The 72,089-nt window shown below is 32.1% G+C and overlaps 5 protein-coding genes and 1 non-coding gene across 13 annotated transcripts in view; 2 read left to right on the top strand and 4 right to left on the bottom strand.

The window, feature by feature from the left end:
* Nucleotides 1-27, top strand: part of LOC107886626 (protein WVD2-like 7) — a 5,095-nt gene extending 5,068 nt beyond the window's left edge. For all 3 annotated transcript variants that reach the window (XM_016810646.2, XM_016810647.2, XM_016810648.2), the window contains one exon: nt 1-27. This exon is cut by the window's left edge and continues 507 nt beyond it. The gene's annotated coding sequence lies outside the window, so the exon portion shown is untranslated.
* A 1,971-nt stretch (nt 28-1,998) lies between these two features.
* Nucleotides 1,999-4,848, bottom strand: LOC107886623 (formin-like protein 4). Its single transcript, XM_016810645.2, has 2 exons — nt 3,578-4,848; nt 1,999-3,464 (listed from the first exon to the last, which is right to left on the bottom strand). The coding sequence occupies exons 1-2, from the start codon at nt 4,645-4,647 to the stop codon at nt 2,159-2,161; spliced, it is 2,376 nt and encodes a 791-aa protein (XP_016666134.2). The 5' UTR covers nt 4,648-4,848; the 3' UTR covers nt 1,999-2,158.
* Nucleotides 4,849-31,878: 27,030 nt separating this feature from the next.
* Nucleotides 31,879-32,074, bottom strand: LOC121225523 (U2 spliceosomal RNA). The gene has a single exon (XR_005923390.1). It is a non-coding gene; the product is annotated as a U2 spliceosomal RNA (small nuclear RNA).
* Nucleotides 32,075-32,994: 920 nt separating this feature from the next.
* LOC107886622 (zinc finger MYND domain-containing protein 15) lies at nt 32,995-37,074 on the top strand. Of its 5 annotated transcripts, none has more exons than XR_001680809.2 (12): nt 32,995-33,280; nt 33,394-33,507; nt 33,607-33,725; nt 33,968-34,017; nt 34,098-34,198; nt 34,653-34,737; nt 35,108-35,216; nt 35,618-35,786; nt 35,899-35,970; nt 36,149-36,262; nt 36,385-36,572; nt 36,845-37,074. XR_001680809.2 is itself a non-coding variant. In XM_016810644.2 (11 exons), the coding sequence occupies exons 1-11, from the start codon at nt 33,179-33,181 to the stop codon at nt 36,475-36,477; spliced, it is 1,128 nt and encodes a 375-aa protein (XP_016666133.1). In that variant the 5' UTR covers nt 32,995-33,178; the 3' UTR covers nt 36,478-37,074. The 5 variants fall into 5 exon arrangements, 2 of the variants coding, with proteins under 2 accessions (XP_016666133.1, XP_040955961.1); XR_001680808.2 differs by having other exon boundaries at nt 36,836-37,074; XR_001680807.2 differs by having other exon boundaries at nt 36,759-37,074.
* Nucleotides 37,075-39,939: 2,865 nt separating this feature from the next.
* Nucleotides 39,940-41,515, bottom strand: LOC107886621 (non-functional NADPH-dependent codeinone reductase 2). 2 transcript variants are annotated; one of them, XM_041100034.1, is made up of 4 exons: nt 40,995-41,515; nt 40,659-40,902; nt 40,409-40,588; nt 39,940-40,329 (listed from the first exon to the last, which is right to left on the bottom strand). In XM_041100034.1, exons 1-4 carry the CDS (start codon nt 41,318-41,320, stop codon nt 40,303-40,305), a joined length of 777 nt encoding a protein of 258 aa, XP_040955968.1. In that variant the 5' UTR covers nt 41,321-41,515; the 3' UTR covers nt 39,940-40,302. The 2 variants fall into 2 exon arrangements, with proteins under 2 accessions (XP_040955968.1, XP_016666132.2); XM_016810643.2 differs by having other exon boundaries at nt 39,940-40,325; nt 40,995-41,509.
* A 1,838-nt stretch (nt 41,516-43,353) lies between these two features.
* On the bottom strand, nt 43,354-44,969 carry LOC107886620 (non-functional NADPH-dependent codeinone reductase 2). Its single transcript, XM_016810642.2, has 4 exons — nt 44,465-44,969; nt 44,135-44,381; nt 43,853-44,032; nt 43,354-43,745 (listed from the first exon to the last, which is right to left on the bottom strand). Exons 1-4 carry the CDS (start codon nt 44,785-44,787, stop codon nt 43,521-43,523), a joined length of 975 nt encoding a protein of 324 aa, XP_016666131.1. The 5' UTR covers nt 44,788-44,969; the 3' UTR covers nt 43,354-43,520.
* Between the last annotated feature and the right edge of the window lie 27,120 nt (nt 44,970-72,089).

The raw sequence follows: 72,089 nt of genomic DNA, 5'->3' as shown, positions 1-72,089 counted from the left end.
TTTCAAGTTCCCAGCCTTTAAACTGTACTTCTCAGGGGTTGAGATCGATTTCTATGATTTTGTTTCACGAAAAGCTCCGCCAATAAAACTTACAGTCTTCTTTAACAGCTGAGATTAACTCGAGCTTGTTTCAGGTTCCAACTTCCATAAACGACCCAGGAACATGCAATCATCCGAAACAGCCAGTTGAACAATCTGAAGATGAATTCATGGATTCTTTTTTATGAGCAAGGTACATATAATTTGAAAGCCTTACTGAAATCAGATCCTGCTCGACTCCCGTAGAGAAGTACTGAAATCATGGTCATAGTATTAAAATATAGACCATGGCAGGAGAGACTGCCAGGTCAAACACAAAACCATATCATCAACTTGAGTTTTCAGGCATGACAGAAACGCTAATTTTGTTCAAGTGTTCATATTCTAAGGAGTTGACTTTCCTATAGTGTCTGTTATGGACAGTGGCAACTGCAGCATCTTAAGGGCAACGCAACACCGAGTCAATGGTGTACCATCACCAAATACCAGCCATTTTTGTTTCTTTGAGTATTCCCTGCCTACTTCTGACCGCCATCGTCTAGCTTTAGGCCGTTGGCAATCCAACGCCTGTCATTTTTAGATCAAAGTTAATGTTACCTTGTAGCTATCATGACAGTACCAAGGTTGTGACACACACAACCACCCTTCTTTCACGATGTGGAAAGAAGAAAGAAAGAACGAAAAAAAACGAGAACTCGCTATCTTTTGATAATTGATGGGAGATTTAGCATTTAGCAACCAATCCGGGAACTAATAAGTGACACAAATGGCAATGTATTCCTTTGATATTCTTCCACTGAAATATAGACATGAGATATAGAGATTGGTCATGATGAGATGATGTCATATAATATTTTTGACACGCACCAAACTCCCAAAGGAATGATGAAAATGAAATGATTAAGTGAAAAATTAAAGTGGTGGGTTGGCACCATCGCTGTCTATTTTCATTACCGAACATCAAAGTTTGGCACTTGGATCGATTAAATAATTCTTTAGAAATTGCATAGTAAGTCATTGTTAGTTCCAACTTCTCATTTTCTTGCCTAAATTTTTGTACTTTTCATTGGATTCATTTCGTTATTATAATTAGGTAGTTTGGTTTGGATTTAATAAATATGGCATATTGCTTGAAGCTTTGGGTTATGACGGTTAAGGTGTCCTGTTTGAGAAGACCGCAAGGGCAAGTTATAATATGTATGTATGTATGTATTTTAGGTAGGCATAATGACCTAGATTCGAAACTGGTGTTCAGCTTAATTGGTTCATGCAATCATTCTTAAGAGGTGATGTTCAACATGTTTAGAGGTTTGAATCCAATCATTTACAACTCTTTCCCCTATCCCAAGCTGGGGACTCCTTTGTACTAACAAAATAATAGCCTTCGTTCAGATTCCTGGTGCTTTCATTTAAGGAAGACACATTCTTCTTATTTGAGAATGACAACTTGTCATACAGGACAATAGCTACCCTTTCTAATTGCTTGTTCTTTTATGAGGGGGTAAAACTGCCCAAATTACAAGCAAAAGGTGTGATGGCTGTTATTGCGTGTCTACTTGCAAGACACAATGCGACAGAGTCTCAAACCTATACTTATAAGCGATGTGCAATGGAATACTCGGTCATTGTTATTAGTATTTTCATTTTCCATTAAAATCATCAACATATACCCATTCAAAAGATGATGTAACATTTTTTCTTTTCCTTTTTCTTGGTAGTCACGAAGAAGAAACTGTGAATGTTGGCACTAATTTTTTGTGAAACTTTGGTTAATGGTAGAATTTTCCTATCAAAATCAGTGTTCTGCTGCACTGAGTCTTAATGTGCATATATTAGATTTATCTATAATCCATTGCTTAAACCTATCATAAACCATTTCACTGACAGATTGCATAATCTAATATCACTTTCAGCAATGCATGATCTTTTCCAGTGCTCACTCAATGGAACAAGCTCGAATCAGAAAAATCGGAGTCCAATATTATTTACCACTTGATCAAAAGTTAGTACAAAACAAATGGAAGAATTCAAAAAAACAAATTTTCTATACTTGTTCCAAATCTACGTCTTTCGTATGATGTCTATGTACATTGCCTTTCTGATGAATATCTGTTCATGTTCATGAATCTGCGTCCGAGTTGACAGAATTGCTCCTGGACTTGTCTGCCATGAAATTTGCTGGCAAAACCGGGAACCTCATCTTGGTTCTTGATTCTTGTGAATTTGGTGATTGTGATCCATAATTTGCAGTTGATGACTTCCTCCTTTGTTGGTTCCTAGCTATTTCGACGCAGACTTGGTCGACCATGGCTAGGAAGTCCTTAACTATTACGAATACTTGGAAAGGATCCTTAGAAGCCCCTGCTTGATAATACTCTGTTGTTCTTTTTACAACATCCATCACTCTTTTTTGCTCTTCTCTTATAACCTTCAGTTCCTCTTCGGCATCATTGATAAACCCTTTCATTTCTTGCACGAATCCCCCTTTTCCATCAGCCATACAGTGCAATACAAGCTGCTTGATTTCTGCTACACGAGCAGCAAGAGCCGAGCAAGTGCCTGAAAATATTTTGAAATCTATGGCGGCTGCTTTCTTCACGTTGGTGAACTCAGCACTGAGGCCTCCTACCACTGGTAATCCCACCGTTACATATTCCTTCTCTCTATCCTCTTTTGATGTCGAATTGCCAGAGATGCTACTGCTGCTTCGGCTGCTGCTGCGGCTCAGGCTATGACTTCTGCTGATAAAGCATTTCTTTCCCTCAGACCGGACTACTTCTTCCACCACAAAGTGAAGTAGAGTAGTCTTTCCGTCGGTGCTTTTAACGTCTGAGAGCTTAAGCAGTGACGTAAGGTTAAAGGCTTGAGCATTGCCTCTGGCAGTTCCGGCATTCATGCGATTGCCGGCCTTCAGTATTGCTTCGAGGAGTTTCAAAAACAGTCGTTGAGAATGAAGCTCCTTGCACCCTAATTCTAGAGCTTGTAAAGACTCCTTCATGTGGAGAATTTCCAAGTCATAGTTTGATCTAAACTGCATGGCATTCAGGCGCGTGAAGGCTGAGGGAAGAGCTTTTAAAATGTGAAACAAAAAGGAATCAGCATCAGCAAGTCTTGTTGGATCACCATCAAAATCAAGGATTTGGGACTGTTCTTCTTCAGTGGGGGCAATTCTCATGAGCTTTTCAAGAGTATCTGCTTCAAGACCTTGGCCTTCATTGAGGGCATCAAGGAGTTCTCTACGAGAGAGAGCTAGAGATTTGAGCACAATTGCTATGTTCTGTGATTTTCGAGCGTCCAGAACCATGATTTGTGATGGTGAGCCATTGTTAACACTCTTTGTGTTCTTTGAGCTACTATCACCAGTAGGGGATTTCCTATTTGTTGCTACATATCCAAATAAAGCTTCCATAAGATCATCATCAAACCTGAAGAATCAATTGAAAAAAGAGAGACATAATCAGTATTTAAAAAAAAAAAAAAAACATTGCTTAACAAAGTTGGCTTAAGTGTTCGAGAAATAGTGAAACTGAAAACTTACTTAAAAGACCCGCCATTGATTTTGTCCCACACCATGGAATGATCAGCATTTTTCTTGTTCACCTTATCCCAGTGCAATGGCTTCAATTTCACCTGATTATTCTCACCATCTCCAGAAGACTCCCCTGGTTTACTCATACTGGACTTATCTCTGGCTGCTGGCGGAGGTTTCGAGGACGTAGTTGAACCACCCACTCTATTAGAAGGTGGCGGTGGTGGCGCTGGAGTTCTATTAGGTGGAGGCGGTGGAGGTGGAGGCTGTGGTGTCACTGGACTTTTATTGCTTTGAATCGGTAATGGAGGTGGTGGAGGCACAAATTTTGATTGAACCGGAGCTTCCCTTTTCTCGACAGCTTTTAACACAATCCCATGAGAAGGTGGAGGAGTTAAAGGACCCATATTTTCACTTGAATCATCATCATCAGGAGGTGGAACGTGGGATGTCGAAGATTTCCCACGAAGCAAAGGAATTTCATTGGCAGGCTCTACCTTCTTGCTTCGACTTCCTTTTCTAACCATTCCACCACCACCTTCTTCTTCATCCTTTGGAACATGCAGAACCTCTTGGCGGAACTCAATTTTGTTATCTCCGTTCTGAAGCTGTCTCCAATAAAGAACATCCAAACCGTTTTCATCTACAATTAAACCCTTTATGTTGCCATTAACTCTAGCGAACTCATCTGGTGGAACCCTCGGCTGACCTCCTTGGGAACTATCCCCAACTCTCTCGCTTTTGCGCTGAGCAAGAACATATCTTCTGATGCAAAAGAAGAATACTGCGGCAATAACAATAGTGCTTCCGGCTGTCGCAGCCACTGCCTTTGCAATAGTACTATTGTCGTCATCCCCTGAAGATGAAGATGATGATGGTGGTGGCAGTGGCGGTGGTGACTCTGGTGGTCTTAGTGGAGGTGGCGGTGAGATGGGTTGAGGGGTAGGCGGTGGAGTTTGAGTAGGGAAGAAAACTTCAATATTTTGAGGAGAAGATTGGGAAGAAGAGAAAGGTAAGACAGAGATGAAAAACACAAGCAACAGGTTGAGAGAAATCAATGTCTGAAACATGACAGCCATGAAAGAGTTGGGATAGTGGATGAGAAGAGAATAAATGTTTCGATGTGGTTAATTTGGAGAAATGAAATGAAATAATATTATTCCAATGGTTTTTCTTTAGTTTTTGCCTTGGTGGGGGGTGCTTTTTTTGGATTTGGTAAACTAGGCGTTGACACTTTCAAAAGAGTAGTTACTCGGTTTCCATTCGGTCCCTCACTGGCCGCCCACACTTATATATTTTTTTTTCAATTTCCCTTTTTTAATTACAAATTATTTGTTATTCAACTAATTCTAAATTTTACTCTTTTTTTCTCCGTAGTCACGTTTAAGTTGTATAGGATCTTTAAATAGAAAGAAATTATTATTTTTTATTCATAATACTCTAATCCAAATTTTATTAGAATAACATATTTGAAAGAAAAGTTACGGTAAACAATTAACTTTTTACTCTAATTTTTTTATTTTTCAAAACTAATTTTGGCCAAATGAAAGAATTAAATTTTTTTAATGGTTATATTTAAGTATTTAAAATATAATTGATATATTCTAATTAAATTTTATACATAATTAATATTAATTACTTAAAATATTTAAAATTTATATTTCATATATTAAAATATTAACAACAACTTGTAATAAATTATTTTTTATATTCATACTAAATATCATAATATTAATTAATTTGAATATTATTTAAATGCATATTGATTAATTTATAATACCATGTATAAAATGGACATTTTATTTTTTAGTAACACTTTTTAAATCTTAAACTAGACTTTTCAAAAACACTTTTCTACAACATTTTCAAAAGTTATGCTAAACTAGCCCTAATTCTGTTTTCAATTTTATAAAATTAGGCTTGGGTTTGGATTAAAAAAAAAGAAACTCAACATTTGTTTGTTATCATTCATATTAGTTTTACAATTTATGTTCAAAGTTTATGGTTATCTTTCTCAACAATGTTTTCTCCAAGATTCGAGCATATATTCTCTCATTAAATATACTCAAATTGGGTCAAAATGTTTTAAGAATTACTCATATTAGAATCAAACTTTTCAAAATGATCAAATAAATACTAAAACATTTTAAATTGATCAAATAAGGATGAAATCTTTACAAATATACTCAAATAGGGTTTTTCAAATGTTAAATATTAGATTTCAAACTATATTTTTTTTCTTTTCTTTTAAATACTATCCACAACATGTTGTGTTTTAAAAATGTCATCATTTGGATTAGAAAATAGAGTGACTATTTACCCTAATTTAAAATTTTAATTTTATATTAAAAAAAGTATAATTAATAAAAAAAAAGTGATTGTTTACCCTTTCAGAACAATTGAAAGAGTAAATAATAGAAAGTTGAAGGAGTAAAATATAGATGTGAAAATAAAAAAAGAAGAGAGTTAATTGTTGGCATTGATAGGAAAGTAAAACAAGTGAAGGAAGAGGATTCCAAGATTTAACAATCTGGTAATCATTGTAAAAAAGAGGATTATTAATATAGAAATAGGAAAGTCAAATTGCAGATTTATTTTATTGAATAGAAAATGATAATGGGGGAGTGGCTCACCGAATTATGTAAATCTCATTTGACTTCATCGTAGTGGTTGGCAGATTGCAGACGCGGTCTTTTTACTCACTCATTTCTCATTACCTACACATATTTCTCTTTTCCTTCTATTCTTTTGTATTTAAATTTGGTAATAGAATGGAATAATTTATTAATATTATATAATATAAATGCAAAATTTAATTGTATTGCATTGGGTAGGTTTGTGAGTGCTGATGGGACTATCCTGGGTTGAAGCCGCAAATGTCTGAAGAAGTCATCTCATCTCTTTTTTTTCTTTCTTCTTTTTATGCCAAAATTTGAATACTCAGATTGTGGATTCAATGTTGACTTGTCCTTAAACAAAAACTGAATTTTGTAAAAATGTACTTATAAATCGAGAAAAACCAGAAATGGTAGTTATTTTTCTCACACTGATTCATCCATCATGGTACTTCTAGTCCTGGAATGCTGGGTGGCTTTCTGCTGAATTGATGAATATATATAAAAGGAACCTCCTAATGACAAGTGGACACCATGCTCCTTTTCTTTTCATTTTAACTATATAGTTTAATTTCAATTTTAGCCTTCGATTTGAAATTTATCTTTATCTATAAATTATATATGTGTCCTGCTTTTTCTTCACTATATTATAATGGTTGAATTCCAATTATGATCCCTTTACTTTACTTAGTTTATATAATAATGGTCAAACTTCAGTTTAAACATGTTGCTTTCTCTCTCTTTTTACATTATATGATATGGTCCTATTTCAATTTTAATCCCTTTTACTTTTTTAAAATAAAAATTTATATAACAATGGTCAAACTTTAGTTTTAATCCCTATACTGCACTCAAGTTTGAGATTTTATCCTTATATTTAATTTTTGATATAATTTAGTGCTTTTCAATGATCATTTATATAATTTATCATAGGAAATATATACAGATAAATATATTTTTATTACTTTATTTTTAAATTATATTATGAAGTGATTCATCCCCATATTAATTGATATGTCATGTTTTAATTTTATCACATCATATTTTTAATCTCAAATAATCTCATAAATTAATATTTTAATTAAAATTGATGTAATATAACTGAAAATTTTAATTTAGTTAATTAATTATTTAAATCGCAATATAGTGGAATACACAATTGAAAGAGAAAAGTAAACAAACATTAAAATAAAATATTCTCAGTAATTACAATGTAAATATGAATTTGCATAGTTATTGAGCGAATTTTGTAAATATTAATGTATATGTTAATTTTGGAGAGAAATGTCAAGTACTATCTTCATGTAATATTATTGGCTTGCCACGCTGTTCTGCTATGTTCAATTGTAATATGTAGGCGACTTGCTTCACAAAGAGCTCAACAATTAATTAAGGCTGAAGTTAAGGCCTAACCTGGCTGGTTTTTAAAGTTATAGTATATTATTTTAGGTTTAAATATGCTAATTTTTCTGAAATTTAAAATTTATTCTCTATATTTTTTTATTTAAAAATTTTGATCCTTATGTCAGTTTTGTCATTAAAATGGTTGATTTGGCTATTAATTTGGTCCTTACTTTTTAAAAGTACAAAAATAATTATAAAAATTTAAAATATAAATATAGTTTTTTTGAAAATTTAAAAAATATTTAAAATTTTAAAAAATACTTTTAAATAATTTTAAAATATATGAAAAATATAAAATTTTCTAAAAATTCAAAAAATTTTGTTATTTACTTTGACCTATCCATACACAAGATTAAGTTGAGTCCAAAAAACTTTTTAAGTCTAGTCTATTTTTGGCTTGCTATGACGCACCTAAAAGACCCATTTCATTCTTCAAAATTTAATAAAATATTAAAAAATATTTTTTATTAATATTATATATATGTTATAATTAAATGCAATTTTAAAAACACTTTTATTTTTTTAAATTGAAAACAAGCTAGGCTCAAAATAGGTTAGGTTACTCCGACCAAGCTCATGACATAAAAAAATAATGTTCAAGCTCGAGTCAAGTTGCACTAGGCCTATAGGACCTATTGGGCTACCTGGTTCATGGATAGGTCTATTAATTTACTCCATGAATGGTAATAATATCTCTCCAAACTTTGTGCTATTTGTTCAGTCCATATTAAATCAAATTTGAACACTTATTTATTTGCAATTAAATTAATTATATGTCAAAAACATTTCAGTGCAAATTTAAATATAAAGCATGTAAAATATTAGTATAAAATAATTTCTAAATAATAATACAAACTACCAATCGATTAAGATTATATTTAATATATATTTGTTCAAAATACATTATATATATATATATATAATGACCCCATTTTGACAAAGTACAAAGTAAATTTAGTTGTCCCTCAAATAATAAAAAAAAACCAAGTAACTTTAGTCTTAAAATTTTCACAGTGTATTTTGATCAAAAACTTTTCGTGGTATATTTAAATTTAATTCAAATTGAGTTATAGTTTGTATCATTATTTAATTTAAATAATATATAAAATAATTAAAAAATAATTATTTATCTTATGGAGGAAATAATTTTTAAATAATTTAAATCGATTGAGAGTTTGTATCATTATTTAAAACTTATTTTATACTAATATTTTATATATTTTATAATTAAATTATTATAAATTTATTTTTAATATATAATTAATCTAATTTAACATGGACCAAACAAATAGTTCAACCTTTGAAGAGATCATATTACCATTTATGTAGTAAATTCATAGGCTGTCCATGGGTCGAGTAACTCGCTCGGCCCGATATAACTTGGGGTTGGGCTTGGACAATATCTTTTATGTCTTTAACTGGTTATGCTGACCTGAATTTAATTTAAATAATAAAAAATATTTTTAAAATTAAATTAAATTTAAAAATATTAATATAAAAAATATAATTTTATATTTTATTAATTTTGAACTACGAAAAAGGATTTTATTAATTTTGAACGAGAAAAATGGACATTTTGGGTGGGGCTGGACTTGAAAAAAAATTTAGACTCAAACTTGGCACGAACTATGGATGGTCTAAGTAGAACACTTTTTTAAATTTTTCATATATTTTTAAATTATTTAAATTTAAATTTATTTTTAATTTTAAAGAATTTTTAAATTTTTATATTTTTTAAATGTTTTTTTGAAAGTACAAAAAGAGTTACTTTACCTTTTCTTATAATAGCCAAATCAACTATCCTAATGCCAAAAAAGTATATGGACTAAATTTTAAATTTTGAAAGAGTGCAAAAACCTTTAACATATTTAAACCATCATTTTATTGATAAGCAATTTTACAATCCAAGCTTAAATTACAATAGAAAGAAAGAGATGTTGACAACAAGACTCGAACATTGAAGCTTAAGGTGCGAACACAAAAGTTTAACCACTTCCTTTTTTTTTGTTAGCTATTTTATATTATATATTATGTAATTTATATCATAGAAAAATTATTCTATAATAATCTATAGTATTATAATATACACATTAAAAATTATGGTAAATTATTTATATTTACCAACAAGTGTTGAGTGCAGTGTTAAGGTATATTGTACTTCCAAGGATAGGAAGAAAATTTACGTTTGAACCCTATAGAAAATTTTGTTGGGAGGAACAACCATGAACCCTGAAAGGATTAATATTTTTGAACTGTAAAACAGACATGAAGGATGGCGTTGGTCATATAAAAAAAATTATCTAGATTATTGTGTTTAAAATATGAATGGGTTTAAAATTTACAAATATGGATAGATTTGGACAAAATTTAAGACTCATATTCTGAGTTAAACCGGACTTGGACAAGTATAGATTATATCAGTACCATAGAATGACCCAACCTCGGTTATGAACAATTCTAATTGCATCTGGTCTAAATATTTATAATACTCCTAATATCTCGATTAAAATGTCACAATTGATATTTTTTAGTCAATTTTTTTTAAACTTTTCACCTCAATTAGTTAACTACACTTTAACAAAAATATTTTTCAAAAAATTATTTTTAAATAACTAGAAAGTTTTTATAATAAGTAAAAGTTAAAATGTATAATGCTTTTTATGTTTATTTTATTTAATAAAAGTACATTTTTATTTTTTAATACATAATTTCATTTTAATCTAAGTATTGTTTATTAAGGTTCCATTTAATTTATGAAAATATTTTTTATTTTCATTTAAAAAACAATTCTAATTTTATATTCTTTAAAAATTGAAAAATGTGTTTGATAAATAGAAATAACTTTTTTTTTCAATAATGAAAACATGAAAAATATGTTTGACATCTATTTTTATATAATAGAAACATGAGAAATAAAATAAAATAAATTTTCACATTCATATGAATTTGAATTAAGGTAACAAATTTGATATTTAAAAATTGTTAATTTTTTTTTTGTGTTTATATGAGTTTAAACTAAAGTTAACTTTTTTAAGTTTAAATCCCTTATTTTCAACCTTTCAATTTTTGCAAAACATTTTCAATGAAAACAACTTATATTTTGATGTTCATATGTTTTATTTTCATCTTTCAAAAATTATTTTTAAAATATTTTATTGAACATATTTTTTTCCAATGTTTTACATTTTCAAAAAGAAATATTAACAAAAATGACACATGTTTCTTGAAACCAAACGGAATTTAAGCTTCTATTATAGAATTATAAAAAGCAGAAGTAGGGACGAGATAAGCGACTTAAAACATATGTATACATTTATTATTCATAGGTATTATAATATCTATTGATCTATACTATTTAAGTTATTAATTAATTTGATACCAATGTTTATTTTGTGGTTGTTTCTTTGGCTAAAATAGTTGCTACAACTTTAGACACCATTTCATGGCCATACTTACCCTTTTGAAGAGTAGACAAATTTTGTATTTATTTTTGATGATATTGGATGAGTGAAGCCTAAAATATGAAGACCAATTGAGTTAAAATTAAAGGCTTAAAGATTAGTTTCTTGCGGGTCAAGTCAAATTACTTATGGAACAAGTAAAGTCATTTTCTATAGTTAAAGACTTTGTATTACACTGAGACTCTTGTAGAATTATCATCATATATTGATTTTTAGCTTTACTTTATAGAAAAGTGAACAAATTATAACTCTTATGTGTTAATGGAAATCGAGAGTAACTGTAACACCCTTCACCCGATCCAATTCACCACTTAATTATATTCTTGTTTTATTATAATCGAGGTAACTTAAACACAACATTATTATTCATACATAATTCACATTTTTTTACTCATAAACCTAAGTACATGCCAAACTAATGTCTAAAATATATATACCAAAAGGCTTGAACTTGAAGCTTAAGGAGTGATATGATTCAAACTGAAGTAGCAATCCTTGATTCTTTTCAAAACTTATCTATCACCTACGCATTTAAAAAAAACGTGTTAAGCTACGTGAATAGTTTAGTAAGTACTCAATTGAATCTAATCTTACCATTTTTATATATATACAATTTAAATATTTTTTAATAACATTTATTCACATAGTTTTTTTCACTAATATACTTAAAACTTTTTTTCCAAAATATTAAATCCTTTAAATTAAATATATAACTTATAGTCTTAACTCCAACATATTTTATCACTAATTAACTCTCACATTCACATATCAAAATCTTTCTCTCATTTCACAAACATAACGTAAACACTTAATCTACATATATCTTTTAACACTTAATTCACATCCACTTTTATCTTTATTTTCACATATTATTACACATACACATACACATGCACATTTAGTTTCACATATCACTTTTGTAGTCTTTAGTGAGTCTTAGAGGAGTTTCAATCAATTTGAACATATGGTATTTCGATATATTCCAAACCTCCAAGCCAAAATAAAACTACTGGCCTATAACGGAACTCTAAGAACAAAACTTCAAAAAATATACAAAAGTCCATTAAACATATTACATAATCCAATTCTCTTCTCCTAATCCCCTTCGACCCCCCTCGAGCAACACCAGCCCGGTTTCCATTCGAACCCCAACTCCTCTCAACTCCAACAATCATTTCATAATCACATATCATATATCCATTGAGCTCACTAAGACATTTATTCACATAACACTTTATTTGTTCATTTTAAATCGCATAAACATATACATAATATGATTATTTCACACTTTCACATATTCACTTTCATAAAATCATACTTGACATATCACATATATCACTTTCAAACACATTTTTTAGTTTGAACGCAATTCACCTAAACACACAATTGTCATTTTGCACAATCACTTTGAATAACATAAACACATACACTATACTTTCATTTCATAAATTCACGTAACACAAGCATATCACATACTCACAATACTTTACACTTTTGATTTCAACTTACTTTCATTAAGCACTTTACTTTCATACAACACTTCATTTAAATATTTTATTCCACTATTTTAACTCACATAGTATGTTTCGAATATTTCACAATTTAGTCCCTAGATTCATGAAAAATCATTTCACTAACATAACATTTCAATATCACTTTTCACTTTATTTACTAACACTTAACACTATTCAATTTATTCCTCTCTACAACAATTTCACTATGCTACTACTTCTATTCTATTATAAATTAATGACAAATAAATAAATTTTCACTCTTTATAATTTAATCCTTAGTTTCAAAAGATTCACTAATCACTAAACTATCATTTATCATTTCTTACATTACTAACATACTTTTAATTACATATGCTCTAAAACCCCAAAATATATAGGGTTGAATGAAATAAATAACCAAGAAATGACTTAGTTTTGATGGTTACGTAGTTAGTGCACTCATTAGAGATCCTAGGTTCTATCCACCCCTTCCATTTTCTTTCCTTTTTATTTTCAACAACCTAGGATGAAAACCACATTAGAATATGTACAATTTAGAGTGAAAACTTAACAAGTGTGGGTAGTAGCCCAATGGTTAAGCATTCTACTTACTTCCTTGTAATCTTAAGTTCAAGTCATGCCATTCTCCCCCATTTCCCTTTTATTCTCGGTAAAAGGGGTAAATTTTCTATCCATCCACTTAAAATTTGAAAACCCTAGGTGTTTAGCCTGAATTTTTGTTCTCATTTTCCCCTATTTATTCTCTCTTTTCATTCCCATATTCTTCTTTGCAAAATATTTTTATCATCACTGTTAAAATTTATTTTTGATCCCGAATCAAAGACTATTCTTAATCCCAACTCGTTTCCTGATTAGATTCGTAGTCGCCAATTCAAACGTTCATAATCATTGCCAAGAATTAGACTCAATTTAGGTACCTCAGACCATATCTAAGCACGAGCAACAACGTTCAAGATCCTGGAGACAAGTGTGTGTTATTTTACAAGTGAATCGAGGTAAAATCGTGTATCGAGATAAGGCCACACAAGCGTGTGGGCCACCGTGTAGACTACACAGCCCCTCACACGGTCATGTTCCCCTGAAACCTTAGGAAATTCTATTCTCACATAACTTAGGACCTCCATACGGCTCGCCACACGGCCGTGTCTCCTTTGCAACTTAATTTTGTAATTTCCATATGACCTCAATCTGTTACACGACCTAGCCACACTGTCCGAAGCTTCCTACACGGTTTGACCACATGGCCACATGTTCTCAGTTTTTTAGATTTTATAGTTTTTTTTCCAGAATTTTATGCATTTGTGCAATTTAGTCCTTGAATGGTTCCCGAACTATTTTAGTGCTTTATTTATTCAATTGAGTCATCGATTATATGATTAATGCTAGAACCATAATCTGATTGATTAAATTATTATTATAAGCATGATATATGAACAATATATTAAATCTATTGTATCTTAATTTGTGAATGTACATGCAACATGCCTTCTGATACCATTAAATCGAAACCATGTAAGTAGGTGATATGCTACTATAATATTTAGTTAGGGGTATGTTATCGCCGCCATATTGATCTCTTATAAGCATATTATCGACTCCCATTTTGATTTGTTATTGAATTTTAGATTTATTTTAGAGTTGTAATTTTTGGGGATCCTTTGGACTGATTATTTTTTAATTGTGTATTTTTAGATTGTTTGTGAAATTGATTGCTTTGGTAAAACTAGTTTATTAAAACAACGGTTTTTTTAAAAACATGACTGCATTTTCAGACTATAACGATTAAGATTTTCACTGTAATAAGTTTTTTTAAAGAAACTGACTAATTTATGGTTTTAGTAAATTTTAAATATTGAAGGTTTACTAAGACAGCACAGTTTTCAAAACCTATTCCTTATGACATCACCAGATTCGACCATAACATCTAGGTCGTGTTTGGGGTGTTACATTTAGTAGTATCAGAGCTAGGTTACAAAACTTGGCTATAAATTTTGTGTTCTAAAATTTTGTTTTTAAAGTTATGGGATTTAAAATGGTTTGAATAATTGAAAAAGTATGTGGTACATCGAGTCTCCAGCTCCGATCCTGTAAGTACTTCTAAAACTTAGTTAGAATAGTTTAGAAACACTGTAGTTAGTACTTTCTAAGACTGTACTGAAATAGTTAGAGACCGAAACCTCTGAAAACACTTCTGTACTTTTGATAAATTATGCATAACATATCTGCTAATAAATACTGAAACTGATGCATAAAACTTTTAATGTAGATAAACCTTGAATTACACTAGGAGCACTCATGGAACTCATGGATGTGGTACTCGTGGCCGTAGAAGGGGTCGTAGGAGAGCTCGAGCTGAGTCTTCCTCATTGGATAGTATTTCACATCTGGATATGAGTAAGACACCAGTTTCGTTTGCTACTGAGACTAGGTCTCAAAGCCATTCAGCTAGGGACGACACACTGTCCCAGGCCATGCTGAGGATTTTAGAGAGCGTTGTTGGACCGCATTCTAGATCTGGGGGTTGAGGGTTGGTAATTAAACAACTTCGATATAATAGAGTTGAATTGTTTACGGGTGTCACTAAAGTCTCCCCTAGTGTGGCCGAGTACTGGTTGGAGGCCACAGAGAGGATTATGAACGACTTAGATTGTACTCTCGAGTAAAAATTTAAGGGTGGAGTCTCTTTGCTTCGCGACGAGGCATATCAGTGGTGGTTAACGGTTGAGGAGGGTACTCAGCCTGATAATTTGACTTGGGATTTTTTTAAGACCACGTTTCAGAGTAAGTACGTGGGAGCGAGCTATGTGGATACTCGTAGGCGTGAGTTCATGAATCTCACGCAAAGAGATAGATCTGTGGTCTAGTATGAGGCTGAATTTCTAAGGTTGAGCCACAACGCTCGAGGCATGGTGACGTTTGAGTATAGGAGGTGCGTTTGGTTTGAAGATGGGCTGAGGGATAATCTGAGGGTAGTGATTGCTCCAACAGAAGGGCCGTGAGTTCGCGATTCTAGTTTAGAAGGTGAAGATCATCGATGATGTTATGCGTGTGGAGCGCCAAAATAGAGACAGTGAGAGAGGCAAGAATAAAAGGGATTTGGAGCCCTCTGGTTCTGTTCCGAGGCCTAAGAAAAAGTTTAGATCTGATGGGCCAATTAGAGTGGGGATCCTGTTGCTCTAGCTGGGTTGCAGCCTTGTGGTGATTGTAGTATGTGTCATCCGGGCGAGTGTTGGAGGAGGATTAGGGCCTATTTAAGGCGTGGATCTTTAGAGCGTCATATTAGAGACTGTCCATAGTGGGCAGATCAGACTAATGCTCCAAGTTATGTGCAGCCTCAGAGGGTAGTTCAACAACCACCTAGGGGCCATGGTTCAGCTAGGGGTAGTAACGATTTGGGTTGTGGACAGAGAGCACTAGGCAGAGGTGCTAATTAGACAGAGGCGAGACAGCCTGCATTGGTATATGCTGCATGGCGCCAAGAGGATAGATATGCACCAGATATTATCACCAGTACGTTCCTTATATTTGATATACCTTATACTACCCTAATAGACATAGGTTCTACACACTTATACGTAGCTAGTACTGTATCTGAAAACTTAGAAGTTTCTATTGAGAGTACTTCTAGTAAGGTTATTGTTCTAAGTCCATTGGGGCAGTTTTTTTGGGTTAGTAAACTCTATAGGGGTGATCCATTAGAGGTGCAAGGGATTGTTTTTCTAGCAGATGTGATGGAGCTTTCGTTTGGGGAGTTTGACTTAATTCTGTGTATGGCTTGGTTGGTCAAGCACTGGGTTAATTTGGACTGCGCGACTAAGTGGTTCATTCTAAGGACTGAAAATGATATGGAAGTGATTGTAATCAGCGAGCGTCGGGATTATCTGTCCAACGCGATCTCCGCTCTAGCAGCTGAGAAACTAGTTCGAAAAGGGTGTGAGGCGTACTTAGTTTACGTCTGTGTTTTTTATTATAAGGACTCTTCTGTTGGGAATATCAAAACTGTAAGGAATTTTTCGGATGTTTTCCCTGAGGAGTTACCAGGTTTACCTTCTAGTCGAGAAGTTGAGTTTGGGATTGAGCTTTTTTCGGGTACGACTCCAGTGTCCATCGCTCCCTATCGGATAGCATCGAAAGAGCTTACTAAGCTCAAGGCTCAACTGCAAGAGTTTTTAGACTGTGCTTTCACCTATCCTAGTGTGTCTCCATGGGGAGCATCAGTTTTGTTTGTTAAGAAGGAGGATGGGACCATAAGGATGTGCATCGATTATCGGCAACTGAATAAGTTGACTGTGACGAATAAGTATCCATTTCTGAGGATCGACGACTTGTTTGATCAGTTCTGAGTGATTTCAGTGTTCTCCAAGATTGATCTTCGATCTGGGTATCATCAGTTGAGAGTTAAGGAGGCTGATGTTCATAAGACTGCATTTAGAACTCGATATAGACATTACAAGTTCTTAGTTATGCCTTTTGGTCTGACGAATGCTCCGGCCGCATTCATGGATCTGATGAACTGAGTGTTTTAGCCTTATCTGAATCAATTTTTCATGGTCTTTATCGACAACATTCTGGTTTACTCTGAGACTGAGGATGAGCATGATGAGCATCTTAGAGTGGTGCTTCAGATTCTATGAGAAAAGTATCTCTACGCTAAGTTGAGTAAATGCGAGTTCTGGGTGCAAGAGGTAACCTTCTTGGGGCATGCGGTGTCTACTAAGGGGATTCGTGTAGATCCGAGGAAAATTGAGGCTGTATTGGATTAGAAACAGCCTAAGAATGTATATTAGATCCGTAATTTTCTGGGTTTAACGGGTTATTATCGTCGATTTATCGAGGGATTCTCTCTTATTGCAGCTCTCTTGACTAAGCTTCTACGTAAGGGTGTGCCGTTTGTCTGGACTGATGCACAACAATCAAACTTTGAGAAGCTCAAGTCTGTTCTGACTCAGGCTCCTATTCTGATACAACCTGAATCCGGCAAGGAGTTTGTGGTTTACAGTGATGCATCGCACGTTGGGTTGGGGTACATTTTGATGCAAGATGGTAAGGTTGTGGCTTATGCTTTCCGGGAGAATAAGGCACATGAGGGAAACCATCATACGCATGATCTCGAGTTGGCTGCTGTAGTCTTTGTATTAAAAATCTAGAGGCACTGTCTATATGGTGAGAGGAGTATCATCTACACTAATCATAAGAGCCTCAAGTATTTCCTTACTCAGAAGGAGTTGAACCTTAAGCAACACCGTTGGATTGAACAGTTTAAAGATTATGACTATATTATAGAGTACCATCTTGGTAATACCAATATGGTGGCCGATACTCTCAGTCAAAGAGTGATGTCTGATTTGAGGGCGATGTTTGCTCGTCTTAATCTGTTTGAAGATGAGAGTCTGTTAGCCGAGTTACAAGTTAAGCTGACCTGGGTTGAGTAGATTCGAGATAAGTAGTTAGGGGATGAGACTCTTGGTGTGTGGTTCTATTAGGTTGAGAGTGGTACTACTCCTGATTTTGGGTTAGATAATGATGGTGTGCTATGTTTCCGTGGACAAATCTGTGTGTCAAATGATTCTGATTTGAGACAGTTGATTCTGAGGGAGGCGCATAGTAGCCATTATACTATCCATCCCAGTAGGAATAAGATGTATCAGGTTCTACATGAACTGTACTGGTGGCTAGGTTTGAAGCGTGAGGTTATTGATTTTGTTGCTCAATGTCTGATATGTTAGCAAGTTAAGACTGAGCATCAGTTGCCTTCGGGTTTGCTACAACCCGTTAAGATTCCCCTATGGAAATGGGAGCGTATAACGATGGACTTCGTTGGTCGGTTGCCCTTGACACCCACTAAGAAGGATTCTGTTTGGTTATCGTGGATCGATTGACCAAGTCTGCTAATTTCATCTCGGTTCGGATGGGCTATTTTTTGCAGAAGCTATCGAAGCTCTATATTTCGGAGATTGTGAGACTACATGGGGTTCCTGTTTCGATCATTTCTAATAGAGATCATTGCTTTACTTCTCGATTTTGGATGAAATTGCACGATGCTCTGGGTTCGAGATTGGACTTCAGTACTGCATTTCATCCTCAGACCGATGGTCAATCTGAGAGAGTGATTCAGATACTGGAAGATATGCTTCAGAGCTGTGTGATTGATTTTTGAGGTAGTTGGGAGGATTATATGTCGCTAGCTGAGTTGGACCTTATGAGGCTTTCTATGACCGTAAGTGTCGTACTCCGCTATGTTGGACTAAGTTGGGTGAACGTTGGGTTTTGGATCCTGAGTTGGTTTCTGAGACTGAGGATAAAGGTCGACTGATTCGAGATCGTCTGAAAGTGGCTTCTGATAGACAGAATTCTTATGAGGATATAAAGAGGAGAGATATTAAGTATTCTGTGGGGGACTTCATCTTTCTTAAGGTTTCTCTGTAGAAGAAGGTTCTGAGATTCAGTCATTAGGGCAAGCTAAACCCTAGGTTTATTGGACCATATCGGATTCTGAAATGTGTGGGGCCAGTCGCTTATCAGTTGGAGCTACCTCTAGAGTTAGACTGCATACATGATGTGTTTCACGTCTCAATGTTAAGGCAGTATCGGTCTGACCTATCTTACTCTGTTTCTGTTGAGGAGATCGAGGTTAGACCAGATTTAACCTTTGAGAAGGAACCGATTCAAATTTTGGATCGTGATACCAAGGTTCTAAGGAGGAAGTCCATTCCGTTAGTAAAGGTTTTGTGGCGGAATCATGATGCTAAGGAGGCCACGTGGGAACCTAAGGATCCGATGTGTCAACAGTATCCTCATCTGTTCTGATGAGGTAAATTTCAAGGTCGAAATTTCTTTTAGGGGGTAGAGCTGTAACGCCACAAATTTTCCTATTTCTGCTTCTGTGTAAATTTGACAACAATTGTGTATCTGTTACAGTGGTTAAGTGTTCTGGGTGTGTATGTGAGGTCCCGAGTTCAAACCTTACTTTTAGCAAATTTTGTTATTTTGTTATTTTTTGAATAAAGTCCTATATCTTTCAGTGGGCTTATATTAAATTATATGCACATCCATATTAGAATGAGCCTACTGGTTTAAGCGGCAAGGGAATTAGTGTGTTGGAGGTCCTGTGTTTGAATCTTTGTGTTAGCGAAGGTGTTATATTTGTGCTCTGTTATCTGAGAGAGTTTCGGTTGAACATAAATTCTGAGTAAGTGGTTACATAGTAGGCTAGTGGGAGAGATATGGGGATTTGTGTCATCTTTTCTTTACTTTATTTTGATTTTTTTCAAATTTCATTTTTATTCTCTCCTTCAGAAAACTTTTGACGTTCTTCTAAAAAAATTCTTTTCTTCCAAACTCTTCTTTTGTGTTCTCCCTTCTTTGATCCCAATTTGCTATTCTGTTTTTCAATATCTGCGATTGGAGGGCTATGGTTTTTATTCGGTTTGTGGTAAGTAAGTCTTCTTGTATTTTGAGCGTTTAAGAATCGGGTTCTGATGTGTTAATGTGATGAATCATTGTTTAGGTGTTAATCAAGGGGATCGAAATTCGGCTTATTTCGTGTAATGGATTCGAGATTACAATACTGTTTTGGTAAGTGTTCGACTATGTCAATAGAATTGTTTCTTAAGTGGTTCTTAGGAGTTCGATAGATTGGTGTTTCAGTACTTAGTATTAATCGATTGAATGGTATTTTTAGGGTTGGAAGGCTCAGGAGTGGTTTTGCATCGGATCAATACTAGGTGTGTACCCAAAACATAGAAATCAAGGTTTCGACAAAATTCAAAAACTGTCATTGTCGACGCTACACGAACGTGTGGCCGATCGTATGCGAGACACTACCGTGTGGTTAACGAAGGCATGGCCTTGCGCAGCACACGGCCATGTGGGCCACATGGGCTAGTCTAATCTGGGCGTGTAGGCCTATACGGGCATGACAAATGGGTGTGTAGATTCTTGGGCTAGGCCGTGTAGGCCACATGGGCAAGGCCAAACTGGGCGTGTGGGCCCATACGGACATGTTGGCCCATAATTCTAAAATATTTCCTAGGGCCAAGCGGGTCGTTCCGTTCGACTGTGGACCTACCGTAGGGTTGGTAAGGGCTAATTAAACCCCTATCTGTATGCTATGAAATTCTGTTAGACTGATCTGATTAAGATTACTAATGTATGTCTGTTTATACTGATATATGTGTATCTGTTATTTGTATAAAACATGTTTAGCATGTTTAGCCTAATAAATCTGTATTTAATATCTGCATCTATGATGGGGTGGGTTATATATATGTAGAGGAAGTGCTCTGTATGGCGATCATCGCCTATATTTTGGCAGCTTGGTTGCACTATATCTGATATGTGTCGTAACGACACAATATTGTGTGTAGGGATGGGTGGGCATTTTTAAACCTAACATGGTGTGATGGGATGGTCAGAGTTGGTGTGTAGAGGATGGGGGTAAGACTTTGCATATCTATTTTCTGATTCTATAACTGTACCTGAGATGGGCATGAGTCGATTCTGTATCTGATTGTTTGAAATATTTCTGTACGTTTGCCTGTCTAATTCTGCTTAGTTACACACTGAGTTTACGTAAACTCACATATGTTTGTCTGTTTTGTCAGGTAATCCACAAACTTAGGCGGATCGGTGCGACGGAGACACAGCGGTGACCACTATATCGTAAAACAGTAAAACTTAGTACTTTTGGATTATTTTGAATTTTGGATTTATTTGAGAGTTGTAATTTTTAGGGACTTTCTAGACTGATTAGTTTTTAACTGTGTATTTTTGGATTGTTTGTCAAATTGATTGCTTTGGTAAACTGGTTTATTAAAACAACGGTTTTCCTAAAAACACGACTGCGTTTTCAGACTATAACGATTAAGGCTTTCGCTGTAATAAGTTTTGGTAAAGAAACTGATTAATTTATGGTTTTAGTAAATTTTAAATATTGAAGGTTTACCAAGATAGCACGGTTTTTAAAACCCATTCCTTAAGACATCACCAGATTCGGCCATAACGTCTAGGTCGGGTTTGGGGTGATACACTGAGTTTTAAATAAATATTTTCGGACTTTGTTTTTTTTTTTAAATATTTACGAGAGTTTTGCCAATTTTTATGCTTTTGAAACATGCATTGAGTTTGGTTAAAACAAAAGCTTTTAAACAAGTTAATGTAATTCTTCAATATCCGGTTATAACTTCTAGGCCGAGTTTGGGGTGTTACAAGTCTGACCATGTATTACAACTTAGTATTAGCTAAACATTAGGTAATTAATGAGTCAATATTTGCTTACATTTTCTTTTTGCGTGCAACAATCGTTAAGGACGTATACAAATTATATTAATATGAATAATGAAATTTTATTTAAATCAATATGTTTGAAAAATTATAAGTATAAATAACGAATAAATTACACTTAGGGCACTAGACCCTAGTATCTCTAAACTCGTGCTTTTATATATACTAACTTTTAATATCACATGTGTTGCATGTGATTTTACACATTTAATATTTAATCAATTTTTTAAATATTATATTTTTAATTGTAGTAATAAATGTAAAATAATATTTCTTAATTTAATTATTGAATATAATTAAAATATATTAACTTACCAATTCAAATAGTATAATAAAAATTTTTTGAATCCTACTTAAAGCATTTAACATATTCAACATACAGTATAATTTTACTTTATGTAATTAATGCAAAGTAACATAATTCAAAACAACAACTAACTAACATAATTAACTTTTTTTTGTTTATAATTAACTTTAATATTAATTAAGTGATAATTAAGATAATTAGATTTCTATTCAAATAATAATTCAATTTCACGTCAATAAAATTAGCACAAGCTCTTTCTCACATAAAAGTTTTGTAACTAATAATTGTAATATAAATTATAGTTATATTTATCACAACATTTTTTTCATAATTTATGCTTAGAGTTCTATTCAAATAACAACTTTATTTTAAAAATAGTACCACTATTTTAACTATAAATGTATATTAAATTATAATTATTTTAAAATGTATTATTATAACAACTTCGATTATATTATAATTATTTTTAAATGTATAATTAGCACAACTTCTATTTTACTTCAACTTTTTTTTTATTGTTAAATGTCAATCTAGTAATATGATGGAAAATAAAGAATATTCTCGTTAATTTAAAAGTTTTTCTAATTCATGCTTATATATACTTATATATGCAGAGATATTATAAATATAATACTAAATTATATATTTTATATACAAAAATTCTTAAAATATAGTAATTTCACATTATTTATGAATTAGTGAATACTATTAATTTAGATTATATTCATATTCTGTTTTTTAATATATACAAATCTTATAATTATGATTTGAAATTCTTTTATTACTATATTTTAATTAAAAAATTTATATATTTTATTATTTTGTAATATATTAGTTTACATTAATTATATGAACTAAAATATATTATTCAATAAATAAAAAGCATGTACTATTACGCGCAATGATTATGACTTCAGACACCTATATATGTAAAAATTATGAGTTTTGAAAGATATTTGAATCAACAAAAAAAAATACCTTTTACTATTCACTATATTATTAAATTGAGATTGAATAATATATTTTTATCATTTATAAGATTTATCACATTTATAAATAAAAATCTTATTTTATTAAAATATTTGATTAAACAAATTCATTTTCTAAGGAGATTTATCACACTAATAAATAAAAAGTTGATTTTGTTAAAACACTCTTGTTAAATGAATTTAAATAAAATGTTAAAGTTTAAATTCAATTATTTTATGTTTGAAGTGTTGTTTTTCATTGACTAAAAAGTTAAAAAATACATTAATTTAGTTTTAAATTTAATTATTTATGTAATAACTCACTTTTTATTTTATATATAAAGTCTTATAAAAATAAATTTATATAATTTAATATAATATATCATATATAATATATTACATGGAATAATATTTGGTATACTACTAGTGGAGTTTTTAGACTCTATAAGTAGGGGTTGACAAGTGTTTTATAAGAGTATAATAAAATATTTAAAAAACAAGAGACAAATGGAAATTTTTTAAAGTTGTTTGTGAAATATAAAAATATACATTACTTATATATCAAATACTAACTCATATTTTATATATATAATATAACAAGATACATTAAAATTGAGGCAACTAATAACACAATTATATTTTCTTCTATTTATTTTTTTAATTTTTAATTATCTATTAAATTTATCTTTTTTTATAATAAAATCATATTATTTTCAAAAATTAAGTAAAAGAATAAAATAATCCACTACTATTAATAAATTATGATTTTAATCTTATAAATTTCATTTTTTTATATCCCAATATTCCTTCTTATAGACATCATAACTTAAACATGTTTAACATATGTAAATATATTACAAAACCACAACAACAAAAACATGTTCAACTAAACATATATTCCCTTGTTATTAATAAAATATTAAAAATATTTTATTAATAAAAATATTGCCGTGCAAATATACTAAACATATATTAAAACGTGTTCAACTAAACATGTATTCAGGTGCTTTGGCCAAATATATATATATATATAAATAAAGGTGCAATCAATTACGTGCATCAAATAATAATATTGCCGTTCAAATTAATTTGCATGTATTTTTACTGTGCATTTCTTCTTTTTTTTTAAGAAAACATATTAATTCTAAAAACATCGATCAAAGGGGACAAGGATATAACAACGAGAGCATCTAATGCCAAGCTATCATGCTTACTCAATACATCCAAATCTAGCTCCTCTGGTTAACATTCAAGTTGGACAATTTCTTAGCATTTATAATACAAACAATAAAAAGATAAACAGTACAATTCATGTAGTTCGCTCTCAATAAAGCTTCTCTTACCAAAACATAAGTAGCCTTATTAGCATCCTTATGAATCCAACACAATGAAGAGGATTGAAAAGCAGAGGCAATAGTAACATAGTCCTTAAGAACTAAACTTGTGTCTGAGCCATCCTCATAATCATGATGAAAGGCTTGCCAGAGACGTTGACTATCAGTCTCCATTACAACATTGTCTACATGCAAGGACATGAGCTAGGAGAGAGCCTCTCGAACAAGAAAAATTTCTAACAAAAAAGGATTAAGAGTGCTCTACATAAAACCCATCCCATGCACCCATTATCCACGAAAGTGGCTCCATCAACATTACATTTTAACTTCCCCAATCCTAGCTTGCAGCAACAAATATCTCCGCCCTCAATCATATCGCACATAACTAATTGAGAAGAATGAACCAACCGCGCCCCCTTCCAACATTGTAAAAATTTGTCAACATACTGCATAAGTTGGTTTGTTGTCATAATCATTTTCTTCCACACCCTCATTCCTATTATACCAAATACCCCAAATCATCCCCAACACACACCACCTTTTTTTCCTCTTATTGTTCAGCCAAAATTCGAATGATAAAATCCTTAATTGAAACATCAACTAGTATGAGTAAGGGTGAGTGTTTGATCGAATTTAGTCGAATCAAGTGAAAAAATCATGAGTTAATCTAGTTGACGAGTCCTATTTTATCATGCTAACTCGATTTGAATTTTTTTTAATCGAGTCAAGTCGAATTAAGTGAAATTGTTCGAGTTAACTTAAAAAATTAAACATGTCAAATTACAATCTTGTTATAGTATAACTAATTACATGTTAGAGCATATAAATTTGAAACCATATATATTTTAAAACTTTTTCAAGCAAAATAATAAAAAATAAGACACTTTTGAACCATTAATTAACTTATTTAGGTCCCAAAAATTATTATTTTAGAAAATTTCTAAATATTTAACTTTCTTTATATATTCTTTAGAATTTTTTAAAAAAAATTTATAATTTTTTCAAAAAAATATAAATTTTGGAATTTTTATAAATATTTTAAAATTTCAAAATTATTTTGAATTTTTTAAAATTATTTTGTACTTTTTGCTATGAGAGAGACCAATTTGCTCATTTTCAATATTAACAGATATCAAAATGGCCTTTGCACTAATCTGTTATTCGAATTATATATTTCAACTCGACTCAAACTCAAAAATCGAATTACTTATTCGAGTTGACTCAAATAACTCGAATAATTTGAATAACTCGATTTGATTAACTTGAAATTTGATCTTAATTTGATTTTTATTTTTTTAAATCGAATCAAGTTTTGCTCACCCCTAGATATGAGTCTTAGCTCATGCCACACAACAATTGTGAAAGGACAATGAAAAAGAATATGTACTAAATCGTCATTGACTTGATGACATCTTAGGCAGAGAGGATCAATATTAGCCCCTTGAGCCAAAAACTTTTTATTACAAGGCACAAACCCTCATAACAATCGTCATAAGAATTCTTTTATTTTTGGCAGCAAAGCCTCATTCCATAGAGTTTGCCAAGGGTTATTGACATGGAAATCAATAATGTTGAAAAATAAGCAAAGAGCCACCTGATGGCCAAACTTGACACAATAGAATCCATTATAACCAAAATGGCATGTATAAATATCCTCCATAGAATACCAACTTAACGACATATGCAAAACCCACTCAGTATCATATGGTACTAGCAATCTCGTAACACCCCTACTCGACTCGATCGTCGGGTTCGAGTTATGAGATGCTATAGTCGTTGCCAGAGCAACTACCATCAAATATATCATAAATAAATCATTCAAAAATTTCAACACGTCTTAATCACAATCACATTAAGATATACAATTAAACCTGAGCTTAAATTGAGCTTACAAAAGCTCATTTATAGATCTAAGCATGAAAATGATCAAATTGCAATATTTTCAAAGTTTTCAGAATAGGTACCAATACCCCATAAAGGAACTGATACCATTTTAACCTTTAATGTTTCAAAATAATTTGAATTAAATCGATACCAGACATAAAGTACAGATAACCTTGTCAAAGTATCAATACCATTTTTAGGTTCGATGTTTGAAAATTTAAGAAAAATCACCAATGTACTGATACCCATTTCTAGGGCATCGATAACTTTGAGCCAAAAATGTCAAAAATATGCATTTTGGTACATTTTGCTTGCCAACTTATCCACTTACCCAAATGGTGCTTAATTTCATAAAACCATGCCAAAACCATAACTAAACATCTTATTTCAATAATTTCTCAATCAACCAAACTATTATACATCAATTAGGCACTTAAACATATCATTTCAACTTATGGAATCACAAACTATTCAAACATGTAAATCTATTCAATACCATCATCTTAACCATACCATTTCACTTTCAAATTTGTCAATCATATGCCACATTTATAGCTTAACATAATACCTAACATACACATATAGATATGAACATTAACTTTCTCAAAATCAACCGTTAACCAAGATTCAAACCAAACTATTATTTCCAAGGTAAATGTATATATATAATAACACCTATATACATGCCACAAAACCAAATTTTAAAACAATCAAAAGTCTATTGAGTTGATAGTAGGATAGTGTGAGCTTCAGGGAGATTTGATCAACACATTCTGCAACCCAACAATCTACAAGAAAAGGGAAAGCAACTAGGTAAGCATTTTGAATGCTTAGTAAGTTCATAGGCATAAAACAATATCTTACATCATTTTACAATTTACTACAATAAGCAATTCAACTTGGCAAGTTTGCCTAGACATAGCAAAGCACATGTCAACAAGGTGAGTTAACATATAACCATCTTATATAGTAATTCAAACTTATGAAATTTCAAGTCACCTCAAAACAGCATTTCAATACCAATCTCATTATCAATACAACACTTAGCCATTTGCATATCAAGTTCATATCATTTCATTTTAACTTATTTCATTCAATAATCATTTAGCTCGATAAACTCTAATGAATTGATTTGGATACACAAGTAACTACACCACACCAGGGCACCAAAGTGAAAAACCCATAGGCAATCATATAATCGTGTAATAACATGTCCCTCTACCACACCATGACTTCTGTAGAGACATATAAAACTTGGTAATTTGCAACAAATGTTGGATTTCGATATAATCAATAGTAAACTTCGTACAATCACATACTCCGTACTATCACATATATTTCGTACCAGCACGCAATTAACCCTATTTGCATGTCAATCGTATCTTATCCTTTATTACGTTCATTTGAGCACATTTAGCACATATAATCATTTCTTTACAATTTAATTCATATCTCACTTTTTTGTACCAAATCGTAAACAATACAAATTACATTCACACAACACAAATTCATAATGCAAGTATATATTTCAATTACATACAACCATATCATATGAGCTTACCTAACAAAAACAACAACAAACAAAACGTTGAGGACTAATCCATAATTTTACCTTTTCCTTGATTTTCCTTTTTCCTTTGTTTTATTCAAATCTCGATATATACAATAATTCATTTCAATTTATCAATTCCAAATACCTTATAATATCCTATTACACGCATATGACAGTTCAATATCATTTTTTGAAAGTTCCCTAAAGTTTCATATTTTATTCAATTTATTCCCTAAGACCAAAATTACCATAACTTTCAAATTTGAGCCTCAATTTTGAAACCGATCTCAATTATGTCCTTCTATAACCCTTTATCATCTATAATTACAAAAATTTAACATTAATTTTGAAATTTATGCACTTTAGTCCTTATGTTCAAAAACTAGCAATTAAACTTTACAAACTAGTCTTTTTTCGTATCTAAGCTTAAAATCTAACAAATTAACACCAATTTCACCAAGTATTCATCAATGGTAACTTTTAGAAACTTTACTGGTTTGCAACATAGTACACCGGTCAGCTAAATCAAACTTCTGAGATATCAAAAACATAAAAATTACAAGAAACGAACTTGAAATTACTTACCAATTTAAGGATTAAATTTTGGAAGCTTTAAAACCCTTTTCTCCCTTGTTTGTACAGTGAAGAAGATGAAGATGAGAAAAATGTTTTGATTTTCTTTTTAGTTTGTCTTTTATACTTAGTTTAAAATTAATAAACTTAATTAATCATCATTAAGAAAATATAAGTGGAAGATGCCATCTTCCACTATTCACTAATAGAAATTGGTCCAATTGCTTAATTGGTCCTTTAGCTAATTAAAATCTATAGCAATGAATTTTTAACACTTTTACAATTTAGTCATTATTCATAATTAACTATCAATTCCATAAATTTACTATACTAGAACTCAATATACTACTAAATTAGACTCATAGATATTAAACAATAATATTTACGGGTTCTACCATCAGAAATGGGGTTCCAAAATTGTTATTTTCGGCACAACTGAAAAACAAGTTGTTACAAATCCTTCCACCATATCCCTATCCCATGGGCCTCCATTAAGATGAATTAAATCACATACTTGCATATGGGCACACCTATCCAGAGGAACAAAACAAATTATCATCATCATTAATCCACAGATCATTAAAAACACTAACCATGTTACATTTTCCTATTCTCCATCTAGTACCTTCAAGGAGCATTGCTTTAGTTAGGGGTGATCGTTTGATCGAATCAAGTGAAAAAATTTCAAGTTAATCAAGTTGACAAGTCCTATTTTATCATCCTAACTCGATTTGAAATTTTTTCGAATCGAATGATATTGTTCGGCTATTAAATTTTCTATGGTTAAATTTAGATTTTTCTAAAATGATTTGATGTAGCTCTCCAGACTTGATCTTAACGTCTAGGCCAGGTATGGGGTATTGCATAAATCACATACTCGCATACGGGCACACCCATCCAGAGGAATAGTGTCAACAAAAAAAATTATCATAATCATTAATCCACGGATCATTAAAAACACTAACCATGTTACCTTTTCCTATTCGTCATCTAGTACCTTCAAGTAGCATTGCTTTAGTTAGGGGCGAGCGTTTGATTGAATCAAGTAAAAAAATTTCGAGTTAATCAAGTTGACGAGTCTTATTTTATCATCCTAACTCGATTTGAATTTTTTTCGAATCAAGTAAAATTGTTCGAGTTAAATTAAAAAATTAAACATCTCAAATTAAAATCTTGTTACAATATACCTAATTCTATGTTAAAGCACAAAAATTTGAAATCATTTATATTTGAAAACTTTTTCAAAGCAAAATAAAAGAAAAAAATACTTTAGTATGATAGATTTGAATCATTAATTAACTTATTTAGGTCTCCAAAATTATTATTTTAGAACATTTTAAAATTTTTTTCTTTATATATTCTTTAGAATTTTTTTAAAAAATATATAAAATTTGAAATTTTTATAAATTTTTGAATTTTTTTTTGTTGAAAGAAACCAATTTGCTCATTTTCAAAATTGACTGGGACCAATGAGGTATTTACACTAATCTGTTATTCGAATTATTTGAATTATAAAATTCATCTCGACTCGAACTCGACTTACTTATTCGAGTTGACTCGATAATTCATATAACTCGATTCAATTAACTCAAAATTCAATTATCGAGTTTTGCTCACTCCTAACTTTAGCTAGTTGGGAAGCACCCTCTGTTCAACCAAGAAAACCGCTAGTTGGGAAGTATTTAACTTTGAAAATCATGCACGAAAAAAATTCAAACTAGGTGAGGAACCTCCGCCATTTAGCTAATAGTGACAAATTGAAAAGTTTTAATAATAACATTATTATATTTTTATTAAAAAGATGACCTCTTTATTGAAGTATTCAGCATCAGCATAGTCGACTAATAAGGAGTTTGAATCATTTGAATAAAATAACCTCATATCAATGGTCTCTCTTAGATATCTAAATGCATGTTTAATTCAATTTTAATGTTAACGTTTGGAGAAGAGCTAAATCTTCCTAACAAGTTTACATCGAAAGTTATATCAGGTCTTATATTATTTGCAAGATACGATATTTTAGGACTAAGAAACTCTTCATCATTCTTGCAAGAACGAAATTGATCTTTAATCGCATCGAATGATCGTACAACCATCAGAGTACTCAATGAGTATGCTTTATCCCTATAAAATATCTTTAATACCTTTTCAGTATAGTTTAAAAATATTTTTCAATCGATGTTTACAATATTTCTGAACATAATCAACTTTTTATCATAAAATATAAATTTATGTAGAGAACTTCGAAATATTTATAAAGAATATTTAAACACAAACATAAAAAATGGATCATGCAACCGCTTCAAAGCATGATGAACAAAAAGTTGATGTAAATATACTCTTTTAAAAACTGATATTATACGGTTGATCGCCAAAAAAAAAATTAAAAATAAAAATCATTAAATATTTAATATTAAAAAAAAAACCACTTCACCAGCATGCGACTTGAACAATAAGAAAAGTTATCCGTGCAAGTGCTTCAAAGCCTAATTGGAAAAAATTAAATTAAAGGAGCGGGGACTTCAATTTTTATTTTGGTTGAGTTTCCAGAAACTTTCAGATGCCGTGGAAATGGCACTTACATATTGTTAAAAATATTTTTTTGATTAAATCTATGTAAACAATTATTTTAATTAAATATTCGGCTCCTTAATTGTACTTTTAACGATTTCATCGTTGTACTAATAATTATTAATTTTTTAATTGCTAGTATTTATTGTTTATGGCCAATTTTATTTCAAATATTTTCTAACTTCTTTAAACAAATAAATTTGTAAAACTAAAAATTTCCAATAGTTTGTATATAATTTTTATTATAATTTAAATATTTTCTAAAATCCAATAGTTTTTTATTTAATATGATTTAGGGTGAGTTTGGATGGGCGGTGCGTTTACCTGCGGTTAGTGTAAAAACAGCGGTGGCGGTGAGATTAGATACTGTAGCGATACTGTAGCGTGAGACAAAAAGTAAGCTAAACGCACCGCACCGCACCCAATCGCTCATCCAAACCCACACTTAGTTTATAACCGCGAACCGTGCATAGCAAACTAGTTTAGTTAAATTATATTATTATATAAATATTTTATGAATTTTTATGGTCAAGAGTATAGCATTTATACAGTATTTTTTACTAATAGAAATTATATTGGACAAAAATTAATTAACTTATTCAAAATAAAATTATATTGTGTAAAAATTAATTAATTTAGTAAAATAATATAAATTTTCCGTACATATTTAATTTATTTAAAATATAGTTCCAGGTCAAGTTTATACCTTAAGAAAAATACACCGCTGCATAAATAAAAGATTAAAACTATAATTTAATTTATTTAAAATATAGGTATTCCAAGTCAAGTTCATACCTTAAGAAAAATACACCACTGCGTAAATAGAAGATTAAAACTATAATTGGGTGAGGTGCGCCAGGCCCATGCAATAGTGCAGCGCTAGGGCGACGCTCGAGAGACCCAGTAGCAAGCTACTGTTGTGGACCCTCCCCCTCAAAAAATAAATTTAATATCATGTGAGCCAATGGCCCACGTATCAGATATTAAACTGATAAGAACAGATACTACACTTGATCTTAGCCAAAAGGCCGAGAAAGGTATGCTTTCTAACATCTAAACCCGCTTCTTTTATAAGCAGCTTCTTGCCTCATCCCGTTATATCTCAGTGATGTGGGATGAAGACACTGTATTAGCAACTTGATTGTAAGCTGCTTCTGAAAAATAATGACCAACAACAACTTTGATATTACAGGCATTTCTCGTATATTGAAATCGGAAATTACTTGGAAACTGAATCGTTTGTGCATTTCTGGTTTGGGGATTTTGTTCTGGTATTTTAACTACATGGGGTTGATGATGAGGAAAAGAAGATAATTAAACCTAGGGGAAAAATATGTTTCTTTGCTTTTAAGATTGAAGCTTGTGTTCCCAACACTTGATCAACACATTGAAATCACGAAATTTAATCTTCAAACACTTGGGGTCTGATCACATCATTGCAAGTATATGCATGAAGTAAAATTCTTATTCAATTCTAATGATATTCAAGACACATTCCACTCCAGAAAGCTTACATGACAAAGTACTAGTCCCGGCTAGAAAATATTGAAAATTTTAAATCTCCTGACAATGCTCTTGAACTCTGAGTCTAATACTAGAATGTTTAGTTTGTAACTTTTAATATTTCTAATTGCATAAATGAATTAAATTAGGTAAAAAGGTGTTAAATTTAAATTGGGTTATAACACTACTATAAAATTGGGTTTTCAGTAAAAGACTTTAAAATCTAATAAAAAATTCAGACTTTCTTGTTAAAATTTTGATTTTTCTGATTTTTAATGTTGTTTTGTTCTTTAACTTATTGATTATCGGTTGATTCAATCCGATTCAATATAACATCATACGTTTTTACCAATTCTTTGTGCAAATAGTTGAGACCAAAACCCTTGCAAGGGGCTGATTTTGATGACTTGTGAATTAAAAATCGTCCAAAAGGACAGTTCGGATATGTTTCGATTTTCTTTTGCCAACCCAGCTTTCTAACTTTAGCGTGGTAGTCCAAAAACTCGTTGGCAGAGTAGGCCGGCATTAGTTTGTAAATGGACCACCATTCAAGAAGCCCAAACCGGCATTCGTTGCCCATATGAATATGATGAACTTCAGTTTTCCCAATTGAAGTGGCAGAAAACAGCTGAAGTCTGATCAATGGAGTGTGCCGGGAAGGGGAGTGGAACTCGGTGCTTAGGCCCTGCTAGAAAGCGTTGCGGTAGCTGTGGAGCCGTTTCTTATTGCTCTGCTTCTCATCAGGTTCTTTAATTTCTAAGTAAAAGGGAAAAAATTAAATGAATAAAGTTCAACATGTTATCTGCAATGTTATCTCTACGTAAGCTTGTTTCTAATTGTAATATAATTGCTCCTAGATTTCTCACTGGAAGGTACATAGAGAAGAGTGTGAAAGGTTAGAGCGGCAAATGAAGAACTTAGATTTGTTAAATGATTTTCCTTTCACGTTTTCCCAAGAATCTACGGTGCAGGTAACTGTCACCTTGCTTGCAAAAAAGGGATTTGATGAAACATTGCATTTAAGCTTATATTAGACTTAATTGACTTGGTTGCCTGACTTGTTTTGGTAGATTAGTGAGAAGCAAGAGAGCAGGTGTTCCTTCTTGAGAAAGAGGGGCATTCATCAAGTGGGGTTGTGGGTTTGTGAATGCCATTGTGGTGCGTCGGTTACATCCTTTGGTAATTCCAGGTTTTCTTCAATCTCCTGATTCTTCACTCTTCAGTGATGATAGTTTAAGCCTTCGCAAAATCAGGAGTTTGATTGTGAAAGTGTTAAGTGGATGTATTTTGTCTTTATATATTTATTTAGTTCTCTAAGCTGTGATTCAAATGCAAATTTGTTACTTGAATAACAGAAGTTTTTGATTAAGCTAGTTGATTGCTTATGGCATTTCAGATGAAAATTATGGTCACTTTCAACTTTGTTTGCAGGCTTGAAAGTGATACCTGGAATCTCTCAAATATCTTGTGCCCATGTCGTGGTATCACTTTTGCTTCTAGACTTCCAGCCTTCTGGTTTGCCCTAATGAATGCTTCTAGAATTAACCTTGTAATAGTGCAGGGCCTTCATCTCCAATAGCAAAAGCATTGTGCAGTTGGAAGGATTACTATGAATGGAGGTGCATACCATTACAATCACCTGTTTCTTTGCTGCTCCACTGGGTATGAGATGTTATTATATGCTATAGAATCATTTTTGAGTTAATACTTTGTCATTCTAATCATCAACTGGTGTTTATGGTACATCTTTTACATGCAATTCCTTTCTTCTATGGTGGAAAAAGGGGATGATATTTTACTGGTTTCTTTAGTTTATGGTTAATAATCTTTCAATTCTAAGGTGCTTTACTTTTCATCTGTCCAGAAATATATGATACAATGCTAAGAAACATCCCTAGTCTGAAATTCCAAAACCTTGAGTTCTGCTTTCTGCTCAAATGAAATCCAAATACAATTTTTCTTGAAGAGTAAAGCTAGAAACTTAGTCAAAAGAAATTAGAATCGTTGTCATCGAATCCAGATGCATACTCGAGGAAATGCTATACTTTGTAGATGTCTACTAGCTTGTGGACATTAGCACTAAATATATATCTGTTCAATTATTTTTTTGTCTCAGCCACTTACAGTGTATCATGCAATACAACTTGCTGGATTGGGAAGCTTGACCTCTGAAATCAGCAAACTGCGCATACACTATCTTGGTACACTATGATCTTTAGCTTTTAAATCCCCATTAGTTGTAATTTGAAATGTTATCTGTTTGTAATTTCTGTGTGCTAGCATCTAGGTGTTCAATCAGCTATGCACTTACTGGAAACTAATTGCTGATAAAACGAAAAGAGTAGATACTTTAATTAAGTAATGGTGAATCAAAAGGGAGCAAGCTATTCTTTTTTACATATGTCTATGCATGCTTGTGTGGCCTTTTTTTTCATGTAAATCAGTCTTTCTTATATGGACAAATTTTATTTTAGTTTTTAATATTTTTTACTTAACTTCTCGGTGGTTTCTTTATGTAGTCTTAATATGGTTATCTAAATTTAAGTGTTTTTTTTATTTGTATGTTCAAAGGACCTGAGAAGGAGCTCCTTCAACTTGCTGTCTTTGGAGAATTACATGCAGTCTTTCCTGGGGTTTTTGTTCAAATTGAGCTTATTGGACCTGCGGTTCCACATCATAGGTTCGTCTTACCTTTAGTTTCTGCAGAAATTGTACTTGGTTTCTCTTTACTGTAAGTGCAAAGCAAACTACTTGGTTTGGATGGGAATCAATTAAATCGTCAACTTGCATATAATTCCATTTCATGTCTTGACAGTGATTAGTCATAATTGTCTTGTTGACTTTGGTGCTGGTCAGGTTGCTATGTTAAATACCCTTTCATAAATAGGCTTTTTCTTTTGCTCCTTCAAACTGTTAAATCTTTTCCCTTAGGATTGATTTTTGCATTTGTAAGGTCTGTATTAGGAACTGGTCTTTGATCTTATGTTATTCTTCTGAATGACCCAACTTTAGATGATCGGTCGTTTAATTCTAACTTGTGCTGGGCATTGCTGAAGCTTCCTGTTTCCATTTAATGCGTAGGGATGGTGATAAGATTGATCTACACAGCTATGCTCATTGCATTGAGCAAGATTGTGATTGCAGATACAAAAATGAGAACGCCAGCTGCAGTATAGGTCATGCATCATCTGCAGTGACACTGCAACTACATAGAGGATATTATCATGACCGTTTCTTAGATATATCTAAGGCCTGTTTTTCCTTTACCATCTTTCTGTCCCTCTAAAGCTTTTCATCTTGGGAGATGTCTTGTCTGCTTGGCTCAGCCTACTAAAATTTCCTAAGAATCTCTCGTGTAACAGGATTCCCTCCCACACTTAGTTATTGCTCCAAATGCTGGCGTTGCAGCTTATGCAAGTTGGTTGCCCACTATAGTATGTCTTCAGTATGCCCTTTAGATTCTTTTTTTTTTTTCTCACTTCATGATTCATAATGTTTTCTACAAGTGTCGCTTTGTGTTTCTAGGAAAGCTCAAAGATTTTATGTTTATGCTGTTGCTTGAGTATTCCAGGATTTTTTCCCTTAATTTTGGTTTTGTAATGAACATTTCAGGAGCTAATAAAGGAGATAAATGTCCCTGCAGTATTTTCTGATTATTGTGAAGAAGCTTGTAATCTTGCAGCTTGCTGCATAAATGCTGTTACAAACCAGCCTCCCAGGCTTCCTGTAATTTTACATTGCTGTTTATTCTCTTTTCACACTTTCTCTCTCCTGTAGATTTCTTTTGGACATATTTTGGAGATTAATTTGCTTAATTTAATGATTCATGCGATGCTTATGTCCTGTAGATTCAGTTAAATCCATTCAGGCAGCCAATGGTGGTGGAAGACAGTCCACTGCATCTTCCTTGCTACTCCAATTGCTTCCTATTTGCTATGTGAACTGCTTTGCTCTCAATTATTCACATATTCAGCGGATTTCATTATTTTCATGCGAGCATATAGGGGTCTTACATGAAAGGAGAATATAAACTAAGGTAATCTTGTAAAATTTACTTTTCAATCTTGACATTTGCTGATGCATTAGTAATGGATCTCTCTGTGATGGATCTGATAGTTTAATAATGCTTGATAATATTCATGGTTATCTTATGTTAATAGAACTTCGGTAACTGTTAAAATTGTATGTATTAAATGCATCCGGGCGCTAATTAAATTCTTAGGTTTTTCTTCATTTGCATGAACTCGTGAACCTTATTTATCCTTTGATGCAACGGCGTTATGTTCTTACTCCTTCAAGAAATTCAAGGATTTGGAAGAAGAGAAGACTACCAATGGATAATTACAAATTGTGTTTTAGTTAAAATAACGTTTTACTGGTTGTAATTTTGTATGAGCTATATAAGCTGTCGCTTGCATTTTGTAACATTTATGTCTGTAAAATTTGTTTTTATTGTGAAGGAAGAAATCAAGGAAATTACATGACTATTGTCATCATAAATAAATTTCTCCAAAGCAACACGTGGCACATCAAACCTATGAGCATCAAGTGATAACACCCTTGTAAATTTTGCCATCGCATCAGCAGCTTTATTAAACGTGTTATACCTTGATCTCCCAATTTTGCTTTGACAGTTCCCACGCTGCTCCCGTAACTGAGTTCGGTTAGCACTTGCTATCTTTGCTGTAAAACATGTGTCATATAAAAAGGGCATTCTTTTGTGGATGACAGACATGTGATGTTGGATTCCTGGTGTTTCTGGCAAATGCTGCAACTGAGGTGGAACCGTCAGGGGGCAAGTTTTTTAATAGCTTTGCTCGTTTTCACATAAGCACCGTTTAAGGGCACTAATTGGCTTTTAGCGGGGTGGGCGACATCATTCCGATCCGAAGAGCCTAGTAGAATTGTCATTCCATCATTTTGATACCCTTGGTTGCAAAATTATTACGGGGAAAAACTTGGATTCCATTTAAAATGATTTTTAAAAAATAATTTTGAAAAAACGACTCACTTTTTTTGAAAAGTTAATATTTTTTTGTGTTTAGATGAAATTGTATAAAATATTATCTGTTGTTTGGCAGATTTCCTGAAAATATTTCATAAAAATTGTTTTCACTGAAACAAGCATATATTTGAGATTTATGATAAAAAGTTTAAATTGATGATACGCCCCGGCCTCGGTGATGAGAGTCGAGTCGTTGATGTGCCCGATCGTGAATTGGAGTAATATCAAGGTTTGTCGAAGATAGGTTAAGAAAGAAGGGATAAAGGCTCAAATTTAGTTCAAAAGGGGTTATGAAGTGTATTGAGGATGATAGGTGAATGAAAATCAAGTATTCAAGTTGAACCAACACAATATAAGTGTGTTAACCCGGGACTTATACGAATACTTAGGAAAGGTTAAATGTTGTATGGATGGAAAACGAATAAAATGGAACCTTGACCCACTATCAAAGATGATAGGAACCTCGGTATAACTTGAACGCCACACTTTGGATGCAAAGTGATAAGTTCGGATAAGAAGAATGGGTTGACGCCACAAGGGTTACTTGATAAGCAAACGAGTCTTTGGAGAACAATGAGAGTTGTAAACAATCTCACAAAATGTAAAAACATTAATTCAAGGTTCTTCTCCCCTTACAATGAAATTTAACACATATTTATAGGCAAAACAAAAGGGTAGCCGAATGGGTAAAATTGGAAGCCAAATTCGGCCATGGTGCTTCCTCAATTTGTTCCTTAAATTATGCATGATGTTGGCCAAATGCTTCCTTAAATTCTTCCATGAATTATGCATGATGTTGGCCAAATGCTTCCTCAAATTCTTCCATGAATTATGCAAGATGTTGGTCAAATGCTTCCTTAATTTGTTCCACAAATTATGCATGATGTTGTCCACCTCTTCTTTGCCGTCCATGTACATTGTCCTAGCAAATTCAACAAATTTACTTAGCTTAAATATCACACATTAATTCGGCTGAACCAAGAAATATTTAACTAAGACTCAAATTAAACTTAACAGCAACTAAGACAATTTAATTAATTATTTCAAAAAAAAATGAATAAGCTAAAAACGAGCTTGTTAAAAATTAAGCTGGAAGAGCTTGAAGTAAAGTGCACGGTTTGCTCATCTTGCTGGTCCATGAGTTTTCAAGTAGACTGGCCACGGATTCACCCCAAACCCGATCAACCAAAGCTGAAATTGTGTCTTTAAACTTCTTAGCCCTAGCTCTGGTAATAGGTCCTTTAGGCAGCTCGAGGGAAACATCATTCGCATTTGATAACTCATGGGGCCCGATTGCATCAATTAAGTAGTGAATTGATTACAAAGTGATGTTAAGGTGAAATTATAGTAAATAATGAATCTTCATGATATTAAGGATTAAATTGTAAAATTTGTGAAATTTATAATTGAATCAAGAGAAGTGATAAGCATGAAAATTTGTTATGTGAAATAAGATATAATGAATTATTTGAGTAAAGTGTTTATATGGTGAAAAATAAATTACCTGGCAATATGGACTAAATTAAAAAATGTACAAAAGTTTAAGCGTGAAACAATTTAATATGTGAATAAGAAATTATGATAATAGTTTAATGAATATGTTATGAGATGATAAAATATGCATGAAGTATTGTAAAAGTGAAATTGTGGAAAAATATGAAATTTTTATAATGACAAGTACTAAATTGTTAAAGTTAAGAAAAAATGTGGATGAAATAATAGAAATGAAATGCATAGAAATTTGATATGTGAAACGCGATATTGAGATAAATTGTGTGATTAAAGTGTAAAAAGAAAGAAAATTGATTTAATATGATTAATTAGTGAATATTGAACTTTTATGATAAAAAGGGACTAAATTGAAAAGTTATGAAAGTTTATAAAAAATATTTTATAAGTAATGTAGTAGAGAATGTAACATCGTGGTGCTTTGACCCGATATTCGTGTTGAGTATGGGGATGTTACAGTGAACAAAACCTTATCAATATGGAAAATATCTTACAGAGAAAATTTTGGCAACACTTTTTATAGAATAAGAGGGTAAATTTATGTTAACTAAAAAACATTTTACATAAAACAAACATCAAAAAAGGCTAAAAGTATTTTCCGTAAAAATTGTTAGGTTGAAACAAACGAAGCCTTAAGTTGAGTTGGCATATACTTTGACGAATTTAAAAATCATTATTTATTTAAAACTAAAATTTTAAAATATAAAAAATAAAATTGATGATGATTCAATCCAACCTTTTTAAGTTTCATTTACTTATTCTGGTGTTGGACTCTATTTCATTGGACCCCTGTTCTAAACCCAAGTGTTCGGTAATTCCGTTAAACAATGGCAACAATTATACGTATAAACATCAACGGCTATAAACTATAATGCATGCACTTTCAAGGTTTTAGGCTCTTTAATAAAAGTTTTGCATTGCATTTGTCACAAATCACTGTCAAAATAAAAGAAAAAGAAGGGCGTCTATCTTATTCAATCGACTGTTGAGCATTGGTGTCAATTGTTGCTGGTGAACCGAAAAACTCTTACCTGAGAATTTATGATCAAATTACATTTCCCCATCCCAAATATCCTCAACTGTTCTAAAGGGTCCACATTTGGAGGTGTAAGCCACTCCAGTGACACCTCCGCTTTGTGCGAGCTCGTCGATCTTTTTCAACTCATCCTCATCCAGAGACCAGTCAAATATCCCAAGGTTTTGCTTCATTCTCTCACCGTTGAAACTCTTCACAATGACGCCAACTCCTTGTTCATATATCCATCTCAGAGATACCTGTCTTTGGAATGTTTTTAAGATTAATTTAATTCCTTATACTCAAAAAAACACTAGTGTCACAAAATGGGGAAAAAAGGTACCTGAGCAGCAGTTTTCCCTTTGGCCTTGGCAATTTCTTTAAGCACCTCACACTCCAACACTCTATCGCTGCCCCAAAAGGTTCCATTGGCTCCCAATGGGGAGTAAGCAGTCAAAAAGATGCCATTGGCTCGGCAAAACTCTCTTAGCTTCTTCTGTTGCCACATTGGGTTCATTTCCACCTTTCAAAACATAATAACAACTTCATTATCATTGTTATTCCAAAATCCAAAACCAAATCGAGAGTGTTACCTGGTTAACAGCGGGAGGGATGTTTGCTATGGCGAGGATGTCAGTCAGCTTTTTGCAGGAAAAATTGCTGACACCAATGGATTTTGTGAGGTTAAGCCGCTGACGTTCTTCCATGGCTGCCCATATAGAATTGAAATCCATAGGAAGGAAGTTTTCCTCCTTTATTGGGAATTCATAAGTCCCGGGTTTACAGCTGACAGGCCAGTGAATCAGAAAGAGATCCAGGTACTCCAACTTGAGATTTCTGCAGCCAATCATTAATGTCTTAGACAAGAAAAATTTACATGATTGATTATATGAGAATGAGACTGATCATTCATATGTAATTGTTTTTACTGTAAGCTTCTCTTGAGGGCAGGGACAACAAGGTCTCCATGAGCATCGCCGCACCATAGCTTAGTAGTGATGAAGAGCTCGTCTCGGGATTGGATTAATCCAATCGAAAGTGCTTCTTGAATTGCTTCACCCAATGGCTGCTCTGACCCGTACTTGGCAGCAGTATCAAAATGCCTATAACCAAGTTTGATTAATTGGAGAATTGCCATTTTTGTAGCTTCAGCTCCTACGGGTGGGAAGACCGCCGTTCCGAACCCCAAAACTGGCATTTTCTCGCCATTGGAACCAAACCTATGCTCTGGAATACCGAAAGATGTTGACCCCATTCCCCGATCTGTGGATATTCCGCTCCGCGGCGTTATCTAGTTTTCTCAATGTTAAACGCAGCTTTTGGCTAATTTTTAGATCTACCACTCGCGTTAATCTAGTTTTCTCAAGGGTTGTGGATCTTAGCAACAATTTTCACAGGGTTTTGGAATTTATATTTTTTAATAGGAAGGGATTTCCTTAATAATTTATTCATAATCGATAGGCAAGTTATTTTCTTGGAAACTAAAAAAAAAAATTACCAGGAAAAACTAGCAGTTCTTTTATTTATATTTAAGATTAAGATAATTTTTTTTATTAAATTCATTTTCGATTTATTCTTTTACCTATTTTGATTTAAATGGTTAATTCGATTCAGTTTCGATTTTAGCAATTTAAACCGAATAAAACCAATTCTTTTAAACATTAAAATATTTTTATATATACTCAACACAATGTAAAATAACTGCAACATAAAAAATAAAACTCAAGCCGAAATTAATAATTACAATTCCATTTTTATAATTAATTTAATTATAATTTATTAGCTTTGATGTATATAAATAAATATAATACATAAATAATTTATTTTTAAAAAAATCTAAAAGGTAAAAAAAACAAAAACAAAAATCGATAAAACCAAATCGAATCAAACCAATGAAATTTGATTAGGTTATTTCGATTATCATTTAAAATTTAGCTTATTCAGTTATTGCAATAAAAAAAACAAACTGACAGAATTGGCCAATGCCCACCCTAATTTCTTTTGCTATAAATATTTTTAAAATATAATTTTTCATTGATATGAAACTTTAATATCAAGACAATTTTAAGTTATATACGCTAGATATGAATATACTTAAATTTATATCTATTACGTAATGACAAAAAATTTATAATTTTTACATCTTCACAATCTTGAGTTAATATAAAATTTACATGTAACAAATTTGACCAATACATGAACAAACCATAACCTGTGGATTAATTCAAGTATTTTTTAATAATAAAAATTATTGAAATTCATTAATATTATCTTTTATTAATAAGGATAATTTTGTAAAAAAAATTATTACATTCTCATAGAAGTGTTGAGTATATCAAACATGTTAATGTAACTTTCGAAATTTTAACTAATACTTTTTAATATATATCAAATATTATTGACACTAATACTTCTCCTCAAAAAAAAATCCTATTACTCGATTAAATATTGTCTTTGCTGTCAACAAAGTGTGTCAATTTATGCATAAGCCACTTCGCCAGCATTTCAAGGCAGTTAAAAGGATCCTAAGGTATCTACAAGGCACTCTTGTTATGGTATCACCTTCAAGGCTACCTCTCGTTTATCTCAAGAGGGATACTCTGATGCTAATTGGGGAACTGATATGGATGACAGGAGGTCCACAACAGGTTTTTGTGTCTTTCTAGGAGGTAATCTGGTGTCGTGGGGTTCAAAGAAGCAGCAAGTTATCTCTTGTTCCACTGCAGAAGCTGAGTATAGGGGCTTAGCTCATGCTACAACTGAAATCATCCGACTTGAGTCCTTGTTGGCTGAATTACAAGTTAGTATTGATGGTCAAGCTACTATCTGATGTGATAATTCAGGAGCAGTAGCAGTGTCAGCCAACCTTGTACTGCATTCCAAATTCAAACATGTTGAATTGGACCAGTTTTTTGTTCGAGAGAAAGTGACAGCAAGAGGCAAATTGTGTTCCAGCACAAGACCAGATTGCAAATGTCCTTACCAAGCCTCTGCACCGTTTTTCAATAAATTCAAATTTAGTTTTGGTGTTGTTAGCAAATATTAGCAACAACAACAGGTTCAACATCAAAACTGCCAGGAAGACCAGTAGATAGGTGAATATCAAGGTATGAAGGCAGCTGACTGAAGTATGCTGCTGCAGCTTCAAGGTTCAAGTTGAGTAGTTCTATTAGTAGTTAGTTAGTTAGCAGTTAAGGTTAGATAAGTCAGTTTGTAATCTATTAAATCTTCAGTTAGTGTGTTAATCAAGATTCTGTTAGGTTGATTGTTAGTTGATTTCCTTACTGATTCATTAACTCCTCTTTTGTATAAATACATGGATCGGTCCACTTGGGATTTCATAAAAGATAAGAGAACTCCGAGTAATCATTGAGTAAAGAAAGTGGAAGGTGAAAGTAAAACTAACATGGAAACGGAAGACAGGAAACAATTGTGTGGAAATATTGTATAGCAAATCAAATTTCTCCATCCCAAAGTTCCTCCAGTGTCTTGAAAGGACCATTTTCGGAGACGAAAGCTTCTGCCTGGACGCCTCGGCTTTGTGGGATGTGTTGGATCATTTTCAGCTCATCCTCACTCAATGACCAATCCATTATCTCAAGGTTTTGCTTCATTCTCTCTGCGTTGAAACTCTTCACTATTACAATCACCCCTTCCTCATACGCCCATCTTAGACATACCTGGTTTTTGGTTTAGTATTTCAGTTAGTACTCAACTTTCATCTAAATTTCCTGAAACAAAAAAGACGAAGCTAATTTTGCTTCTGTTTTCTGGATGAAAAAGGCACCTGAGCCACGGTCTTCCCTTTTACTTTGGCGATTTCCTTGAGCACCTCACACTCCATAACTCTATTGCTGCCCCACTTGGTTCCCACGGCTCCCAATGGAGAGTAAGCTTGCAAAAGGATCCCATTTCCATGGCAGAAGTCTTTCAGCTTCTTTTGTTGCCACAGAGGGTTCAATTCCACCTTCAAAACATTGAAATAGCTTCACTTTCGGTCTCACAAATACTTCAAAACTCAAACAAAATTGAAGGCTAACTGTGTTCAGAGAGAGAAAGAGCGAGTTACTTGATTAACAACCGGAGGGATCTTTACGATTGACAAAATATCGGCCACCTTTTTGCATGCAAAATTGCTAAGACCGATAGATTTGATGAGCCCAAGCCTCTGGCAATCTTCCATGGCGGCCCATACGGAACTTAAATCCATAGGGAATAGATCATATTCCTTACCCCCTGACACCCCTTCCTTCCTTTGTTTTAAGCATATAGGCCAATGAATGAGATAAAGATCTAGATAGTCCAACTTCAGATTTCTGCACTTCAACAACCATTCTCTGTCTTCAGCTCAACAAAAGATAGAAAAAACAAAAAAGAGGAAACAAATATTTGATTTTACTGTAAGCTTGTCTTGAGAGCAGGAAGAACAAGATCTCCATAAGTTTGGGTGCACCACAGCTTGGAAGTGATGAAGAGCTCGTTTCGAGATTTGATTAAGCCAAGCGAGAGTGCTTCAACGATTGCTTCACCCAAAGGCTGCTCTGACCCATACAGAGAAGCTGTATCGAAATGCCTATAACCCAGTTTGATTGCTTGAAGAACAGCTTGTTTTGTGACAGTAAAAAAATCTGATCCTTCAACTATCTCCGATGCGGTGCCAAATCCCACAACCGGCATTCTTTGCCCACTCCACCTCAAAACACAATCTGGAATACTCCCCATATTCTTTTTAACAACTCAAAAAGGAAGAAAAAGAAATGTTCTTTTGCTTCAATCCTATATGTGAATATGGATAATGAGAGAGCCTGAGGTAGTCAGTTTCTTTGAATGGAAAACTTGCCGGCGAAAAATAAACTTGAATCTTCTCAAAAAGTACTGAATTTAAGGCATTAAATGAGGCTTAATGCTAAATTTTGCCCCAAACTGTGTTTGCTTTTTTATTTTGGTATTTAACTCTTTTTTCCATATTATTAGTTCAGCTATTATTTTTTGGGAAAATTCACGAACAGTAATTCAACTTTAGAGTAGCTCACAAAACAGTCACTTAAATTTTATTTCAGTCACTCAACTTTTAAAAAATTACAAAACAGTCACTAACGTTATAAAAAAGTGACAAAATAGTCACTGATTAACAGTTTCTATTAAGGGGTTAACGGGAGCATTGACGTGGCATGTTAACTAGCTAAACGTTGGACGAATAGTCAAAAAGTCAAACAAAGAAAGAAAAGATGATTGGTTATGATTTTTCTTCATTTTCTTCTCATCTTTCTCTTCATCTTCTTCTCATCTTTCTCTTCATCTTCTTTCTCCCACAACAGAACAATAGCGTGCGGTGAGCAATAAAAAGAAGAAGAAGATAGCAAAAAAGTATTAAATTGTCGTCGTTTTTTTCCTTTTTAATAAAATATCCTCAGTTCAGAATAGAGAAAAATGAAACAGAGTATTCTCATTCTTTGTTCTTTTCTTCATTGATAAATTTGTTTAACGGCTTTGATTTCTTTTTGATTGGGTGGGATGGCGAAAACAGGTGTAACACTCACTAACTCTAAACTGTCGCCGGAATAAGGTTATGAGGTATTACAGGACATATCAGACAACTTACGAATAATTCACAATTAATATAACATTCATAGTAATACAAATAATTAAGTCTCTATATTGGATTCTCGAAGACCAAAACACGTATTAAAAGTAGAACGGGACTTATTCGAATATTCCGGAAAATTTTTCATAAATTGTTGTTGCTGTTGTTTTTTTTTTTATAAAAATTTCGACAATATTTCTACTAATTTTTACTTAAAACCCCTACAAATTCAAACCAAAAGTAACCAACCAATACCAATATTTTAACCAAAGAATTTTACATCTTAAAACACTATTAGATTACGCTTAATCCATTAATTTATTATTTAAATTTTAAAGTATTAACATAAAAGGAACTATTTCATATCTTTCATTTCATTTCAAAATTTAATACTAAATTTACTAATTTATAACTTTTAAATTACTTATCATCCAAAATTGCATAACTATCTAATTACAGCAACATCATTTAAGCTATATATATAACTCATGTATAACCACCTAATACATGCCACTTAAATAAAAAGAAGAAATACGTCACCAAAATTTTCTTGTCGGAGTCGGGTTTGTTTTGGATGACCTGCGCACGGAAACAACCATACACAGAGTATTTTATACTCAGTGGTATTACTATAAATCAAAACTATTTAACATTAATAAATTACAAACATCAACCATAAAACTTTATAATCATTTAAACTAATTATATATAATTATATTACTTCATAACTCTTAAATTCATATTTCATTTTTCACATACTAACTCAATTCATAATTTAACTCATACATTCTTTCTCATACTTTTCAATAGTGCCAAAACAATTAATCTCATTTTCAAAATCTCATTTCAATTATTTACCCTATTAGCAAGGCTCAGACTTCGTCAGATACGCGGATTCCACCCAAACACACCAGAATATCCAGCCCAAACACATCCGGAATATTATAAATCCTCCATAACACACTAATAAGGCATTAAATGCCTCTTCGGATAAACCGAAGTATATAATAACAGAAACATCTTCTCGGCCGAACTACAAATCTCCTCATCACAACACAAATCCAATGGCATGCCATTTGTATAAAATCTAGTCCGACAAGTTAATAGGGTATTATTTTACTTTTCCAATTTCAATTTCATTTCCACAAAAATTTTCAATACTCAATCAATTAAAACATCTATTATCTTAATTCATATACAAATTAATTTTCACACATACTCATATTTAATTTCAAATATAATACTTACCTTATCTTAATTACTCCATAACTATAAATTCAATATACATTTAATAAATAGTTTGAGTTATAGTAATACAAACCCAAAATACGAGTTTACTCCTCAACGATCTTTTCTTTTCCTTTGGATGCCGATGCCTCGTTTTCCTTGTTAGCTAAAAATAATAATAACAATTTACATTATTAATTACAACATTAATTTAAATAATTAATTAAATTTCTACTCATTTTATGCCTAATGTTCGTTTGGTTGCAACTCCCAAACTTACTTCATACTTTATCTAGAATTATTACTTTGTTGTTTTGGCTTCAACAAGAACTTCATATTTCATCCGGATATATTACTTTATTGCTCTAGTTTCAACAAGAGCTTCATATTTCATCCGGATAACTTAGTTATTTTCCTTTTTTTTTCTTCCTGTGTGAATAAAACTCTTGCTAATTGAAAATTCATATATTTATTTCATACTTCAATTCTATTCATTTTTCTTCCATATTCATCCTAACTATCAAGTATTCATAATATAACCCTAATTTAAAATTTCTTTTAACCTAATCCCTCTATTACAAAACTTATAGCTTACCTTACAATTTAATCCTTTTACTAATTCTAATTTAAAATTTATTCAATTCAATCCCTAATTCATCTTTTTTCTTCAATATGAACTTTGTTTAAAAGCTTATAAACTTTCTAACTATCAAATTAAGTTCATCAAAACCTTGTTTTAAGACTTCTAAAACATCAAATTTAAAAGAAAAGGACTAAATTTAGCTTACCAAACAAACTTGAAGCTTTAAAATCCGAATTTTCCACTTTTCTTTTCTTTCCTTTTTCTTCCCCTGTTCTTCTAATGTCTAATGCTCTCTGTTTCTTATTCTGTTTGTTTGTTGGTTTTTTGTTTCTTTTTCCTTTTATTTCCTTTTATTCTATTTACTTTATTTTAATTTGTTTTCTATTTAATTAATTAATAATTATAAAATATCTATTTAATAGCAAATGTATATATTACAATTGTATCTCATATCCACCGTACATTTGTCTTGATCTAATCTATTTCATAATATAATATAATTAATAATTTTAATAATAATAAACATCTAATAAATATCTTTTACTAATTAATAATAAATATAAAATATCTTTTTACTTAAATATTAAGTAAATAAGTAAATATATTACAAGTGTACCTATTTAATTATTATTTCAATACACTTGTATACTTCATCACCCTACACTTGTCACACAACTAGATTTATTTATTTATTTATCTATAATTCATATTATAATTTAAATAAAATAATAATTATATAATATAATAATTTAATAAAGTAAGAAAAATCTTACACTTATGCCGCCTCATTCTATAGTAAATGGCATATTTTCCATTTTGGCTCTTTTTATTTTATTTTAATCTACAATTAAACTTTTACTCTTTATTCAATTTAGTCCTTTTTATTATTTACACTAAATTGAGCTAATTTCACTTAATTAAAGCCTAATTAAACACATTACTAGGCTCACAATTATTCCTAATAATTATTTTCGAACTTATTTCACTAAGACGGAGGCTCTATAACTCACTTTTTCGGTGCCTGTGAATTTTAGGTCATTACAACGGGGGTGTTAAGTTCAGATCCAACGGTGAGAGCGAAGGAAGTGGAACTGAAGAAAGAATTGCAGAAACTGGTTAGGACTATCGTCGACGAAGATGATTACAGCATCCATGCCATCGATCGAGCTAAAGATGCTCTTTGTGCTTTGAAAGGCCTCATTATGTTCAATAAACGATCCTTGCCGGCCACCTTTAAGTTACATGAAGCGGTGCCCTGTCCTGAAGAGTTCAAATGTCCTCTTTTTAACGAGCTTATGAGAGATCCTATTATTTTAGCTTCTGGTCAGGTAATGAATGACCTTTGCTTTTGGATTGGTTTCTTCAAGATTGAAAGGAAAAGAAAGCGATAATTTGAGATTTCATTTTTGGGTTTTTTCTTGATGAAGGTGGTTAGTTTGTTTCACTGTTTGGTGATAAGAAAGTGTGGGTGCATGAAAATGATTTTTAGGTTGACATTCTTTGTATATTTTTCTTGTCTGCATTTCCAGTTTCAATAAGAACTTCATGGCCACTTACGTGTGGTTCAGATTAATTAGTTGAACTTGAAGATTTAGAAATACTACTATCTGAAGATTTCAATTCCTTTTTTTCTCAATATATATTTACTGTACAATCTTTCAGTATGGCAAATGTTATTGCTTGATCTTTCTGTTTTAGAGACTTGAATTTTGGGAATGCATGGATTTGTTGGATTGGTTGTTCTAGTTTATGTTAAAAATGGATTTGCTGACTCTTTGTGGAACTTGGTTCTTGATTTGGTTTCATTTGGATTTGCAGACATATGACAGACCCTTTATCTAGAAATGGCTGAATGCGGGCAATAGGACTTGCCCCCAGAACCCAACTAGTCTCATCTCCTTCCATTTTCTCTTATTCTTCTTCTCATACTCTTCTTTTTCTTATTCTTCTTCTTTGTTTCTTCTCTTATTCTTCTTTTTCTCTTATTCTTCTACTGCCCAAGGCTGTTTAGGGTTTAAAAGGACTGTTAAAATGACAATTAACCCACCGTTAAGTGCCATGTTATTTTTTCGTTACGTCTGTAACGGAAATTGGTTAAAAGGATTGTTTTGTTATTTTTTCAAAGTTGAGAGACTGAAATGAAACTTAAGTGACTGTTTTGTTAGCTACCCCAAAATTGAGTGACTGTTTATGTAATTTACCCTTATTTTTTTATTCGGTTCAAACTTTTTTTTTCTACAACAGTGTTAAAAAAATCATTTGTCTCTCTATCAAAATTTATCATGTAACACATCCAATCAATCAAAATGTATCATGTGATAATTCAATTTATTTAGAATAAAAATATTGACTCACTGGAAGTTGACAAGTGTTGTCCATGGTTGATTGCCGTTGGCCAACCGTTGACTAATGTTGACCACTATTGAACGATGTTGGCTACTATTGACCAAATATTTTATCATTCACGTGGTATTGTTAGATCACGCTACATAACCTTTTTAAAAATATTATATATAATATATTATTTAAAAATCTAAAAAATCATAATTCAAAAAAATAAAAGTTAAAAAATATATTTTATAAAATTTAAAAATATATAAATATAAAGTTTAAAAATTAAAATATTATATAAAAATTGAAAAAAATAAACTCAAAACTTTATATATATATATTTGTTCAACTAGGCCTATTTTGGAAATTTAGATATATTGTTTTGAATTTTTGAAAAAAAAATAGATCTATTTTTTAAAATTTATTGGATTTAGAGTTTTTGAAAAAATTAAAATTTATGAAAAAAAATTAGAATACATTTTTGAAAAATTAAGTTTTTTCAAATTTTAAAAGTTAAATACTTTTTTAAAATTTTTAGATAATTTTTTTATTTTTATATAATATTTTAATTTTTTAAAAATTTAATTATTTATATATTATATATGATTTGTTTAAAATTTTAAACAATATTTTATTTATGAATAAAAATTAGAATGTATTTTTGAAAAATTAAGTTTTTTCAATTTTTAAAAGTTAAATACTTTTTTTTATTTTTAGATACTTTTTTATTTTCATATAATATTTTATTTTTTTAAAAAAATTGAATTATTTACATATTATATATGATTTGTTTACATTTTTAAACAATATTTTATATATAATATTAAAAATAAATTATATATAATCACATAATATTTTAATTAGAGAGTTAATGTTATTAATTATTATAACTAATTAAATATATTATAAAAATATAAAAACCAAATTATGAATAAATAGTATAAGACTTATTAACTCGTCTAAATCGATTTTTTTCTCAATCAATTCAATTAAATGCTACTACTTAAAAAACAATAAAAAATAATCTACATATATAATATGTTTTCAACTTCTAATATAAATAGGAGTAATTTAAATATTTTTGTAAGAGAATAGGGATAGATTTAACATTCTAAGAAGGTAATGCAAATATTGTTTTTAAGATGTATTTACTTTTTAAGCAAATCTGAATATTTTAAGCTATAAAATTTACATCTCTTTACTAAATAAAGCCTTTGGATTGATGTATATCCAAACATTATTTAAATACATCCCTTCCAAATTGCTTGACGGGTTGAAGTTAGACTTTTTTTTGTAACTGCTATTAATTACTACACATTGATCATCAGCAAGCCTATTAGCTCAGTTGGTTAGAGCGGTGTGCTAATAACTTGAAGGTCGCAGGTTCGAAACTTGCATGGGGCCATTTGATTTTCTTTTTCTTTGGGCTTTGTGTTTTCCTTTTGCTAACATTTCGGCCTTTCGCGAATCCTTGGACTCTTCCCCGCCCCCTTATTTAACTATATATGTATATTTTGGGCTTCAGGATTAGGATTTGTATTATTCATGATTTTAAACATATATTTGTAATTATTATACGAATATTACACCATTAATTAATATCAAAATAGTGTATTAATTTAGTATTTGTTTTAAAAAAATTTATAATATATATAAACTATTTTTCACAAATATCAACTTAATTAATTCTATTAAATATCGTTTTTTAAAATTAAAATAAATAAGATATACATTTTTTCACCTATGCTAACATTAGATCAATTAATTTGTGTTATATTCGTACATCTTTTTCATGTGATAATCGTATTTGAAGTATTTTATATTTTATAAATTTTGATATATTAATAACTTTTTAAAAAAAATTATGTTTTTCCTATATTCGAATAAGATTTTAAATTTTAGTTGTGCTTAAATAATCTTTTAACCTAATTAAATTTTCCTTTCAAAAAAAAAATATAAACATCAGTAAAAGTACCATGAAAGTCATTGCATTAGTAGTTAAATTGCATTTTTATCTTCCTATTCAAAAAATAAATAAATTAATCTTTGTAACTAGATCAAAGAAAAAACCATTTTTTCTATTTAAAATTTTATCTATTTTCACCATGAAAAATGGTCCTTGTTTGCCATAATGATGTACACATGGCACATCACATGAAACTATCTGATTATTTTATCAGTCACAACAATATTTAATAATAAAAATAAATAAAATTTTATTAAAAATAACCTGTTTATTATTTAATCTAATATATAATAATTAATTTACAAATTTTTAAAAATAAAGGAGATAAAATAAAATCTATTTCTTAATAAAATGTCGTCCATCTTGACGGTTGATTTGGGAGACTAATTATTAGTTACAAGTATGAATGGCAGAATCTAGAGTAACTTAATTGATATTCGACTAGTCTTTTTCAAATTGAGTTTATTTTTATAAAGGGAACACATAGCATGCAATGGGGCCAGTAGCTGAATTAATGACAAATTTGATCACTAACATTAACATTCACATGTTTTCTCAAAATGGTATTAATTATATTTTGGAGTGTTTTTTGGTTATTAAATTTTTTTTTTCAAATTTTTTTTAAATATTTAATAAAAGTACCGTTAAAAAAATTAACGGAATGATGTGAAATTTCATACGTGAAATATTTTTAATAAAATAATTACATGTGGAAAATAATAAAATAAATAATTCATAAAGTTAAAAAAATCATGAAGTTAAAAAAATAACTCTTAATTTAAAGAAAATAACCGTAATTATCTTAAAAAGTTTCAACATGAATGCACATATTCAATATTTTCGATTTGATTTATTAATTATCTTTTTAAAATCTCTCAGTAAATAAACATATGAATTCATTTTGAACCTTTTTTTTAGATAATTATGTATATTTTCTTTAAATTAAGAATTATTTTTTAATTCCATGTATGATTTATTTATTTTATTATTTTTCACATGTAATTATCTTATTGAGTTACGTAAGTAATAAATTACATATCATTAAAAATATTTCACATCATCCACGTTAATTTTTTTTACCGATTCTTTCATCAAATCTATTAGAAAAAAGTAGTTTGAGAAAAAAAGTTGCCTTATTATTATTAGTATAGTTTCCGATTGACACTTCGTCTTGGGTTAATTTTTTTTTGATTGATTTATAAAATAAAAAGTTAAAAGTTAAAATATACTCTAAGTCTTTATACATTTCATACTGTTGGAATTTAATCTTCTACTTTTATTTTCAAGATTTTAACCTCTCTACTTTTAGAATTTAAAAGTTCAAGTCCAATTTGTTATCAACACTAAAATTCTTCTTGTAAATTCTCTAGTGTGTCATTTCAAAATTAAAAAAAAAACATTCACTTGTTAGTTATGTAACATAAAAATAACGTTGAAAATGCTAAAGTAAATTTTTTTTTCTCAAAAACACCATTGTCACGATAAAATAATTTTTTTCAGAATAATGTTATTAAGAAAAATTGACTTCGGCATTTTGATTGAAATAGTTAATAATATTAACTATTTAAACTAACAATGATATTGAAAAAGTAGAGGAACTAAACTATGTCAAAAATTAAAGTATATAAATTAAATCTTAAGTTTTAACGTAGTAGAGGAGCGACAACTAAAATTTGAGTATTATCTTATAATACAAAAAAGGCAAGGCAAACCCAAAAGATATCAGAAGTCATGTAACCTTTTAATTGAAAAATTAACAATATTAATTATTTGGACTAACTAATAAGATTATAAAAAATTATAAAAATATTGGGATCGAATCATGTTAAAAATTAAAGCATAAAAACTCAAGTTCAATTTAAACATAATAAAAGGACCAAAATTGAATTTTAACCATTTTTATAATGTTAAAAACGACAACAATTAGTGAGAGACGTGTCAAATGAGGAAGGTTGTCTTCCTTTTCATTTATAATTATATTTGCAAAGGACAAGAATGTCATGAAATTCTACTGACAGTGGTTATATTTGATTTATACTTGCTTTTATGCGACTTAGTCAAATGTTTTGAAATTTTATACAAAAGTTTGAGAAATTTCAAAACATTTGAGTGAGGGTGGATATTTGGGTGCTTCCTTATTATGTGAATATAATATTAAGAATATACCATATAGTGAAAAAATGAATGAAAAAATATATTGATATATTATATCTTGAATATTGACTTAAACATTCTTTAATAAAAGAATGTACATTTTTTTACATATGATAGGTATGTTGATTTCTTAAAGAATAAATTAATGAAATATTATATATACCACCATAGTGTAGTAAATTTATAATGATGATAAGTAATAATATTTTATTATTTAGAAAAAGTCTAAAAAATTATAATTATTAATAAATAGTTGTGTTGTAAAGACGTAACTTTTATACATAAAGTTATAAAGACATAATTTTATATAAAGTTATTTTGTAAAACAACACAATTATATGAAAATGTATTTCATTAAAAGATACGTCCATATGATAGGATATATTGGAAAGGCATTTCATTAAAAGATAGACTATTCTCTTTAGAGTGTTAAAAATTTTGTTGTATCTTGTAGACATATAAAAACTTTTAAGGAAAGTGTTCTACACACCTCAAAGTTGTTATATTTTAGTAACATTAATTTTTTTTATTTTTATTTTTTCAATTTTCCATATTAATTTTTTTCTTTTAACAGTTGCAACAAAGGAACACCGTTCTGTAGTCTTCCAGGAACCTCGATTTGTTGAATACTTCTGCCTAGTTAAGTATTTCACCATTATTTGATACCAAAAAAATTTGATAAATTTACTTCCCAAGGCTGGTTGAGAAAACAATGTGAATTTTTAAATGGTTGCAAGCAACAACAGAATTGGAGTATGGTCAGATGAATATTAGCAGTCGTCCATCTCCAAAAAAAAGAAAGCCAAGTGGAGGCATCGAAACTCTCTGTGCAATCTCTTGGATCTTTGCGTAGACTCCAACAATATTTCATTTGCCTATGTGGCTGGGCTTGGCTTTGGGGCCGCTTTTAAGCATGTGGTTGATAAGGATAAGAAGAATCTCCAAATGCTTCAAGTCATTATAGCTAATTTACTCATCTAGCCCAAAAAAAATTAATAGTTATTAAAATGATCCTAGTTCAAAAACATTCACCAAAATTATCTAAAATCAACAGTAAATTTAGATTTTGGGAACCCAATGGCCGGCACCACCTTGTGTTTTGGCCCCACCATTACCTGATGATTGTGTCAGGCTTTAAAACAAATAAATTTTTTGAGTTTGGGACATGAATGGCCAGCATCAGAGTATTTTTTTTTAAATCGTATCATACTAGTATATAAAAATACCAGTACTTGAAAAAAATTGATTTTGACCATGTAATGGCCGGCACCAGAGGCATTTAGAAAAAAAATTTAGGGTACTCACCAACAGATGGCCGACATCAAGTACATTTTTTGGCTCCCAAGACACTTTTTTTATTATTTAACTTTGGGATACTGATGGCCTGCACCAGTGTCATTTAAAAAAAAATTTTGGGTGCTGGCCAGTAGATGGTCGGCACCAAGTACATTTTTCTACTCCTAATGCACTTTTTTACTTTGGGACACTGATGGCCGGCATCAGTGTCATTTAAAAAAAAATTTTCGATGTTAGCCAGTAGATGGTCGGCACCAAGTACATTTTTCAGCTCCCAATGCACTTTTTTTTTTTACTTTGGGACACTGATGGCGCCAACACTATCTTTTTGGGGTCCCAAAAATATTTTTCTTTTTTGTTTTGGGATACTGATGGCCGGCATCAACTTTATTAGATTAAAAAAAAATATTTTTTCTTATTTTGGAACATTGATGGCCTGCACCAAGTATTAAAAAATTAGTTTTCTTAATTTTGGGAATCAGATGGCTGGCACCAAATTTATCAGATATATATATAGGTGTTTTGTCTTCCATTTGAGTTTTTATTTGTTTTTTTGTTTGCTTTATTAGTTGAAATTCGAGATTAAAAATATCAATTTTTTCTTTGTTGATAAGGAAGCAAAAATTTTTTAAGATGAGTTCCCAGATTTTGTTTGTTTATGTTCATTTCGATGGAGAAATGATAAATTCAACTGAAGAAGGCTGTGTATTTCAAAATCGGAAAAAAATAGGAATGAGATTCAACAAGCATGTATCACTGGCGGATTTAAAATGAAAAATCAGTACAAAGATAGTAACCCGTTGCGGAAAGCAAATGTTGAAACTGTTTTACAAATTTTCGGTTTCAATAGATCCGCTCAAGTTCTCAGAAATGGTGCTTGAAGATGATGATGATCTAGGGACAATGATAGCAACTTATTGCCCCTTAATATGGAAAATCTCATCCCGGTTGAGTTGTTCGCAGAGATAGATAAACAGAATCCCATTCAAGTTGTAATTCTAGCAAGCCAGCATTCTGGAATTGATTTTGATCTTAACGTCTCCTAGAAAGATCAGTTGGATTGTGGACGGTCAATGCCAACTCTCAAAAATCCAAACACCGGTGGATGTTCATATAACATCCCAAACTCGTGTACTCGTCTAGAGATCCATCCAAAGGTGTTGGCCACTATAGAAGATGGTGATGAAGGGTTCGATAATGATGATCAGTCCCACCGTGGTCCCGACGATGATTTCAGTGACCTCGATTTTGATGACATCCCTGAAGACATAGACAAGGAAGGCCTAGTGGAGGGTGAAAATGCAAACCCCTATTCAACCGGGAACGCGGGCTCTTGTATAGTTATAAGAAATAATCTAGGGTCCTTCATGACCAACGTGATCCTGATGTGGCTCTTGCACACGAGTTCCCAAAATATACAAACATTGTACCGGCTCACCTACTTGATGATAAATTCGACAATGAAGAGTTGTTCGTAGGAAAATAATTCAATAATAAGAAATACTATTTACATGCTATAAAACAACTTAGCTTGAAGTTAGGTGTGGATTATAAAATAATGAATTCAATGCAGTCTTTGTACATAGGAGAATGTTGGAAAGCATCAAGTGAGTGTAGTTGACGTGTTCGAGCCGCGCTAATGCATCAGACACAGATGTGGATGATAAAGAAACTAGAAGGTCTATACACATACACGTCTGCTCGTATGTCACAAGACCATCGAAAGTTAGATGCAAAAACTATATGCAACTGCATCATCCCTTTGGTGAAAGAGTCACCCACCATTCAGGTGTCGGTCCTTATTGCAGACATGCAAGCTCGATTCAAGTATAAAGTGTCATACCCAAAGGCATGGTGGGCAAAGCAAATGGCGATGCGAAAGTTGTATGGTGACCGGGATGCGTCATACAACGAGCTTCAATGGTGGATAGCCAGGATGCAGGAGCACGTGTCTGGGACAATGATTGATTTGCAAACACTGCCGTATAAAGTCCTAAACGAGGAGATACAATCGGGAAAATAATTTTTTCACCAATTTTTTTGGATGTTCAAGCCGTGTGTTAGGGCCTTCCCTCACTGCAAGCCGATATTGCAAGTGGACGGGACCTGGTTGCACGGAAAATACACGCAAATACTCATGAATATTGTTGCAAAAGACGGCAACTGAAATGTACTTTAGATTGTTTTCGCCATTGTTGAGCGTGAGTGCTTCGAGTATTTGGAATTTTTCCTCAGAAATCTGCGAAGGCACGTTGTCAGAGAAGACAACATTTGCCTTATATTAGATAGATCGAAAGGATTACTTGCTGTGATAAGGTGATTAGGGGTTCCTTGGAAGTCTGTTTATTGCATCTGACACATCGCGACAAATTTCCACAAAGATTATAAGAATAAAGATTGGAAAAAAGAATTCGTGAACATGGGTAAAAAATATTGTTTTTATTTATTTCAAAAATTCCTTTTCAAATTTTTTCAGCATGAAAGTTTTTAAAATATTGATTCCAAATTGCATATGTAGCTCATGAGCTAGAATCGCGAAGATTCAGGCAGAGGTTCATGAGGCTTGAATCTCAGATGTCATCTTTACCAACAGATCTCTGGACATGGTTGGGTAGCATGGATAACTGGAAATGGACTCAAAGTTATGATGAGGGGTTTTGGTATAAGCAGATGACCAACCTGGTAGAAGAGGTCAACTCTGTATTGAGGTGCATACATCATTCACCTATTTCTATTATTTTCTTGACAACATTCTATAGGTTGGTCACATTGATGCCTAGGATAAGGTTGAAACAAGCTAAGCAGATCGAGGCCGGGCACGTATACGTTGGGGCTGTCCGAAAGGTCATGGCGGTAAATAGTCGAAGGGCGCAAACAATGAACACAGAATTGTATTCACACGACTTGAAGACTTTTCGAGTTCAAGATACATTGACTGTCGTTCGAGTCTTCCACCTAGGTCGTATGTAGTTAATCTGTGAAATAGGCGTTGCGAGTGCAGGATATTTCAAACTCTTCGATATTTGTGTACGCATGTTCATGCAGTATGTGTGAGAGCAAACTTAAATGTTGAACAATTCATAGACGAGATCTACACGTACAACACACATTGCGTATATGGGGGAATGAATTTCCTGTAATCCTCGATGTCTCAAACTGGGAAGTTCCACCGCTTGCTTTCGAGATGGTGCCTAACCGTAGTCTTCGTAGACATCCTAAAGGTTGACAACAATCGACAAGAATTTTAAATGACATGGACGTCAGGGGGATGGGCGAACCCAAACTGTGCACTGTGTGTCGAACATCTGGACACAACCGATCAACTTGCCCACATCGTGTCTTTGTTTCCGGTCAATCGTCTTGTAATGCCGGACTCGAAGATGACGAATGATATATTATTGAGCGCATGTTCTTGTAAAAACATGAAAAATTATACAAATGATATACTTTATTCAAATTATACAATTGATTAAATAATTATTAATACATATTTTTTCTTATTCTTAATTTAAAACACATTAAATTATAATACAATATACATACATATTTATTTTAAAACACATTAATATACTGAAAATCAAATAAAGTAAAAAAGTAATGAAAATGAAATTAAAATAGGGATTGAAATGAAATGAAATTCAAATTTAATAGAAATTAAAGAAGAAAAAAGAGACTGATTTGAGGTGAACTACCAAAAAGATTAAAATATATAAATTAATATGGGAAAAACATAAATTAAAATGGAAAAAAAAAGATAATTTAAATAAAATGAGAAAGAAATTAAATTTAAATGGAAAAAAAAAGATAAATTAAATGAAATGGAAATTAAAATGAAATGAAAACAAAAGTTGAAAGGATAGGTCAGACTTGTGTCAGGCTTGCGGTAGGCCTGGCAAATGGACTTTCAATGGCTGGCACCAGTAGACGGCTTGCAGGCACTAGGCCTGCTACGATGTGACTCAATAGGTCGACGTAAAAAGACCCCTAAAAAAGAGAGAAAATTTTATTTAAATTTAAAATTTTGACATGGTATGATATTTAAATTGAGAAAAAATAAATAAATAAAATATGACAAAATTTAAATAAAATGTAATTGAGACTGCTTCTAATTAATATGAAAAAATATGAAATAAATTGAAAAAAAATTGAATTGAAAAAAAAATTGAAATGAGACTACTTGTGATTAATATGAAAAAAAATTATATATTAGGACAAAAAATAATTTTAAATGGAAAAAAATTAATAAATGAAATGTTAAATAAATATGAAATGAAATGTAATTTGTAATTAATATGAAATGAAATGAATTTGTAATTATTATGAAATGGAATGGAAGTTTAAATGAAAATAAATTATAAATTGAAATGAAAACAAAAACTGAAATGAAAAAAAAAATATGAGCTATATGAAAAAAATTGAAATGAGAAAAAATTAAATTTAAATGGAAAAAAAAGATAATTTAAATGAAATGGAATGAAAAAAAGGTTGAAGGACAGGTTAGGGCCTCTGTCAGGCTTATGTCAGCGTTAGGCCAGTTAACAATGGCCAGGAATTGGCCGATGCCAAGCCCATTCAGCCTTCCATTGGCAGGCACTAGTAGGCCTGGTGTGACGTGACCTAACGAGTCAGAAAATAAAACAAGTTTTTTTTCAATTTTACCCCTACTCAGCCACTATGGTCCCCTACTATAAATGGGGTACTTCAACCCAAAAGCCGATCACCATCGCCGATAACTGTTGCTCATCGTTGACTATCACCGTCCACCACTGCCTGAAGACCGCCAATCACCTTAAAAAACCTTCGACAATCGTCGTTCACCGCCGACCACCGTCGATCACTCAATGAATCCTAATCCTAATCCTAATATTCTTTTAAATGACAACAACCACATTGCTAAAAATGTGAATAAGGTAAACGAGAAGAAAAATGTCCTGTTTAATTTCAAATATTCATTTAAATTCTTTTTTAAACGAGAAATATAACATTCTATATTTACTATAAATGCAGGATCAGTACTGAACTATGAGACCCCGGTTGCATGGTCTCTGTTATTTTCCCAATCGAAGAGTTTTGTCGTATTTGAACGTCGCGAGTTTTGGGGTGGCCGCATACATTCAGATATCTAAGCTGTGGGTCGATTTAATATCGGCCTTTGTTGAAAGATGGCGCCCGGAGACATATACGTTCCACCTCTCGTGTGGGGAGGTAGCTATTACACTACAAGACATAGCAGTCCAATTTGGACTATCTATAAACAGCGAAGCAGTGACTGGGTTTGGAAAAGTGCTCGATTCATGGGGTACTTACAAGCAGTTACTTGAAAGAGTGCCCCCCAAAGATGAGGAAGGACGGTTAACCAATATTAAATTTACTTGGTTAAGAGAAAACTTCCAGCATCTTTCGAGTAGTCCAACGAATATGGACATTATCTACGCTACAAGAGCGTTCGTTCTACAACTTATAGGTGGGATATTGTTTTCAGACGTCAATCAAAATAAAGTCAACATCATATATCTCCCATTATTAGAGGATCTCGAGCTTATCAGAAGTTTTAGTTGGGGCTCTGCAGTATTAGCATGCTTATACTGCGAGCTTTGTCGAGCAACAAAGCCGTCTACAAAAACAATGGGCGGTTGCTGGTTTCTACTGCAGTCTTGGGCATTATACCGAATGCCATTTCTGGCATCAGTGAGCCACCAACCATATGTGTAGCCACTCGTGAACAGGTAAATATGTAGTTCAATTTTGCCATCTGTTTTTTAATTGTATAGTATAGTATACTTATTTTTGCATGAAAAAATAATCTGATAATTTATTCTTTTTTAGATGGGCAACTGTACCAGAAATTAGGCGATCGTTCATCGTACTTGTGTACCGTATGATGATCGAGACTCATTCCTAGGATGACGTAAAATACGCTTCGAAATCTTTCTATTTTAAATACAATAATTGCACAAAAATTAACTAATAACGTGTTGTCTATATTATGTAGATTCTATGGATGCCATATGTCGAGGAAAAGGTCATGATGCTCATACCATCATAGGTTACCGAGCAGCAATAGCTGTTCGTGTTAAATGTTCCGTTGATTCATTTCCATATGATAGAGTAACACAATGGAGGTCGGCTATTGAGGCAGTTCGGTTGCGCACAACCTATCCCGTACCCTTCCGTCGACATCAAAGAAGTCCACGGAATGGACAAAAAAGGTTTAGGTTAGGACGCTTTAAATTGGGCATAAAAACATAAACCATATATCTTTCTGTAGAATTATCAACATTTGAGGTGCCCTCCCTTGTATGTCTTATAGGGAGGGTTATTTCCTATGCGCGAGTACGCAGAATGGTATATGGCACACAGGAAGCCCTTTATATTCTAAGGTTGTTATATGCTGATCCTGGAAGATGCATAACCAAAATCTTCCCGATGGCAACAGAGGAAGGTACGACCTCGCCATAACTGAGTTCTACCATTTGGGAACACCGAAACCGATTCTGCCTCGAACCCCGATTTCGAGCCCCAATTTGAAGCATTTGACTCGTCATCATACCACCCGGAGCTTGAGCTCTAATTTCTTTCATCGTTTGAGGATATTTTTGGTGACAACCCTGAGCATCAACATTCAATAGGGTCCGGATCGTCCTCATACCACTCGGAGCTCGACCGGGAAACACGTACACCTACTACTGAGGATATTCTTCCATTGGCACCTTCGGTCACGCAATACCCCTAAACTCCCGATTATGGTGTATATGATTACACTATTTTTCTAAGTACATCAGACGAGACATCAAAAGTCGAACCGAGCAACTATCAAACGCCTCAGCAAGGTGCACGACATTGCCAACGGAGGCAGTTGAATCGTTACATGCTAGTGCCAGACCGTCACACATGGATGAGACACACGCCCGTGTCTCTGCCCATGTGGAACTAAATAAGGCCATTTCTGTAACAGGCAAATTTTTCAGTGGTGTCGGAAACAGTGATTCAAGATCACAAAATCCGACAAGTAAGTTTAGAAATTTTAAAAAATAATAATTATAGGCCAAACGCGAACTTAAAAGAATTATTTTTAATTAGTGAATTTTGCGATTTTAAAAGAATTAATCAGGTAAATTTGGTTGAAAACGAGGTATCGAGACCTCAGATTTATAAACCGAGCCATAAATATTTTTATAAATATTGATGGAGTGTTATTAAGTTATTATTAAAGTTTCGTTAGAAAATTTTAACGTTTGGTTAGTCAATTAATTAAAAAGGACTAAATTGAAAATAGTGCAAAATTTATTAAATTGTGATTAAATAGTTTAAGTGATTAAAAAGGAGGAATTTAAAAGGAATTGGACCCAAATTGTATGGGCTGGATGGTTGGGCAAGAAAATCAGCAAAAAAGACAAGGAGAAACAAGGGCAAAATGGGAAATTTTGCAAATTAAACATATAAAACAAGACAAATTTGAAAAATCTAGAGATATCATCATTTTTCTTCAGCAAAAACGCCATGGGAGGTCTGAAAGCTGCTGTTTTTTCATACTTTGACATATGTGAGTTCAATTCTTACCCTTTTCTTTGAGATTTTTATGTTTTTGTGACTTTTACAATTAGGTCCAAGTGTTTAATTCATTAGTTTTTGATTTTATGAACAAAATTAAAAGCTATCATTGATAAGTGTTAGCTGTTTATGATGAAATAAAATGAATTTGAAGCTTTGATTTTGTTGTTTGATGATTTTATCAAGTAATTTCAATAGATATTGATTTTAGGACCTAATTGTGAAAGAGTTGTGAATTAAGGTTTAGTGTTAAAATTCTGATTTTCAAAGATTTTGTAATAGTTTATAATGATGTAATAAAATGTTAATTGAGAAAAATTAGCTTAATAGATGGGCTAATTGAGCAAGGACTGAATTGTATGACCTTTGAAATTTAGAGGAAAAATGGTAATAAACATCTTGAACTAAAACAATATTGGACAGCAGAAGTAGACTAACTTTTAAAAATCACCATAAATTGTAGAAATCGAATTAGAAGATGAATAAAATATGAAATTAAAGCTTATTGAGTCTAGTTTTTCATAGAAGAAACAGTGTAAGCAATGGATTTGTAAATTATGATATATAATGAATTTTGTGAGACAATGTTAGAATAAATTCGGGTTCCCCTGTTTTGACTTTGGAAAATCACCAAAAATTTAATAAAATTAATTAGAGTCTAAAATTTATATGCTTAGAATCCTTAATGAGTCTATTTTCATTAGAAATCAATGGTAACATTATCCGAGTTTTGTACTGTGATATAATTAATTTTTAGTGAAGAGAGGTCAGAATTGTTGGATAGTGAAACAGGGGAAACTTAAATGAATAAACTGTACTAATTGGCTGAACCAAAAATTCTTAAAATTTTATGGTGGAATTATACGTGAGTCTAGTTTTAGGGAAAATTTATGGATCTTAATTTTGAGCTCTTTAGCTCGAATTATAAATAATTGAGTGACTATGACTCGTGTGAACAAATTGATGTGAGCATTAATAAGTAAATTGTGAAATCGTACTTACAAGAATGTTATATACATTAAGGATGTGGAATTGAGAGGAGGAGGAGGAAAAATATATATGAATATTCAGTTATCATGGCTAATTTGCATGTTTTAAGCTCATGGACTAAATTGAATAAAAGTAAAACTTTAGGTGGCAATTTTGTAAAAATGTCAAAAATGACCAAATTGAAGGGAATAAATTGTTTTATTATCTAAATTAATCAATTGAATGAAATTATCAATTTAAGATTAGGTGAAATTTGGGAAAATGGTAAATCACCAATATGCCCCTAAATCTTGGTATTTCTGCAATTTAGTCAGGTAGGTTCGGATACCCTGAATGAGTATGTAAATATGAAAATTTAAGTATTGTATCGTATTTATATGATACTTTGAATTGAATATATGAAAAGGATGTTACATGAAACATGAAAATGAATACTAAATAATATAAATTAATTGAAATTATTCTAAAAATTTTGGTAATGCCTCGTATCCTATCCCGGTCTCAGGTACGGGTATGGGGTATTACAATTTCCAAGCCATATTTCTCACCCATTTGGTCTTCCACCTACACTAACATTTTAACACATTCAAAAACCAATCCAAGACATTTAAACTAACCAAAATCAAGTCATGAACATGTCATACATCCTCATTTCTCATCATTCAAATTTACCATATTAATATAAACATCTATTTGTTTACTTATACCAACTATACTATCTCATCTCATATATCAATATGCCTATAACTTATCCATCACTCAACTACATCAAATAAAACAAACATGAAGAAGCCACACAAATATATACTTAACAAAATTACATCCAACTCAAGCTATTTCAATGGCTATTTATAACCAAAACACAAATTTATCATCAATGGCCCAATTGAACCTATACATGCCATTATACCAAAATTTAGTTCGTTACATATACCAAAATGAGTCGAAAGATAGTGTGATGATGCTCCGATCAGCTTCAACCATTTCAAGCTTCTATATTGCTATAACAGGAAAAATAATACAGGGTAAGCATATTATGCTTAATAAGTTCGTATAATAGGAAATTAACTTACCATTCATTTTTATTTAAAGTAAGCATGCAAAATTCATCCAAAGAAAATTTGGCTATTTGCCTAAACACATATAATCTCAAGAAACAAGTTAGTCGTGTACTTCATGTGAATATCAAGAAACAAGAATGAGCTCATCATGTAAAAATTTTCTTATATATATGCTTTCCACATAATATATTCATATAACATGTACATTTGCATAATAATTCATCTCAAGTTCAGATTATCGCATGTCAAAACTTTGCCCTTTGAATTTATTTGAAATATCGATGGATACACAGATAGTACACTCGAAGTGTACAAAACTACAATCCGATAATTCATATTTGAGAATGCTTATACGAGCACATACACGGGAATCTCTCTCTCGAGCAATATAGTGAGAAACTCATGTGAGTTGTATAAGGGAAGCTTATCCGGGTTGTATAACGGGAAGTTTATAAGAGTCATAACCAGGAAGCTCATGCGAGCCAATAACGTGTAGCTCCGAAGAGCCATTAATGGGAAGCTCCGGATAGCCATATATTGGAAAGTTCAAGCGAGTCATATCGGAAAGCTCCGGAGAGCCATTAATTAGGAAGCTCACAAAGAGCCTTTAATCGGGAAGCTCATGAAGAGCCATATATCGGGACGTTTATAAGAGCTGTGGTGTGTCTACAACACATGCAGAATCACAACCAATCGGGATGCTCCGAAGAGCTATTAACGGGAAGCTCGCAAGAACCATATAATAGGAAGCTTGAGAGGGCTAATAACGGGATGCTCTTTCGAGCTGTGGTGTGTCCGCAACATATGCAGAACCACAACCAACATGAGAAATCTTATATCCATCGAAATTAATTTATTCAATCGGGACTTGATGTTTGTCAGGAATTGTAGAATATAATATTAATTTCATATTCATAGCAACAATACAATCATATACACAACATTCAATTCAAGTATATAAATATACACAATTTAGTTACACGAACTTACCTCGACAATGTTGATAGATAAACAACTTTTTCTTTACCTTGATCTAGCTCCGTATTTGGTCTATCCAGATCTATACGAGTAAGTTTAGCTCAATTTAATACAATTCATATCTTAGGCAAAATTACCATTTTGCCCCTATACTTTTAATTAATTCTGATTTCGTCCCTAGGCTCAGAAAAATGAAATTCATGCAATTTAGCCCTTATTCCAAGCCTAACCAATTTTTACATGTAACATTTGCATCCCATGTAATTCATAAAATTCAAATTTTTTTCATAAATTTTACATCTTTAAAATTTAGTCCCTAAATCACAATTTCATCAAAATTCACTTTACAAAAGTTGTTTATCTATCAACAACCTTTCATTTTCTACCACAAATTTCATAATTCATGTATAGTAATCCATGGAAAAACTTTAATACTTTGATAAATTTACAAATTAATCCCCGAGATAGCTAGATTAAGTTATTACGATCTCAAAAATATAAAAATTACTAAAAACGGCACAATATTACTTACCCAATTAAGCCAAGTAAGCTTGCTTGAGTTCTTTTCTCTTAGCTAGGGTTTCCATGTACTTAATTTTGGGAAAGATGATATAAATGATGAATTTTCTTTTATTTTATTATTTATCATCTTTATTTTTTATTTTCCAATTTTGTCCTTTTTTATTTAATTTTCCATGGATGAATCATCATACTTATCTACTAACCTCTCTTAATGGTCCATTTGCCATATAGGGACCTCTAATTTTGAATTCTATAGCTATTTGATCCTTTTAGCTACTAGGATTCAACTTTTGCATTTTATGCAATTTGGTCATTTTATCAATTAAATATGTAATCAGTAAAATTTCCTAAATTTTTATACGATATTCCTATCATACAGTAGACCATAAAATAATTTTTCTTACGGACTCGAATTTGTGGTCTCGAAACCACTGTTCTGATTTCACTGAAACCGGGCTGTTACATATGAACTAAATTAAATTTACAGATGCAAAAAAATACAAAAATTCTAAGAAATTAATACACGAAAATATAAAAATGAAACCTTAAATCCTAAACAACTACATTAAATTTACAAATATAAAAAAATACAAACATTCTAAAGAAATAATACAATTATTTTGAATAGTAGTTTCTTCACAATTATTCATCTTCTGCTTTAATTAGGTTGACGTTGCATTAGTACCTCATTTATAAGTTGCGGAATAAACGCTCTTGCACCATAGATAATGTCCATATGCGTTAGACATCTCAGTTAGCCATTTATGGCACAATAAGTCATCCTACCGTTAATGGCATAACCTTTAAGGTTGACATGACAATATATGATAGGATTTCGACCCGATTAAGCAACGAACAAGAAAATAGCAGAATAAATTGAGAAATTGAACACATAAATTTAACGTGGAAAAACCCCTCCAAAAAGGATAAAAAACCACGGGCAAAGATAATTTTACTGTAATGGCAAAAGAACGAAGAGTACAAAAGATGGAGATAAAACTAAACCCCGAAAACCCGAAAATAAAGAACCCACAAAACGTAAACACAAAATTCTCTAAATGTGTTATAAGTTCTAATCTCTAATGGGTATATTTTCTAAGGTTGTAAAAGAGCCTATTTATAGGCTAAATTCATAGATCAAATAATAATAAAATAATCTAAACTAATCAGTGTTTGATTGAAACAAGTAAATAGAGTTTAACTGAAAGATTATTTTTCAAATTTGACTGAAAATAGGAGTCATATTTAACAAATCTCCACCTTGACTCATATTTCCACAACGCCATCTTTGCCAAAGCCTGCCACGAGCCTATCTTGAACTATGCAGGAAATTAACTGAGTCGAATGTGTGGTTAGAAACTAGAAGACTTCTAGCCTTCGACTTGTACACTGCCAAATCAAAACCAACCCGGGTCTGATTTTCACGAACACAGTGCCCTAACTTTTCAAAACCTGCATCCAAAAGAGAACCTCTCTTCAATGAAACAGTCATACCTTTTTCCCTCCTATGACTAAGTTGCCTCCGCTCCAAACAAGTTGACTTCAACTCCGTAACGGACGAGGGATGTCCGATTTCACTGGTCACTGTATAAACTTCCAGAATATAAAGACTGCCGGTTCTTTTACCTTTTAACAAAACGAAAGCTCCACGAGATACTTTAATGCCGCTCTACTCGATGTTGATTTTACATCCTTTCAAGTCTAAAATACTTAAGGAGATGAGATTCTTTCGTAAATCAGGTACATACTTGACATCTGAGAGTGTCCTAATCATCCCATCGTGCATCTTAATTTTAACAGTACCAATACCAATTACCTTACTAGATGAATCGTTTCCCATGCGCACAACTCCACCTTCAATCGAACTGTATGTGGAGTACCATTCTCTATGGGACACATGTGGAAAGAACATCCTAAATCTAGGATCCACTCGGACGTAAGCTTGGTGTTATCGCTTGTTGACACTAACAAGAAATCATCACCATTTTCATCGGCCAAATTAGCACCAGCTACATCTTCCTCGTTACTTTCAGCAGCTTTTTTTATTTCGTAGTTTATAACAACCTGCTTTGACGTGACCTAACTTTTTATGATAGTGACACCTTTTATCTCGTTTCTTTGATGCTACCAAAACGGAAGCTTGCCTATCTGTCTTGCTATCCAAATGAAGCTCATTGTCAAGTTTGTCTCTACTCAACAAATGACCCTTCACATCTTCGAACGAGAGTTTGTCTCTACCATAAATCAGGGTCTCCCTGAAAGACTTGTATGAAGGGGGTAAAGAGCACAATAATAGCATAGCCTTATCTTCATCGTCAATATGAACCTCAACATTTTTTAAATCATTTAAATGAGTAATAAATTGACTGATGTGATCTCTAAGAAGCTCACCTTCGTTCATGTGAAACGTAAATAGACGTTGTTTCAACACTAAACGATTAGCTAGAGACTTAGTCACATAAAGAGTTTCTAACCTTTTCCACAAGGCGGATGAGGTCTTCTCCATCAATGCAATACCGTATTCACGAGGCACAACTGGATTGCAGAAAAAGCCTTTTCATCAAGCTCTTTCCATTCTGTTTTATTTAGATTCTCAGGCTTTTTCCCAGTAACCACCTTTTTCAAACCGGATTGAACTAGAATTGCCATCATCCGAACTTGCCACAGATTGAAATTTGTCTCACCATCAAACTTCTCAATTTCAAATCTTGTTGCTGCCATCTCTGAACGGGCTGATCTATGAAAATTGAACTAGCTTTGATACCACTTGTTAGGATTTCGACCCGATTAAGCAACGAACAAAAAAATAGCGGAGTAAATTGAGAAATTGAACACACAAATTTAACGTGGAAAAACCCCTCCAAAGAGGATAAAAAACCACGGGCAAAGATAATTTTACTGTAATGGCAAAAGAACGAAGAGTACAAAAGATGGAGATAAAACTAAACCCCGAAAACCCGAAAATAAAGAACCCACAAAACGTAAACACAAAATTCTCTAAATGTGTTATGAGTTCTAATCTCTAATGGGTATATTTTCTAAGGTTGTAAAAGAGCCTATTTATAGGCTAAATTCATAGATCAAATAATAATAAAATAATCTAAACTAATCAGTGTTTGATTGAAATAAGTAAACAGAGTTCAACTGAAAGATTATTTTTCAAATTTGACTGAAAATAGGAGTCATATTTAACAATATATAATTCAACTTTGTTAAAACATGACAGTATATAATTCAACCTCGAAATTTGGTTGTACACTACAAAAAACGCCCATCTACAATCCACTACAAAAAACTCATTAGATGATACACTACAAAACACTCTCATTTTGATGGCTCTCTAAAAAAAAAGTTCTCATCCATTTACACCATCGGCCTTTTGATTTCTAAAATTAAGAAAATTAATTTTTAATACTTGGTGCCGACTATCAGTGTTCCAAAATAAGAAAAAAATAAAATTTTTAATCTGATAAAATTGGTGCCGACCATCGGTATCCTAAAACAAAATAAAAAATTTGGGACCCGAAAAAGGTGGTGCCAACAATCAATGTCCCAAAGTAAAAAAAAAGTGCATTGGGAGCCGAAAATATACTTGGTGCCGGCCATCTACTGGCCCGCACCCAAAATTTTTTTTAAATGACATCGGTGCTGGCCATCAGTGTCCCAAAGTAAAAAAAAAAGTCTTGGGAGCCAAAACATATACTTGGTGCCGGCTATCTACTTGCCAGCACCCATTTTTTTTAAAAATGACATTGGTGCCGGCTATCAGTGTCCCAAAGTAAAAAAAAAAAAGCCTTGAGAGCAGAAAAATATACTTAGTGTCGGCCATCTATTTGCCAGCACCCAATTTTTTTTTAAATGCCTCTAGTGTCGGCCATTATATGGCTAACACCAATTTTTTTTTCAAATACTGGTATTTTTATATACCAGTATGATATGATTTAAAAAAATAATACCTTGATGCCAGCCATTCATGTCCCAAACTCAAAAAAATTATTTTTTAAAAGCTTGACACAATCATCAAGTAATGGTGGGGCCAAAACACAAGGTGGTGCCGACCATTGGGTTCTCAAAACCCAAATTTACTGTTCATTTCAAGTAATTTTGGTGAATATTTTGAACTAGGGTTATTTTTGTAAATAGATGGGTAAAATAGCCCTGCTTTATAAGATAAGCTGCTAATATTTCAGGATCTCTGGCTCATTGCTCAAAAATTGAGAACTAACTATGAAGACACTAAAAATCGAGGCCTAAGCTATGACTTTGCCTTCCTGGATCAAAATGCAGCCTAAACCATTCAACGATGCATCACTATAGATTACAAATTCTTTACCCGATTCTGGCTGTACTAACACTGAAGCTTCAGTCAAAAGAGTTTTCAGCTGATCAAAACTTTTCTGACATTTCTTGAACCATTCAAATTTTACATCTTTCTGAAGCAATCTTGTCAACGAAGTCGCAATCATCGAAAAGCCTTTCACAAATCGTCTATAATAGCCAGCTAGTCCCAGAAAACTGCGGATTTCGGATACATTTCTCGGAGGCTTCTAACCCAATATTGTAGAAATCTTGCTCAGACCAACTCGAATACTCGATGCTGACACAATATGCCCCCAAAAACCGACCTCGCACAACCAAAATTCACATTTAATGAACTTTGCAAATAATTGTTTATCTTTAAAAGTCTGTAGCACAATTCTCAGATGCTCAGCATGTTCGGATTCATCACATGAATAAATCAATATGTCATCAATAAATACAACAACAAATCAATCTAAGTACGATCTAAAAATTCGGTTCATTAAATCCATAAAGATTGCAAGAGCATTCGTTAGTCCAAAAGGCATAACTAAAAATTCATAATGTCCGTACCTTGTTCTAAAAGCAGTCTTTGGCACATCGGTGTCTTTAACTTGCAATTGATAATAGCCTGATCTCAAATCTATCTTTGAAAACACTGTAGTCCCTTTTAACTGATCAAACAAATCATCAATCCGCGGTAAAGGATATTTGTTCTTGATCGTTACTTTGTTAAGCTGTCAGTAGTCTATACATATTCTCATCATGCCATCTTTCTTTTTCACAAACAATACGGGAGCACTCCAGGGCGAGAAACTCGGTCTTGCAAACCCTCTGTCTGTTATTTCTTGCAACTGAGCTTTCAATTCTTTTAACTTTGTCGGAGCCATTCTGTATAGAGCTATCAATATTGGCATTAACTCAATACCAAACTCATCCTCTCGGATCGGTGGTAAACCCGGTAACTCTTCAGGAAACACATTTGGGTATTTACAAACAACTAGTACTGATTCAATCTTCTTTTCAGTCACTTTTATATCAAGCACATAAGCTAACTAAGTTTCGCAATCCTTTCTCACATATTTCTGAGCCAACATCGATGAAATCACCGCTGGCAAACTATTTAGATCATCTGACTCAATTCGAATAATCTCATTATTCTGACATTTCAGATCAATCATCTTTCGTTTACAATTCACAACAGCATCATGCAGCGTTAACCAATCCATACCCAGAATTATATCAAATTCATCAAATGGTAACAATATCAGATCAGTCAAAAAAATATCCTGAATCATTAATTGACAGTTCTTGCACACTTTGTCAACCAACACGCACTTGCCTAAGGGGTTCGATACTCTAATTACAAATTCAGTAGACTCTACAGGCAAAATTTTACTGGATACTAAATTCATACATATATACGAATGGGTTGATCCTGGATCTATCAATGCAATAACTTTAGTATCATACAGAGTAAAA

The sequence above is a fragment of the Gossypium hirsutum genome, chromosome A03 (assembly GCF_007990345.1).
Source record: "Gossypium hirsutum isolate 1008001.06 chromosome A03, Gossypium_hirsutum_v2.1, whole genome shotgun sequence".
NCBI classification, from domain to species: Eukaryota; Viridiplantae; Streptophyta; class Magnoliopsida; order Malvales; family Malvaceae; genus Gossypium; species Gossypium hirsutum.
This window is presented reverse-complemented; position numbering and strand designations above follow the sequence as displayed.

Coding starts and splice junctions, on each gene's coding strand:
- LOC107886620 (XM_016810642.2), bottom strand. CDS start 44,787: ATGGGGAGTATTCCAGATTGTGTTTTGAGGTGGAGTGGGCAAAGAATG. Junction 44,033..44,134: donor TCCCTCCGGTTGTTAATCAA/GTAACTCGCTCT, acceptor AATGTTTTGAAG/GTGGAATTGAACCCTCTGTG. Junction 43,746..43,852: donor AAGGGAAGACCGTGGCTCAG/GTGCCTTTTTCA, acceptor ACCAAAAACCAG/GTATGTCTAAGATGGGCGTA.
- LOC107886622 (XM_016810644.2), top strand. CDS start 33,179: ATGGAGTGTGCCGGGAAGGGGAGTGGAACTCGGTGCTTAGGCCCTGCT. Junction 34,738..35,107: donor ACTGCGCATACACTATCTTG/GTACACTATGAT, acceptor GTATGTTCAAAG/GACCTGAGAAGGAGCTCCTT. Junction 35,971..36,148: donor CAAGTTGGTTGCCCACTATA/GTATGTCTTCAG, acceptor TGAACATTTCAG/GAGCTAATAAAGGAGATAAA.
- LOC107886623 (XM_016810645.2), bottom strand. CDS start 4,647: ATGGCTGTCATGTTTCAGACATTGATTTCTCTCAACCTGTTGCTTGTG. Junction 3,465..3,577: donor ATCAATGGCGGGTCTTTTAA/GTAAGTTTTCAG, acceptor TTGATTCTTCAG/GTTTGATGATGATCTTATGG.
- LOC107886621 (XM_016810643.2), bottom strand. CDS start 41,320: ATGGGGTCAACATCTTTCGGTATTCCAGAGCATAGGTTTGGTTCCAAT. Junction 40,589..40,658: donor TCCCTCCCGCTGTTAACCAG/GTAACACTCTCG, acceptor ATGTTTTGAAAG/GTGGAAATGAACCCAATGTG. Junction 40,326..40,408: donor AAGGGAAAACTGCTGCTCAG/GTACCTTTTTTC, acceptor TTCCAAAGACAG/GTATCTCTGAGATGGATATA.